Here is a 72,089-nt window from a genome sequence, read left to right as displayed (position 1 = left end):
ACACTTAATTGCCACTCCGGCCAAAATCCGGCCAAATGGCTGACGTGGCAATTTCCGGCGAGTTGGGTGCAAAACAACGTCGTTTTACACACTGACGTGGCAAGAAAATGCAAAGACGACGTCGTTTTGTTTCGATGTGTAAATAATTAATATAAAAATTAATTAAGTTAATATAAAATTAATTAAATTAATATATAAATTAATTAAGTTAAATTAAAACTTAATTTTATTTAAAATATTCTAAAAATAAAAACTTAAAAATAAAAAACTTAAAATTAAAAAAAATAAAATTTTAAAAATAAAATTTTAAAAAACTTAAAAATCAAAAAAATCAAAATTAAAAAATAAAATTAAAAAAAATTAAAATTGCCACCTCACCGCCCCCTTTGCCCCCCTTTTTTTTTAATTTTTAATTTTTTAAGTTTTATTTTTTTTTTAAATTGTAAGTTTTTTAATATTAAGTTTTTTTAATTTTAATTTTTAAATTTTTAAAGTTTTTTAAATTTTAAGTTTTTTATTTTTTATAATATTTTAAGTAAAATTAAGTTTAAATTTAATTTAATTAATTTTTATATTAATTATTAATACATCAAACACAAAACGACATCGTTTTTGCATTTTCTCGCCACGTCGGCGTGCAAAATGACGCTGTTTTTGCATTTTCTCGCCACGTCAGCGTGCAAAATGACGCCGTTTTGCACCCAACTTGCTGAAAAATCGCCACGTTAGCCATTTGGCTGGATTTTTGCTTAAGTATTCCACTTTACTCCGAAACTGGCACTTAAGTGTACATTTCTGAAGTTTTGGCACTTAAGTGTTCCCGAGTCAAGTTTTGGCACTTGGGCTGTTCTTTTGCCGGGTAAATTTTGTGATATAGGAAATCTGGGGCTGAGTTGTGTGAATTACTGCTCTTTATACATGACGAATCTGGCTTAGTGTCCTTCATGAAATTCTTTCCTTTAGATCTCATCTATAACATACCAAAATTTTAGAATTTTCTGAGTTTGTTTAGGTGTTATACCAAAATTTTTACTAAAACTGTGCATTCTGATTTTTTACTGTTTTATTTCGATTTTTCTTAATTTATCTGGATGCATCTTGATTTATCATTTGACATGATGATATTGACATTCAGCATATCATTCACTATTGAGATTTGATGAAGACTCATGGGACATCTTGCCATTGCATTGGAAATTGTTTTTGATATTAAGATTTTAATGTTGCCGTTGGACCCTCGGGTCAATGATGCCCCGAGAGTCGGGAGGCCCGAAGGCTCGAGTGAGTCGATGTCCTTTGGATGCTTGGGGTCCGTAGTGCCCTAAAGGTTTTCCCCGGGAGCATCAGGATGCCCGATAGTATGTCGATACGTAAGTTTGGAGGGTAGGGGTAACCATTTTCATGGCGATCTCCGGCGATTCCTCGTGATGCCAGGTGGGGTGTGAGATGCCTAAGAGGTGTAACAAAACACGCTTTGGATGCCTGGTGGCCTAGTGGCTAGATGCCGGAGGCTTTCGTGACGCCAGGTTGGGTGCGAAATCCCAGAAGGACGCAAACATTGGTCCTCTGGGGGATGAAACCTTTTGAATGTTAAAATTGATGGTTCTACTAAGTATGTGTGTGGTATGGTTATGGGACTAAATTGTATGGTATGGAATGGGACGTGTCATAACAGTTTGGCTCTATGATCGGGACTTGTGTGACCGAATATGATGCATCTTGTTTGTTGGAACCGCACTGGCCATGGCATTAAAGAATTTTATGGTTTGATGCATATTCATTCCTTGATTACCTATTTTGTCTATCTTGCATAAAACTAGATCGTGATGGCTTGCATAGTATAGTTTAATAAATATTTTGCTGCTGAGTGGTTGTGATCACCCCGTTTAGGGACTAACATTTCAGACTAGACAAGATGCCTATGCTGCCTGTAGCTCCCGGTACATTTTATGGACTTCCAGTCGACCTGCAATGTGAGGTGTCGGAGCATCACCATCTCGAAGTGCGAGGGCTATCCTTTACTCGGGTGCGGGTGTTGATTTTGTTTGATGTTGGACCTCCCGCTGGCCCCGTACTGTAGGAGTATTTGGCTGTTTTCGTCCACCGAGATGGGCACACGCTGCGGCTGCTACCACTGCCACCAGCTGATGGACCGGACGAATGGGTGTGACCGCGAGCGAGGGTTAGCAGAGGCAGCATTTTTGGACGTCGACACTAACTAATGGACTTATGTATATGGCTGTTGGGAAAAAAAAGAGTCGGGTATCTTTTGTTATGTAGCCAGGTATAGAAAACCGCGGCATTTTTGGTGTACTGATTGAATGATGTCCATCAGGTTTATGTAAATAAAAGTGTTTGGCCTTTTACCTATAAAGATGTATAGTTAGTGTGCATCGTTTTTTGAATATGAGATAGGGAGATGTTGAATATGCTTCTGCTATATTTTTGCGCAGGGACCAATGTAAGAATTATAAACCCCTAGGACTCAAGGACTTCCTGAAAATGTCATGGTATCGGAGTAATAGATCTTCAGGTAGGGACAATGCAAGTAATCTATGGCGACCCCAACGGATCGGGGGCCGTTCAGGGGGTGCCACAATCCAAAAGAAGCTACCAAGCCAATTCTATCCCGGACCCTACGCAGTCGGGATCCGGGTCCACTACGACACCATTTGGGATATCGATGTCCAAAGGATCAGCTACCTCTACTCCGGACCCTTCAGCCTCAGGCCCCAAGTTCACTATGATATCATCTAGTATATCGATATCCATGGGGCAAGTACCTCTTCATACTCGGTTTCAATGGCAAGCCCATCAAAACCCTCCAATGGACCCTCTCGAACCCCATTAGGCTTGTTAAAGAACCACACTTTGAAGCGGTGAGGTACCAAGTGAGGTAGGCCCTCATCGACCCAAATAATGGTTACTACAAGCTGACGAGTCCAGGTGGTCTCGAGGATCGGGAGAAGGGTAGTCTCGGTCTCCACCTCTTGTGGGCACCCAAAATGGACGTGATGGACCTCCATCTAAGGACTTGAAAAGGGGTTAACCACGACGGGGTGAGATAAAAATCTCAGCGAGTCTACACCCTAAACCCCGAATAGGATGAGAATTCACTTAAAGGCGGTCCTAAACATACATCATTTAGAACTTACCTCGTCTCAGCACGTCCCTGCAAATTAGTTCAACACATATGCACTTATAAACGCAGCAAGTGTAATCAATAACTGGAACACATCATTTTCATATATCAATCAATTGATTATAAGGTAAAATCGTTATGACACGTCCCATTCCTTGCCACTACCCTATAATCAGGTGCGGCTATCTTAATCACTTAGGCGTGTCCCAGTTATTTACGACCTAACGGCTATGCCCAACTCAATAGTCGACGGTCATTCGGCATAACTGGGCGTCGTCTCGCTCCGTCGAGCATGGTAACGTCTACATCTAGACAACATTCCATAAAGGAGTATCGGCTCAGCCTCCATTGTGACCGGCATTTGTTGACATGGGGCATTTGAACTTAATCAGGCATCACCTCTTTTACTTTCATCGGGTGATAGGTTCCGATAGCGATCACACGCACATCCAAACTCAGCCAAGAATATCTTGCTTTGTACTCAAATACTTTCATTTCAAATAATGGACTTGGCCAATTTTGTTCGTATTAAAAATTCTCAGTAAAATAATTATGCGTGATCATATATTTAAATCGAACCATGAAACGTGATACTCTCCCATTTAAAAATTTAGCGATTTTATATTGTACATAAAATATTTTTGGTGTCAAAACCCGACACCTGATTTTTTCTATTTAAATACCATAAAGTCAATTTTTGCAGTAATAATCCAAAACAACCAATCAAGCATCCAATTGCACAAATAAACGGTCAATTTCACATTTCAATTCAACTACAACGATCAGCGTAAAATTCTGATAACCGGCTATTTCGGTACAATTTACACTAATTATAATTAATTAAATAAATCTCGGGAAAATAATTTATTTTAATTTAAATAAACTAACCATGGTTAATTAAACTAACCACGATTAACTAAACTAACCCTAGTTAACTAACTAACTTAGGGTAGTTAATCCTAACCAAACTAACTCCTAACTAAACTAATCTAACCACCTAGTTCATCTAACTAAACTAACCAACTGACTAGTTACACTAACTAAATTACACTAATCCTAATTAAGACTAAACTAATTCACTAATAGAAATTAATTTCCTAATACAAGATTATGGCGTTAACTCACCGGATTAGCAAAGCGATGGGTCCACAGCGACGACGGTGTGAAGGCAGCCAAGACCCGAGCTTACGACGTCTCCAATGGAAGGCAGAATGAGGCTGAAAACGGCCAACCAAGTCTCAGCTAAAGCTGAGCTTCAGTTCTACTAGAGTGGGCTGGTCACAGGGCTTGGCCTCGCTGGAGACGATTGGCGGGCGTGGGGGTGAGCGGTGAGGCATGGACGGTCGGCCAAGTGCGGCTGGCTGGTAGTGACGATCATGGGCTGGCGGGCTTGGGGACGGTGTGAGGAGGTGGCTACTCAACGAGGACGGCAGACGGTTGAGCAGGGGCTAGTGGGACGGTGGCGCTGGCAAGCTGAAGTTGGGACGGGCGGAGATGGGCGGACTAGCGGGTTGGAGCGGTTGCAGGTGTGAGGGCATGAATGGTGTTGGAGTTATGTGGTCGGCGGCAATGGAAGAAGGAAAATGGAGAATGAAGAAGATGAAATGAAGAAGAAGCTGAAGAGCAAAAGCTGTTTTGCAAGGGGAGGGAGCTGGTCACACAAAAGGGGAATTGGAGGGGGAATAAGGGCCATGAAGGTCAACAAGTTGGCCAATGGGATTTCAAGTGAAATATCTAAGTACTTAAGTGCCAAGACACAAAGTCTTCAGCCCTCAAAAGTCAGGGCATCAACCAATGTCAATTTTCCTTCCAATCTTTACAAATTAAGCCTTTTTGGTGGCCAAATGCAGCAACATAGCAGCCTCTCTATGAATTTCTTCTCATTTTCCAATTTGCCGAAATTGATTTTCCGCAGCAATTCCAGGCTCGACAGAATTTTTCCAAAAGATGAGAAGAGGGCCTAAAAATAAATCGTGACATGCTCGAATGTTTGATTCCCAAACCGAATTCAATTTCATGGTTAAAATCGACTGGACGTGATTTTAGTACAATCTAACCTACCGGTTAACTTTTAGAAATTTTATCGCATTCGATCTGTGGTCGATAATTTTCGATCCATGTTTGTGCATCTCTGACTTGTAAGTGACCCTCAATTGTCGTAAAAATCGCAAGGTTTCAATTACGGACACTGAGTATAAAATCTACTGAAATCGAGTTAGTGCCGTTTGACATGAATTTCGCAATCAGGTGAAATCACCTGCAACTAAATTACATAAGTCCGTCAAATTGACGTATATTTGATCATAAATCAATTATAATGGTATTGTTTTGACCCTTGCTGATTATCACGGTCAAGCAATTAATTTCCAATCGAATTCTCAAGTCTGCCATGTTTATATCCCTTAACGACTTCACCTAATAGGTTAGTTAACTCATGAGTGATCAGCTCAGAAAAAAAAAAAAAAAAAAGACTATAGGTGTGTCGACGAAATACCCATCTTATATATTCGGGATGAGGTTGAAATTTGGGATATCCCAACTCTTCTCCTCTTATAAAAATTTTGTCCTCAAAATTTAAACCATTACAATTTTTCTTCAAAAAGGTGGCAGAATTGATATCTCATTGATTCTTCGCTTTCCCACATGGCTCCTTTTGTCCCGTGGTGTTGCCAAACCACTTTGACTAAAGAGATCGTCTTCTTACATAGAACTTGTTCCTTTCGATCTATGATCCGGACTGGTCTCTCCATGTATGACACTCTTTCGTCCACGTCTAATTCTTCAAAATTTAGCACGTGCGTTAGGTCAAGCTCATACTTCCTCAACATTGACACGTAGAAGACATCATGTACTTGTGCAAGTCTCGGCGGCAACGCAAGGCGATACGCTAAAGTCCCCATTCACTCCAAAATCTCAAAGGGACTGACGTACCTCGGACTTAACTTCCCTTTCTTGCCGAAGCGTGAAGTACCTCTCATTGGTGACACTTTAAGGAATATATGTTCACAACTTGGAATTCTAATGGTCTTCATCACTTATATGCATAACTTTCTGGCAACTCTGAGTGATCTTAAGCCTTTCTCGAATGACTATGACGGCATCCACTGACTGCTGAACTAACTCAGAGCCGGTGATCTTACGCTCTCCGACTTCGTCCCAACAAACTAGAGTTCTGCAGGCTTTGTCATACAACGCTTCAAATGGTGTCATCTGTATACTCTGCCGATAGCTGCTGTTGTAGGCGAACTCCACTAGATGAAGCTGTTCCTCCCAGCTTCCTTTGAAGTCTAGTACACAAGCTCACAGCATGTCCTTAAGGGTTTGAATCGTCCTCTTAGACTGGCCATTCGTCTGCGGATGATAGGCCGTACTGTATTACAACTTTGTTCCAAGGCAGTCTGTAAAATTTTCTAGAAAGCTGCTGCGAACTTCAAGTCTTGATCAGACGTAATCATCATTGGAACTTCATGAAGATGAACTATTTGAAGCACGTACAATTCTGCATATTTGTCCAATGCAAAATCCTTTCATACTGTGATGAAGTGAGCAGACTTCGTCAATCTATCGACTACAGCCCATATGGAATCATTACCTCTCTGACTCCTTAGTAATCACATCACAAAATCCATTGTGATATGTTCCAACTTCCACTTGAGAATCTTAAGAGGTCGCAAAAGTCCTCCTGGCTTGCAATGCTGTGCTTTCACTTGCTGACACGTCAGACACTTTAGTGTTCCGTCCTCAGCAACTTGAAAATCAGCTTTTCTCTTTTCTGCATCTTCCTACAAAATTTTATGGATCTTAAGATCTGTTATCTACAATGTCTTGATCATTATCTGCACTTCGGTTCAATTTTGAGGGTGGCCATAAGACTTGAAAGGTGGCCTACCTCAAATTTGAAAATCGAATCTTGAGCTCCTTCAAGTAAGATCACCATCTACGCATGGATCACCATCTACGCAATCAAAGACTTTCGACTCAATGTATCTACAACTTTATTAGCTTTTCCGGGATGATATAGGATGTCGCAGTTGTAATCCTTAAGAAGTTCCATCCAACGACGCTGTCTCATGTTCAATTCCTTCTAAGAGAATAAATGCTTTAAGCTCTGGTGGTCTGTAAAGATCTTGAACTTTTCTCCGTACAAGTAGTGTCTCCAAATCTTTAGAGCGAAGATAATTGCTGCGAGTTCTAAGTCATGCGTCGGGTAATTCAACTCATGAGACCTCAACTGACAGGACGTGTATGCAAAAACTCTTCCATGTTGCATTAAAATGCAATCCAGTCCTCTGAACAACACATTACTAAAGATCTCATATCCTCCAGGACCAGATGGAATGGTCAACACAGGTGCGGTAGTCAGCTTCTGCTTAAACTCTTGAAAACTACGCTCGCACTTATCTGTCCATACTAACTTCTCTTCCTTCTTCAGCAATTGAGTCAGAGGCATGGCTATTGCAGAAAATCTTTCCACGAATCGTTTGTAATAGCCTGCCAATCCCAAGAAACTTCTAATCTTTGTCACAATTGTCGGTCTTGACCAGTTGATAACTACTTCAATCTTGGTCGGGTCCACAGAAATCCATTTGCCAGAAATCACGTGACCTAGAAATGTTACACGAGTTAGCTAAAACTCACACTTACTAAACTTAGCGTATAGTCCATGTCCTCACAGAGTCTGAAGCATTGTCCTCAAATGTCTTTCGTGCTCCTCTAGACTTCTTGAGTATACTAGGATGTCGTCGATAAACACTATCACGAACTAGTCTAGATACTCCTTAAATACACGATTCATCATATCCATGAAAGTAGTTGGGGTGTTGGTCAAACGAACGGTGAATTCATAATGGCCGTAATGCGTACGAAAAGTTGTCTTCGGTATGTCTTCCTTCTTGATCCTCAGCTGATGGTATCTTGTCCTCAGGTCAGTTTTGGAAAATATCGGCGCTCCCTATAGCTGGTCAAACAGGTCATTAATCCTCGGTAACGGATACTTATTCTTGATCATCACCTGGTTGAGTTGCAGATAGTCGATGTAAAGGCGCAATGAACCATCTTTCTTCTTTACGAACAGAACTGGTGCTCCCCAAGATGATGCATTAGGATGTATAAATCCCTTATCTAACAACTCCTGCATCTGCACATTCAGTTCCTTCAACTCTGATAATGCCATAGAGTAAGGAACCTTAGAGATTGGCTCCGTCCTAAGGGCCAACTCAATCACGAACTCGATCTTCCTTTCTGGGGGCAAACTAGGTAATTCTTCGGGAAACACGTTAGAAAACTCTTGTACCACTGCAATGCTCTCCATCTTCGGTTCCTCAACTGTTGTATCCATGTTAATTGCCAAATAACCTTGCCAACTCCCATTTAACAAACGGGTTGCCTCAAGCGACGAGATTGAGGTAATCGAGGGTCCTCCTCGACTTCCGATAAACTCGAAACTTTCACTTGCTAACGGGTTAAACTAAATCAATTTATGATAACAATCTATAGTAGCTCATTGCTTGGTGAGCCAGTCCATGCCAATTATCACATCAAAATCATACATGGCTAGGACAATCAAATCTATTATTTTCTCTCACTCACCAATAACTAACTTGCAATTAGGACACCCTACTACAAATAACGCCTTATCCTTTAACGTGGTAGATATACTAATGACGATCCCCAAAAGTTCTGGACTCAATCCTACCAACTTAACGTACTAGTTAGCAATAAATGAATGCGTAGCTCCAGGGTCAAATAAAGCATAAGCAGCACGGTTGTTCAGTGAGACCGTACTTGTGACCACATCTGGTGAGTCCTTTGCCTCTCATCGGGTGACAACATACACCCTTCCCTGTGCTGGAGGCCTGTTCATCATGCCATGCTGTGCGTTCTGCAATGCACTGCCTCAGTTATGTCCCATCGACGGTGGTGGCTGTGATCCCATAGGTCTACGCAGACAGTTTTTAATTTGGTGACCGTGCTAGCCACATCCAAAACAAGCTCCCGTCTTAGTGAAACATGAGGCTGATCCATGTCGTCTTCCACAAAAACGACATATACCATTTTGGTTAGGTGTTGACTTCCCATTCTCACCCTTCCGGTTGGATGGAATGGGATACCTTCCTCCAGACATCGGTTTCCTCCCGAACCGATTATCATCTCTGTTGGACCCGAACCGCGACCCAGATGCGGCGACTTGCTCATTCAAGTTTCTCTCGATCAGCTGTGCCCGCTCATACAAATTATTGTAATCTTTCAAATTCAGCGGCACGAGCGGATCCTTAATCTCTAGTCTGAGGCCATCCCTGAACCTACAAGCTTTGTCCACTAGACAGCTCGGTGAACTTTGCCTCGTCTCGATCCACGTACATCGAGGCCTTAATGAAGGCGTTGAAACTCTACCATCTTCTATTCTCTTGCACAATCAGAAAAAATACTTCCCATTAAAGACTTCAACTAAGGCGTTCCATACCGAAATCACACCTTCTAGAAACACTCTTCCTCTAGTGGCTTCCCACTAAGTGCTAGCGTTTCCTTGCAGCTGGTAGACCAATAGGACTACCTTGTCTTCATCAGAGCACCTCAGTAGTGTGAAGACTTACTCGAGCTCTTTGATTTAGAGGGTTGTAGCCTCGGGATCACCTACTCCTAAGAACCTCGGTGGGTTTAGCTTAAGAAATCGCTCTATTAACTTGTGTATTGATTGCTCGCTGATCACATTCCCAAGCGAGACTTCAGTAGGTGCGGTTGCAGTAGCGACAACGGCATTAGTAGTAGTAGTGGCAGCAGCGGTGGTGGTAGCTTGATTCTGTGCTTGCTATCCCATCAAATTCCCAAGAGTCTCAAGCGCTTGTACGATCCTGTCTATTCTAGGATCGTGGGTGCTGCTACACCAGTATCGGCCTGCGGTGGTACTCTTTCCGTCGCGCTGGCCTGAGCCGATGCTCTACCTCGAGTACCGACCCTAGTCGGTGTCCTATCTTGAGTGACAGGTGCAATAGTCCTCTTCCAAGAGGTCCTCTACTCTGGATTGCTCATAATGCAGACTCTTTATAGAACCCGCTTTCCAATTCCACACAGAATTAGATGTCTGAGTGACCCACACAAACAATCAATCAATCAATCATAGGCAGAAGCATAAGGAAAAGGCCTTTCCTACTAACTATCCCAAAATACATTGCACCTTATCACTCCAGACACTAACCAAACCAGCTCTGATACCACTTCGGGCCGAGATGTCATGCCTTGAACCCCGGACACAAGCACATCGCTCAGTGGTCGGCTAAAAATGCGACGTTCCCAGGACGTGTCGCCAACCCATTCGTTTTATGCATATGCAGAAGTAAATTAAATAGATACCCTGACAACCATCAAACACTAAGATAGTAAAATCATATGCCACCACCTTTCGTCACGCCCCAAACCTCGGACACGCACACATACCTTAACGATCAACTGAAATTCGACGTTCCTAGGACACGTCGTCGATTTATGCACATGCAGAAGTGAACTAATAAACTCCAGACAACAACCAAACATGGAATAGAAAAGTAGGACAACCAATTTTCACAAAACATACTTTATAAACATATCAGGTTTATATACAGGAGTTTATATCCAAAAGAAGCTACTAAACCAATTCTACCCCATACCATACCTACTCAAGATCTAGGTCCACTACGACACCGTCTGGGATGTTGATGTCCAATGGGTTAGCTTCCTCTACTCCAGGCCCTTTAGCCTCAGGCCTCGAGTTTGCCATGATATCTTCTAGTATATCGATAGCATGCACGGGGTGAAGCACCTCGTCATACTTGGTTTCGACGATAGGTCAGTCAAAACCCTCCAAAGGACCCTCCCAAATCCCGTTGGGCTAGTTCAGGAACCACACTTTGAAGCGATGAGGTACTAAGTGAGATAGGCCCTCATCGACCCAAAGAGTGGTCACTACAAGCTCACGGGTCCAGGTGGTCCCGGGGATGGGGAGAAAGGTAGTTTCGGTCTCCATCTCCCATAGACACCCAATAAGGACATGACGGACCTCCATCTAAGGACCTGAAAAAGGGTTAACCACCACAGGGTGAGATAAAAATCTCAGCGAGTCTACACCCTAAACCCCGATTAGGACGAGAATTCACTTAGAAGCAGCTTATACACGCACCATATAAGACTTACCTCGCATAAGTATCTCCTTGCACATTAGTACATCTCATATATCATATGCATACAGTAAATGCATTCAATAACTGGAACACCTCATATCATTAATCAAATATTCACAAAGGTCCTGATTATAAGACCAAATCGTTATGACACGTCCCATTCCGTGCCACACAATTTCGTCCCATAATCAGGCGCGGCTATCTCAATCACTCGAGCATGTTCCAATTATTTACGACCCAATGGCCACAGCCAACTCATCAGTCATCGATAATTCGTCATAATCGGGCATCGTCCTGCTTTGTCAAACATGGCAACGTCTACATCTAGATGGTATTCCTGAAGGAGCATCGGTCCAGCCTCCACTACGACAAGCATCCGTTGTCAAGGGAATCTAAACTTAATTAGGCATCGTCCCGTGTGAACGCATCAGGACGGGTTCCGATAATGACCACACACACATCCATGGTCGGCCAACAACATCGTGCCTTGCACTCAAATACTTCCATTTCAAATAATGGATTTGACCAATTTTCTTAGTAATAAAAATACCTGGTAAAAATAATTGTGCGTGGTCACATAGTCAAATCGATCCACGAAACATGTACTCTCACATTTAAAAATTCCACGATTTTATCTAATACATAAAGTATTTTTGGCGTCAAACCCGACACCCCGTATTTTCTAATTAAATACCATTAAATCATATTTTTACAATAATAATTAAAAATCATCACCAAGCATCCAATTGCATAATTTAGCAATCAATTTCACAAATCAATTCAACCATGACGATCAACATAAAATTCTACAAACCGGCTATCCAAGTATAATTTACGTTAATTATAATTAATTAAATAAATTGTAAATTATTTAAACTAAATCACTTAATTAATTTAGATTGGTTAATCGAACTAACTTAATTAAGCTAACCAATCTAATTTAGCTAACTAATTTAATCTAATTATGCTAACTAAATAACCTAACTAACCACTTAACTAACTAGTATAGTGACTAACTAATCCTAACTAATTTAGTTACACTAACTAACTAACCATATATCCTAATTAACCTTAAACTAATCCCCCTAAGTGCAAGTAACTTCCTAATCCAGGATTAGGGCATTAACTCACCAGATTAGCGAGGCAACAAGTTCACAGCAATAATGGCACGATGGCGGTGAGATCTCGTGTCTATAGTGACTCCAACGGAGGGCTGGAAGGGACTGAAAACAGCCTTGAAAGTCCATAGCTTGAGCTGGTCGAGCTAGCTCTGCTCGATTCTGAGCTAAGCTGGTAGGCTTGGCTTAGGTGAAGCTAGGACGGCGCTGCTGGAGCGGATGCAGCCACGCGAACGAGCGGCTGGGCTCGCAGACAGCAGGTGAATGGGGGTAATGAGCCGGTGGCCTGGTCAGGATAGCGGGCAGGCGGATGGCTTAGACGGGGACTGGCGGATAGAGGGGAGGTGAGGAGCTGGGACTGTTGGCGAGCTGGTAGTAGACGGTTAGGCAGATGGTCGATTCAGTGGGATTGGTTGGGTAGTCGAGTAGCTGGAGTTGTGATGGAAATGGAGGTTAAAGAAGAGAAGAAGAAGAAGAAGCATAAGAAAGCAGCAACAGGGGGTTACGCCATGGAGGAAGAAGGGGGAAGAAGAGAGGGAAAAAGGGGCTTGGGAGTCAAAGCAAGAGCCAATAAACTTTCAAGACAAATATCTATGCACTTGAGTACATAAACCACAAAGTCTTCAACTCCCTATTATCAAGGCATCCACCAATGGCTGATTTCCTTCCAAATCATCACCAAATAATCCAATTTGAAGGCCAAAATAGACCCATTCAGCAGCCATACGAATTTCCATCCATTTCTTCTCAATTTCTTCACAAACTAAGCTATTTTGGTAGCCCAAAAATCCCATGCCATAGCCCCTACGAATTTCTTCCATTTTCTTCACAAAATAATCCATTTTAGTGGTCAAAAATTCAACTAGGGCTGCCCATCCGAATTTCCTCCTATTTAATTTTGCCGAATTTGATTTTTCCACCGAAATTCCGAGCTCGACAGAATTTCTCCAAAAGATGAGACGAGGTCCTAAAATAAATCGTGACATGCTCGAATGTTTGATTCCTGAAATCAAGTTTAATTTCGTGGTTAAAATCAACCGGACGCGATTTTAGCACGACCTAACCTCCCGAGTAGCTTTTAGGGATTTTATCGCATTTCACCCGTGGTCGATAATTTTCGATCCACGTTTGTGTATCTTCGACACGTCGGCGACTCTCAGTTGTCGTAAAAATCTCAAGGTTTCAATTACGAATACCGAGTACAGAATCAACAGAAAATTGGGTTAGTGTCGTTCGATGAGATTTTTACAATAAGGTGGAATCACGCACAATTCAATTGCGTGCTTCTGTCGAGTCAACCTATATCCAATCACTAATTGTTTATAACGGTGCCATATTGACCCTTGCCGATTATCACGGTCGAGCAGTTGATTTTTGATCGAATTCTAAAGTCTGTCGCGTTTATATCCCTTAACGGCTTCACCTGATAGGTTAGTTAACTCGTGAGTGATCAGTTCAGAGAAAAAGAACCATAGGCGCGTCGACGAAAAGCCCATTTCATATTATCAAAACAGGGTCGAATTTTCAAGATGTCACAACTTTTCCTCTCTTATAAAAATTTCATCCTCGAAATTTAAACCATTACAATTCTTTCACAAAAAGGTGAGGGTATTAAAGTCTCATCAATTCTTCGCTTTCCCACGTAGCTCCTTTTGTCCCATGGTGTTACTAGACCACTTTCACCAAAGAGATCATCTTGGTGCGCAAAACTTGCTCCTTCCAATCTACTATTTGGACTGGTCTCTCCACGTATGACATTCTCTCGTCCACGTCTAATTCTTCAAAATTTAGCATGTGGGTTGGGTTAGGTTCATACTTTCTTAACATCGACACGTGAAAGACGTCATGCACCTAAGCAAGTCTTGGTGGTAACGCAAGACGATATGCCAAAGTCCTAATTCTTTTAAGAATTTCAAAGGGACCAACGTACCTCGGACTTAATTTTCCTTTCTTGCCGAAGTGTGAAGTACCCCTCATTGGTGACACTTTAAGAAATATGTGCTCACGACCTTTGGAATTCCAATGGTCTTCGCTGCTTATTTACATAACTTTTCTGGCGACTCTAAGTAGTCTTCAGTCTTTTTCGAATGACTTTAATGGCGTCAACTAACTATTGGACTAACTCAGGGCCCATAATCTTACTCTTCCCAATTTCGTCTCAACAAATAGGAATTTTGCACGCTCTTCCATACAACGCTTCAAACGGTGCCATATGGATGCTCTACTGATAACTGTTGTCGTATGCAAACTCAAATAGATGAAGCCGTTCCTCCCAGCTTCCTTTGAAGTCCCACACGCAAGCTCTCAGCATGTCCTCGAGAGTTTGAATCGTTAGCTCAGACTAGCCATCCGTCTGCGGATGATAGGCTGTGCTGTACTACAGTTTCGTTCCCAATGCAGTATGTAAACTTTTCCAAAAAGCTGCTGTGAACTTCGAGTCTCGATAAGACGTAATCGTCACTAGAACTCCATGCGGACAAAATATCTGACTCCTTGGTAAGCTCATCACAAAATCCATTGTGATATGCTCCTATTTCCACTTGAGAATCTTGAGAAGTTGGAAAAGTCCTCCTGGCTTGCAATGTTATGCTTTCACTTGCTGACACGTCAAACACTTGGTGACATGTATGGCAATATTCGCCTTCATACTAGTCCACCAAAAGTGTTGACGCAGGTTTTGACACATCTTCGTATTGCCTAGATGAATGTGGCAACTACTGCGATGAGCTTCTGTCAAGATCTCCTTAAGTTCCGCATCATCAGGTACACGGAATTTTCACAAAACTTTAGTGTTCCGTCCTCGGAAACCTGAAAATCATCTTCCTCTTTTCTATATCTTCTTGCAAAATTTTCTGGGTCTCAGGGTTTGTCAATTGTAATGTCTTAATCCTTATCTGCACTTCCGGTTCAATTCTGAGGGTGGCCATAAGACTTGAAAGGTGGCCTATCTCAAATTTGAAAACCAAAATTCGGCTCCTCAACATCGTATCCATGACAGTTGCTAAATAACCTTGGCAACCCACCTCTAACAAATAGGTTGCCTCAAGCGACGAAATTAAAGTAATCGAGGGTCCTCCTCGATTCCCAACTACTCAAAACTTTCACCCGCTAATAGTTTAAACTGGATTACTTCACAATAACAACCCATTACAGCAAGATGCTCCTTGAGCCAAATAACAATTCAACACAATTCGTTGCTTCTTGAACCAACCCATTTTAATTACAATATCAAAGTCACACATATGCAAAATAGTTAAACATAACTTTAGCTAGTGATCCTCCTTTCTACGACCTTATTTCAATAAACCAAAGTTCTACAAGTTTGACAACACTTTTGTCGCGCCACTCTGATAACATTATCCCAAAAACATTCTTCCCCTGGTCGATGCATAACTCGGTTCATTCATGTTCCCTTTACCATCCTAGTAGTGCCCTCTATGCGGTAGTGGTGTCTGTGCTCCCTTGGACCTATGCGGACAATCCTTCACCTCGTGGCCATGTTGACCACATTTGTAACATGTTCCCAATCTACCAGGACATGGGGTTGGTCCATGGTTCCTTCTACAAATTCGGCACACATCGCTCGGGCGAGGTTCTGGCTTTTTGATTCCACCCCTTCGGTTGGGTGGAATGGAATACTCTCCTCCAGTCATCTGCCTTTTTCCAAACCGATTACCATCTCTACTGGACCCGAACCACGACTCAGATGCGGTGGCTCGTTCATTCAAGTTTCTCTCAATCAGTTGTGCCCGCTCATATAAATCATTGTAATCCTTTAGATTTAGCGGAACAAGCGGATCTTTTATCTCCAATCGGAGGCCATCCCTGAACCTCTTTACTCTGTCTATTGGATCCTTGATCAATCTAGGCGCGTACTTGGACAGCTTGGTGAACTTCGCCTCGTACTAATCCATAGACATCAGGCGTTGAAATTCTGCCATCTTCTGTTCCCTAGCACAGTCAGAGAAGTACTTCCCATTGAAAACTTCCACAAAGGCATTCCACATCGGGACCACGCCCTTGGGAAACCCACTTCCTTTGGTGGCTTCCTACCATGTACTTGCATTCCCCTATAGCTGGTAGCTCGCCAGGACTACCTTGTCTTCATCAGAGCACCTCAATAGTACGAAGACCTTCTCTAACTTGCGGATCTAGAGGGTTGCAGCCTCGGGATCGCTTGTTCCAGTGAACCTCGGCAGGTTCAACTTCAAAAACTGCTCTACTAACTTGTGCATCGGTCGCTCCCCGATCACATTTCCAGGTTGGACCTCAGCTGGTGCGGTAGTAGTGGCGGTGGCAGTAGCAGCGGCTTGATTTTAAGCCTGCTGCCCCTTCAAATTTCCCAACATCTCAAGCGCCTGAATGATTCTAAGCCTGCTGCCCCATCAAATTTCCTAACGTCTTGAGCACTTGAATAATCTCGTCTATTCTAGGATCGCCACGTGCTGCTACACCAGTATTGGCCTGCAGTGGTACTCTCTCTCTCTCTCTCTCTCTCTCTCTCTCTCTCTCTCTCTCTCTCTCTCTCTCTCCCTCACTGACTGAGTCGACGCCCTTCCTCGAGTACCAACCCTAGTCGGCGTCCTACCCCGAGTAATAGACGAAACAGTCCTCTTCCAAGGAGTTCTCTTCTCCGAATCGTTCGTAATATAGATTCTTTATAGAACCTACTTTTCAATTCCACATAGAATTAGAAAACTGAACAACCTACACAAAACAATCAATCAATTAATCATAGGTGTCTGCATAACGAAAAGCTTTTCCTTTTACTATCCCCAAACCCATCGCACCTTATTATTCCAGACACTGACCAACTCTGATACCACTTCGGGCAGGAATGTCACACCCCGAACCTTGGACATGCACACATCCCTCGGAGATCGACTAAAATGTGACGTTCCTAGGATGCGTCTCTGACCCAATCGATTTATATACATGCGGAAGCGAACTAATAAACTCCAGACAATAATCAAACATGAGATAGAAAAGCAGGACAACCAATTTTCACAAAACATACTTTATAAACAAATCAGGTTTATATATAGGAGTTTATATCCAAAAGAAGATGCCAAGCCAATTCTACCCCGAACCCTACCTACTCGGGATCTGGGTCCACTACGACACCGTCTGGGATGTCGATGTCCAACAGGTTAGCTACTTCTACTCCGGGCCCTTCAGCCTCGAGCCCCGAGTTCGCCATGATATCCTCTAGTATATCGATATCATGCACAGGGTGAAGCATCTCTTCATACTCGGTTTTGATGGCAGACCTGTCAAAATCCTCCAAAGGACCCTCCCGAATCCTGTTGGGCTAGTTTACGCTTTGAAGCGATGAGGTACCAAGTGAGATAGGCCCTCATCGACCTAAAGAGTGGTCACTACAAGCTCACGGGTCTAGGTGGTCCCGGGATAGGGAGAAGGGTAGTCTTGGTATCTACCTCTTGTAGACACCCAAAACGGATGTGACGGACCTCCATCTAAGGACCTAAAAAAGGGTTAACCACGACGGGGTGAGATAAAAATCTCAATGAGTCTACACCCTAAACCCCGATTAAGAAGACAATTCACCTTGAGGAAGCCTACACATGCACCATAGATGACTTACCTCACATCAGCACCTCCCTGCACATTAATACATCTCATATATCATATGTATACAGTAAATGCATTCAATAACTAAAACACCTCATATGATTCATCAAATATTCACAAGAGTCCCGATTATAAGGCCAAATCGTTATGACACGTCCCATTCCATGCCACACAATTTCATCCCATAATCAAGCATGGTTATCTCAATCACTAAAATGTGTTCTCATTATTTACCACCCAATGGCCATAGCCAACTCATCAGTCAGCAATCATCCAGCATAACCACGCGTCGTCCCTCTATGTCGAGCATGGCAACGTCTACATCTAGACAACATTCTTGAATGAGCATCGATCCAACCTCCACTGCGACCGGCATCCGTTCTCAAGGACATCTGAACTTAATCAGGCATCGTCCCGTGTGCACGCATCTGGACGGGTTCCGATAATGACCACACGCACATCCATGCTCGACCAAGAACATCGTGCTTTGAACTCAAATACTTCTATTTCAAATAATGGACTTGGCCAATTTTCTTCATATTAAAAATATCCAGTAAAATAATTGTGCTTGGTCACACAATCAAATCGATCCACAAAACATGATACTCTCCCATTTAAAAACTTCACAATTATATATAATACATAAAATATTTTTGGCGTCAAAACCCAACACTAGGTATTTTTCTAATTAAATACTATAAAATCATATTTTTGCAATAATAATTAAAAATCATCACCAAGCACCCAATTGCATAATTTAATAATCAATTTCACAAATCAATTCAGCCACAATGATCAGCGTAAAATTCTACAAACCGGCTATTCCTGTATAATTTACTCTAATTATAATTAATTAATTAATTAAATTGTAAATTATTTAAACTAAATCACTTAATTAATTTAAACCGGCTAATCGAACTAACCTAATTGAGCTAACCAATCTAATTTAGCTAAGCTAACTAATTTAATCTAATTAAGCTAACTAAATAACCTAACTAACCACCTAACTAACTAGTCTAGGTAACTAAGGGTGTGTTTGGTAACGTTTCTGTTTAAAAATTGTTCCAGTAAACAGAAATAGAAAAAAGTGTTTCTATTCCAGGGAATAATTTTTAACCAAAAACGCGTTTGGTAACTATATAAAATTTATGTTTCTGGAATATAAAAAGAACATAAACACGTTTGGTAACTGCACAAAATTTCTGTTCCTAGAATAGAAAAAGAACAAAAACACGTTTGGTAACTGCACAAAATTTATGTTCCAATTTTTTTTTGAGTGTCTTTTTTTTAATAAAGTGTAAACTTGGTATTGAATTATTATTCTCATGAAATGCTCATCAATTTAATTTTGTTCATAGTAAGTGAAAACAAACATTCTAAACATGATCATATTTGCTTACTTGGAAGAAAATTTTTAAGTTTGTACCAAAATTTTCCCAATTGCTTTTTTTTTTTAATAAAGTGTAAACTTGGTTTTGAATTCTCATTATCATAAAATGCTCATCAATTTAGTTTTGTTCATGGTGAGTAAAGTCAAACATTTTGAACATGGTTATAAGTGCATACTTTGAAGAAAATTTTATAAATAAACTTTGTACCAAATTTTTCTCACGTGCCTTTTTTTTTTCAATAAAGTGTAAACTTGGTATTGCATTATCACTCTAATGAAATGCTCATCAATTTAATTTTGTTCATGGTGGGTGAAGACAAACATTCTGAACATGGTCATGTGCATACTTGGAACAAAATTTCGTAAGTAAAATTTGTACAATAAGAGCTAGCTAAAGAAGAATATCTTATAGATCTCTACATAGACCCTTTCATACATAACATCACAATAATGAAGTAATATAGTTCATTGTTCAACTTCATCACATTGAATTTGATAAGTGAGTACTTAAAAACAAAAGTACAAAAGTCAGAAACACAAAGTCATGAAATCCCAGGCATATTATGATCCCTCGCCATTTTATTTGCAATCCTTGTCCTAAGCATGTTTATTCTAGGTGCATCATGCAATGTATCATCTGCAACCTCAGGACAAAGAGGCAAAGATAGTTCTCAATTTCTGCAGGCATGTCATAATTGATCACATGTTGAATGTTAGGAAAGTCCAACCCCTTTGAAGCAACATCTGTGACAACCAAGACATCTTTCATGCCTGCCTTAAACGATGAAATAGCATATTCTCTCTCTTCCTAGTCTTTGCCACCATGAATAGCCACTGCTTCAACTCCTTTCAAAAGTAGATACTCATGAATGTCATCCACAGCGGCCTTGTTCTCACAGAATATAAGGACAGGGGGTGGAGTTTTCCGAAGGCACTCAAGAAGGTAAACAATTTTTGCCTCCCGTTTGACATACTCAACCTCCTGAATGACATCAAGATTTGCAGCACTGCTCTTCCCACATTGACCGTGACAGGCTTCACCGAGCACTTCTTGCAAAATTTTGAATTTTAGTAGGCATAGTGGTAGAAAAGAGGAGCGTTTGACGTTGAGCTTTGAAGTGGTCGAACACCTCCCTTATATCATCTTCAAATCCCAATTCCACCAATCTGTCAGCCTCATCTAAAGTAAGGTACCTGCAGAAAGCAACATATCAATATAATTTTCCCGCAAATAACAAGTCCGAATATTTAAGACAACAAGTGCATTAACAGAAAATCAAGATTGAGGCTAATTTAGGAAAGAGTGCAAGATGAAGAATCTTGGTTCCAGTGAAATCCCATATCCTCGTGGACAAAGAGGCAAAGATAAGAACTCAAAAAGCAATCTCAATCAATGTCCCATGCCACGCTATTTAACCTTTGAGCTAGCATTGACCATTGGAATCAAATGGTGCACATAGAACTCAAGCAAAAACATAGAGCACTGAGAACGCAAAAATATGCTTGACTTAAGCACTATTGAGTTTTTTCAATGCAGATTTATTGAAGATTCGATGTAGTTGCTTCAGAGTAGGGATAACATTTAGTATTTGGCGTTTCACGTCTGCTGTCCACTAATAACTTCCTACCAATAGCAAACCAATCAACTTGCCAATGCATGATCATACGCCAATAGTTACATATGGAATTATTCAGAGACAACCAGATGTTGTGGAAAGCAGTGTACAAGTTCAAAAGGTATAAAAGGATGAATTAAAGGATTTTACCTGCAATTATCAAGGTTCATCTTTTTCTTTGCCAAAGATATCCTTCAATCTATCGGGAGTAGCAACAACAATGTGCACTCCCTTCCTCACAACCTCCACCTGCGACTGCATATCCACTCCGCCAATACATAACAGAGCCCTCAACTCTGGATATCCAGCCTCTCTCAACGGAACCAAAAACTAATTCCACAACTTCATATGTCTGTCTCGCGAGCTCTCTTGAAGGGCGACAACCAATCCGAAAGGTCCTTCACCGTGAGCAACGGGGCATCATCATCTCCTCTTGAAGAGCAATCATGATCATCAGCAACACGAAAACCAAAGTCTTCCCTGACCCCGTGAATGCAATCCCTATCATATCTCTGCCCGCCAAGACCACCGGAAGACCCTGCACCTGAATCGGCGTCGGATGCACAATCCCCTTCGCTTTCAACTTCTTCAAAATAGAGTCTGGGAACCTCATATCCTTAAAATTATTTATTGGTGGTAGGATATCCTCTCCATCAACAATAATATGCCACCGTTTCCGAATCATATCGCACCGCTTCCCGACATCCTCCGAATCGGCAACGGCAGCTTCCACCTAGTTAGCAGCGCGGCTCGGTGTAAATGATTCCCTTCGCCAACTCGCGGACCGACATCAAGGTCTTGCAATTGGATAAGTTCTCGTCCCGATCTCGAGCAAGCGACAAGCCGATGCCGCAGATCGACGAGCAACGGTACCCTAGATCCGGGCGAGCGTTGCTCGCCTGATCTGCGAGACTAACTCGAGCAAGCGTCTCGCAGATCTAGGCAAGTGCTAGCTCGAGCGAGCCCTCACACTCGAGCTCCGAGCAGCCATCGCCCAGATCTGCGAGGGGTGGCTCTCGCCGAAGCCCTCGTCAATCGGTGAAGGAGGAGCAGTGAGCATGTTCACCTAGTGAAGGAGTGTTGACACTTAAAAAAAAAATTATTGCATGTAGATTATTTAGGTGTTTAGTATAGTTTTTAAAATGGAAGATTTTTCCCTTAAAAAAAAATAATTAATTAATTAAAAATTTTAAAAAAAAAAAGAAAAAAAGTTTAAAAAAATTAAAAAGAAAAAAAAAAAAAAAAAAAGTTGGGGTCAATGATCTAAATGTGGCTAGCCAAGCCCAAGAGGTCAGATTGGAATTAAAATGACAAATTGGGGCCAAAATGCAATTTCCAAAAGTTGAGGGACCAATTCGCAAATTTTTCAAAATTTCACTCGAGCCCTTTAAATCATCATCTGGGCCCCCAATTGAGTTAAAATTGAACTTGGGTCAAGTCTAATTAATCGAATCGGGCAAAAAATGACCTAATTGCATTGGCCTAATTGCATTGTATTTGGGATTCTTGGGTAAGAAATTGGCCAACTTTGAGGGACTCTCTTGCAAAATTAGGTGGAGAAAAGGGTGAAAAATGGTCAAGATCTTAAACTACTATTAATGAGGTTGCTAATTGATCAAAAACTGGGGCCAAATTGATGGATTAAAGCACTCAAACCAGCTACCAAAAATCTGCACACTCAACAGCAGTTAAAAAAATTGGCTAAGTCGAGAGTGGGTGGAGTAGCCCCGTTGACAGGCTGGGTAGGTGGACAAGAGACCGACCAAAAATCCCTTAATTTAGGGGATAAGATCACGGAAGCAAGGTCTTTCGAGGGACGGGAGAAAGAGACGAGAGAGAGAGGAGAGAGCTCGGAATCGATCCCCAAAGAAGCCCTCAGAAGCAACTCTAGAAAAGAGAATTCCAGAAATTCCAGACCGACCTGGAGAGAGAAAAGTGAGATTTTCACACACCTACGGCCAAATTAGCCAAAACCTTCAACTAGAGAGTGAAACTTCATTAAAAATTCTTTCCAACCATAGGTTGCACGTCCCAAATGGAGATCGGGAAGGTCTCCTAAAGCCCCCCGAAACAGTGCCCTCTTGGCGGGCCAAGAAAGTCCGAAAATTTTTCTAAGTGTTGAGACCGATTGGTCACGAGTGAGGGAAAGCCAATGTTTTTTGAAAAAGTTGAGAGATAAATGAGGAAAATCTTGACTTTTACCCAAAACTAGAATACATATAGTTTGGCGTGGTTTAATTTTTCCAACAAAAGACGTCTTGAAGTCTAATGTTAGAGGTCAACGAAAACCTTTGTTGTCAGTTCTTTTTTTGCATATCTCATTTCCAGTTGAAGAAGCCAATTTCCACAGGCCCCCCGAGGATAATTTTTCGGTTTCATCGGCCAAGAACCACTTGAAAAGGAAACTAGGAAGTAAGGTAAGCATCCTAGATGTACTTATTTTCGAGTTTGAGCATGTTTTGATCATAAAAATCAAGAGGAAAACCAGCCCGGAAAACTGATTTCTGAGGCTGAAATTTTTCTAAGTGTTTGAAATCTCTTCAAGAGTGTTGCATGTGTGCTTCTTGGAGAGGTCATTCTCTATGATGTTTGTTGCATTTAAAAGTTCATGTTATCTACTTTCACTCGGATCAAGTAGTGTTTCCCTTAGATCTCGTATGTAATGAGTGTCGGGGCTTGAATATGGGCATTCAACCTATTTGCTTGACTTGGGTTCAAATCCAGATTTGCAAAATTTGCTCGAACCCGCATATTGGAGGACAATTTCAGCTTGGTTCTTGTGTGTTTTAGGCTATGATCTTTATCTAATCTTACTCTTTGCATGTGTTAGTTTAACCTTGATGTTTTGGTTCCACATAATATTGCTCATGCGTTGAGATTGAAGGCTGCAAACATAGCCTGAGAAAGCTGGTTCGGGATAATTTGATGCATGCCAAGTGTTCGACAAAATGCGTAAACCAAGTTTCGATCTTGAAATGGTCGATTTGAGCTTGGTTCTTGTTATATTCATGTGCTGTGTTACTCCATGTTAGCATAGATCGGTTTAAGGAATTTATTAATTTTAAAAAGAATAATAATAAATAAAAAAGAGAAAAATATGAAAACTTCAAAAATATCAAAAAATGTTAGATAGCATCAAATTAGGATAGAAATGACATATATGAAATTTTCGGTCGTCGGCCATCTCAATCTTAATTTCCAAAAAATAATTAATTAATAAATATTAAAATTTCAATTTAGCTCAAATTAAAGCCCAATTAAATAAACGGACTTCACCACGGTCACAAAGATAAAATTCGGTCTTGGGCCATCCCAGTTGAATTTCCGGAAAATAAATAATTATTTAATTTAATTCCAAAATTAATATTTAAATACAAAAATTTCACTTATGCCCGAAAAGCCTAATTGAAGCCCGATTAGGTCGGGAAAAATCCCGGGCTACCCTCAATAAATAGTAGACCATGTCTACTTGCTAATTGCACACTCAATTTGTCTAATTCGCATCACAATTGACTAATAAACACTAATCTATTCTAATCTAACCACCTAAACCTAATTAATTAAAACTAAACCACCCTTAAGCATAATTAGCCAACTAATCATGGATTAGTGACATTACTCACCGGATTTTAGCGCAAAACGGACCAATCCGATGGGGATGACACAAGGGTCGTTTCTTCCCAAAGCACGGCTCGAGTTCGGGGCCGGAAACGGCCCAAAGCGGGCCACGAGCCTACTAGAAACCCACTCCGTGGGTTGCTGGTTTGGCTGCGAAACAGGGGAAAACAGAGATGACTAGGGGCGGAGAAGGGTCGGGAAGGCGAGTGGCGGTCCGGTGAGGTCACACAGCGGGCTCGGCGGCTTGCTCGGCTGCTCACGATGGCTGGACGGGGCGAACAGGGGCGAAACAAGGCTAGGTCGCGCGAGGGACGGATGGCAGCGAGCGGCAGGTGCGCGGGCATGCGTGGACAGCGGAACGGCGGCGAGCTGCGGCGGTGCGTGGGCGGCGACGGCGGCCGGCTGCTGTCTCGGTGAGCTGCTATCTTCGCTTCAGCTTCTCTTTCTGTTCGCTGGTTGCACAAAGAAGAAGAAAGGAAGGAGGGGAAGAAGTCGGTCACGTGGGGGAGTGGGAGAGAAGAGAGAGGAGAGAGATGAAGAGATAAGAAGAAGAGGTTTGAAAAGTCAAAGTGAGAGGGGAAAAAGCAAGTGGGTGACAACCCACTATTCGGTGGAATGGGGGGATCGCACAAGGGGGAGGGGAGAGGAGAGGAGAGAGAGAGAGAGAGAGAGAGAAAAAAAGAAAAAGAAATAAAAAAAAGAAAATAGTACAATAATAAGAAAAATTACCTTATTCTTATTACCACTATTATTTTCCATTTCTCTTTCCCTTTTTATTTTCTTTCGGTCTTCATATTTCCTCCGATAATTTCTTTATTGAAATTTCGGACTCGTCAATAATTTGATGGACGATGAGTTAGGATCCTAAAAATGAATTGTGACACGCTCGAATATTCGATTCCCAAAACCAAATTAAATTTCATGGTTAGAATCAATCAAACGCGATTTTAGTCCAATCCAACCAGTTGAGTAGCTTTTAGGGATTTTACTGCAGATACATCCATTAACGGCTTCACCCAATAGGTTAGTTAACTTGTGAGTGATCAGCTCAGAGAAAAAGGACCATAGGCACATTGACGACATGTCCATTTCACTTTATTGAAACATGGTCGAATTTCAGGATGTCACAACTCTTCCCCTCTTATAAAAATTTCGTCCTCAAAATTTAAACCATTACACACTTTGCTAAAAAAGGCAAGGGTACAACTGTCTCATCGACTCTTCAGTCTCCCAAGTCGCTCCTTCAGTGTCGTGGTGTTGCCAGACCACTTTAACCAACGGAATGGTCTTTGTACGCAGAATTTGCTCTTTACGATCAACAATCTGAATTGGGCTTTCAACGTATGACACACGGTCATCCATGTCCAATTCCTCGAAATTGAACACGTGGGTCGGGTCAGGCTCGTACTTTCTTAACATCGACACGTGAAAGACGTCATGCACTTGCGCCAATCTTGGCGGCAACGCAAGACGATACGCTAGGTTTCCAATTTTTTCAAGAATCTCAAACGGACCTACGTACCTGTGACTCAGCTTGCCTTTCTTACCAAAGCGTGAAGTTCTCCTCATTGGTGACACTTTCAGAAAAACGTGATCACTAACTTGGAATTCCAAAAACCTTCGACGCTTATCTGCATAACTTTTCTGCCTGCTCTGCGCTGTCTTTAATATGTCTATGATTATTGTCACGGCATCTACTGATTGCTGAACCAACTCTGGGCCTGTTATCTTCCTTTCTCCGACTTCATCCTAACATACTGGAGTTCTGCACACTCTGCCATACAACACTTCAAATGGAGCCATCTCGATATTCTGTTGATAATTGTTGTTGTAGGCGAATTCCACCAGATGAAGCCGATCTTCCCAACTTCCTTTGAAGTCTATTACACACGCTCTCAGCATGTCTTCAAGAGTCTGAATTGTCCTTTCAGACTGGCCATCCGTCTGAGGATGATATGCCGTACTGTACTGAAGCTTTGTACCTAAAGCACTCTGCAAGCTCTTCCAAAAAGCAGCAGTAAACCTCGGGTCTCTATCAGATGTTATCATAACCGGCACTCTATGCATACGAACCACGTGACGCACATACAGGTCTGCATGTCTATCCAGACTCAGGTCCTTTCGAACTGCAATGAAGTGAGTCGACTTTATCAGCCTGTCGATTACTACCCAAATCGAATCATTTCCTCTTTGACTCCTTGGTAGTCCAATCACAAAATCCATCGTGATATGCTCCCATTTCCATTATGGGATCGCGAGAGGTTGCAGAAGTCCTCCCGGCTTGCAATGTTGGGCTTTTACTTGCTGACAAGTCAAACACTTGGTCACATGTTTGGCGATGTCCGCCTTCATACCTGACCACCAATAGTGTTGACGCATATTCTGATACATCTTGGTACTTCCAGGATGAACGCTGTAATTGCTACTACGTGCTTCAGATAAAATATCCTCTCTAAGCTCTACATCATCAGGTACAACCAACGTCCACGAAGCCTCAGTACCCCATCATCAGAAACTTGAAAATCAACCTTTCTTTTATCAGTATCCTCTTGAAGAATTCTCTGTATGTCTAGATCTATCGGTTGGAGTTCTTTGATTCTGACCTAGACATCTGGCTCAATTCTGAGGGTGGCCATAAGACTCGAGAGGTGGCCTACCTCAAATTTGAATTCTGAATCCCGAGCTCTCTCGATTAAGTTCCACTCCTTAACCAAGATTTGTGCTATTGAAGACTTCCGACTCAATGCATCGGCAACCTTGTTGGCCTTTCCCGGGTGATATAGAATATCACAGTCATAGTCTTTCAGCAATTCCATCCATCGGCGTTGTCTCATGTTCAACTCCTTCTGACAGAACAAATACTTGAGACTCGATGGTCTATGAAGATCTGAAACTTTTCTCCACACAAGTAGTGCCTCCAAATTTTCAACGCAAATATGATGGCTGCGAGTTCCAATTCATGCGTCGGATAATTCAATTCATGAGGTCTCAACTGACGGGAAGCGTACGTAACAACTCTGCCATGTTGTATCAACACGCAACCCAATCCCTTGAATGACGCATCACTATAGATCTCGAATCCTCCAGGACCAGATGGAATCGTCAGTACAGGTGTGGTAGTAAGCTTTTCCTTCAGCTCTTGGAAACTACGCTCACACTTGTCTGACCATACAAATTTCTCTTCTTTCTTCAAGAGCTTTGTCAAAGGCGATGCTAATGCTGAGAAACCTTCCACAAACCATCTGTAATAACCTGCTAACCCCAGAAAACTTCTGATCTCTGTCACTGTTGTCGATCTTGGCCACTTGATCACGGCTTCTATCTTGCTTGGGTCGACGGAGATTCCTTCTCCGGAAATCACATGACCAAAGAACGCAACACGAGTCAGCCAAAACTCGCATTTGTTAAACTCAGCATACAACTGATGAGTCCTTAAGGTCTGGAGTACTACTCTCAAATGATTCTCATGCTCTTTCTCACTTCTCGAATAGACCAAGATATCATCTATGAACACGATCACAAACTGATCCAGATATTCCTTGAACACTCTGTTCATCATATCCATGAATGCAACTGGAGCATTCGTCAATCCAAACGGCATCATTGTAAACTTGTAATGACCATACCAAGTACGAAATGCTGACTTAGGAATATCCTCTTTCCGAATCCTCAGCTGATGATATCCTGTCCTTAAGTCGATCTTCAAGAATATTGATGCTCCTTGCAATTGATCAAACAAGTCATCTATCCTCGGCAATGGATACTTGTTCTTGATCGTTACGATTGAGTTGCGATAGTCGATGCACAAAGCAACGAACCATCTTTCTTCTTAACAAAACGAACGAGGTGCTCCCCAAGGTGATGCACTAGGACGAATAAATCCCTTATCCAGTAATTCTTGCATCTGCACCTTTAGTTCCTTCAACTCAGATAATGTCATTCGATAAGGTGCCTTTGAGATCGGTTCTGTCCCTGGTGCTAGCTCGATTACAAATTCAATCTCTCTTTCTGGCGGTAACCCTAGTAATTCTTTTGGAAAGACATCTGGAAATTCCTGTACCACTAAAATATCTTCCATTTTCAGCTCCTCAACTGTCGTATCCATGACAGTCGCTAAGTACCCTCGAAAACCCTCGTCTAACAAACAAGCTGCTTCCGGAGACGAGATTAAGGAAATCGAAGGTCCTCCTCGATTCCCGACAAACTCGAAGCTCTTACCCCATAGTGGGTCAAACTGAATCGCCTTGCGATAGCAGTCCATTTTAGCTCGTTGATTGGTGAGCCAGTCCATGCCAATTATCAAATCAAAATCATACATGGCTAGGACTAACAAGTCAATTTTCCCCACTCACTCACCAATCTCTAACTTGCACCCCGAACATCCCAAAGCAGCAATAACTTTATCTTTCAAGGGTGTAGATATGCAAATTGCCGACTCCAACAATACATGACTCAATCCTAGCATCCTAACATATTGCTCGGTAATGAAGGAATGGTTGCTCCTGAATCAAACAAAGCAAAAGCAGGTTGGTCGTTGAGCGAGACCATACTTGTAATCACGCTAGGCGCAGCTTCTGCCTGACCTTGGGTAATCCCGTACACAGTGCCCTGAACTGGAGGTCTCTGATGTCCTCCTTGCAGTGCATTCTGAGGGGCATACCCCTCTATCTGTCTCATTGGTGGCGGCGACAGCAACTGAGGTTGTCCTCTTTGCTTCTTTGGACAATATCTAGCTATGTGGCCCTGTTGGCCACATTCGAATCATGCACCCGTCCTAGCTGGGCACGATGCTATCCCATGTCTTCTCCCACAAAAGCGACATGCACCAACACTACTAGGTTTCGGCCTATTAAATCCACTTTTCTTGCTGGGCGGGCCTTGGAATCTATTTCCAAACATCGGCCTCTTTCCTTGGTGGATGTTGTCTCTATGAGAGCTAAACCTCGATCCAGATGAGGCAGCTTTATCATTCTGATCTTTCTCAATCTTCTGAGCTCTCTGATATATATCATTATAAGTCTTTAGATCCAGAAGGACTAAGGCACTGCTCATGTCCGGTCTGAATCCATCTCTGAACCTCCTCGCTCGATTCACAGGATTCTCGATTAACTCGGGGGCATATCACGAAAGTTCAGCGAACTTCGCCTCATACTCATCAACGATTAGGGAACCTTGGCGAAGACGTTGAAATTCGGCCATCTTCACCTCTCTGGCAGTCTTAGAGAAAAACTTATCATTGAAGGCTTCACGGAAAGTGTTCCAATCCTGAACAGCGCCTTCTGGAAAGATCATTTCACGAGTTGTCATCCACCAAATGTCCGCAACTCCATCCAGCTGGTAAGTTGATAACATTACCTTCTCAGTCTCATTGCACATCAGCAGTGCAAACGCCTTCTCGAGCTTCTGAATCCATGAAGAAGCAGCTTGAGATCTCCGCACCCGGAACAACGGCGGATTTAACCTTAGGAAATGCTCCACCAACTTATGGATTGGTCTTGCGGACCACTATCTCCGGTGGACCTTCTACATTCACGGTGGCTGGAGCAACGGCAGGTGCGACTGCAGGTGCGACAACAAGGGCAACTCCGGTGGCGGCGGCGGCGGCGACAGTTACGACAGCCTGAGCAGCAACTTCAATAGTAGCGGCCTGCTGATCCATTTTATTACCCATCGCTTCCAGAACACGCAAGTTTCCATCCACCCTAGGATTATTAGGGGCTGCTACCCCGACATCTACGACAGGTGGAATCATTCCACTCGCGCTAGCCTATGTTGACGCTCGACCACGTCCGCCTCGGGCTCCGACACGAGTCGGAGCTCTACCCCGTATAACGACCCTACTGGTCCTCTTTGTAGGAGTTCTCGGCTCCTGATCGCTCATGGTGTAGCTTTACTCAACTAACACCTGTTTCCAATTCCACACTGAATTAGAAACAGAGCAATCCAAACAACAAACAATTTTAGCACTCAGCTAACACAGACATGCACCAGCATAAATTTAAAGGCCTTTCCTACTAACTATCCAATGGTCAATGCTCCTTATCACTCCAATCTTCAACTTCACTTTAATACCACAAAAAGGAGATGTCACGCCCCAATCCTCGGGCACGCACACATCTTTCTCCCTTGGTCAATTTTAATATGCGATATCCCAAGACTATGTATCGCCGACCCTTTCATTTATTAAGCACATGCGGAAGCAGTTATAAATCCCCAGACAGTAAATCGATGGGATAGAAAAGCAGGGCCATATTTTTCATATTGAAACTTATAACCATACTTTTATACAAAACACAAACCAGAGTATTTCACAACTTTTTACTCTATCTCTATTCACATCAAAATGAAGATCTCAAAAGAAGATAGAATCTCAGTACATCTAAGGCGTACTTAAGATCCCTCTCAAGATTATCTTCTTCTTCCAAAATTCTTCTCCTCGGGTTTCACCCCAGAGTTCTCCTTCTCAGACTCCTCCTTAGCTCCTCATCAGGGTCCTAAAATGTTTTCCCCAAACCGGGATGAGACTACGTCTCAGCAAGTTCTACCCCACTAAAGCTTGATTAGTAAACTATTATACTATAAGCTGCCTAAACACACACAGGGTAGACGACTTACCTTGGCCTCAAATCCCACCTACAAATCAGCACAATTCACAATAGGCACTCATTTACTCCAAACAAATCGAACCAATCGATTACATGTCAAACAAACCATTCTAGGTCATTGATTCCACGCCATATAACATCCCTTCGGCACTCGATCACAGAGCCACATCAATGCTCTCGGGCGTCAAGTTCGCCAAAGTGACGTATCCACTAGACAATTGCATGCGTTCTTTAAGGCGCCATTTTCGCTAGTGATATCTCAAATCACCGAACCACACATGCCTACAACGATTGTTCAATAGACAATTGCGTGCGTTCTTTAAGGTGCCGTTTTCGCGAGTGATATCCCAAATCACCGAACCACACAAGCCTATAATCATGTATTCAATAGACTGCTACGTGCGTTCTTTAAGGCGCCGTTTTCGCCAGTGATATCCCAAATCACCAAACCACGTATGTCCATGATGGGATATGTAATAGACCGGTACGTGCGTTCTTTAAGGTGCCATTTTCGCCAGTGACATCCTTAGTCACCAAACCACGTAGGCCCATACACTGTACCTGATCGGTTATAGCCTAGAGTATTTCCAATCCACTCTCATGATTCCATCCACTTTACAACTCATCAAAGCATTATAAATGCTAAATAAACAAATTCGGCCATCTACCAATCAATCATTCTATTTCACTCAATTTCAAATAATTTAGGGTAAATCCCTAAAATATCACAATTTATTTAATTCCATGCAACGTAGAACTCAAATAAATAAATGGACTGCACCACGACAATCAGCACGAGATTTCGGTCGTCGGCCATCTCAATCTTAATTTCCGAAAATTAATTAATTAATTAATTAATTTCGAAAATTAATTAATAAATATTAAAAATTCAATTTAGCTCAAATTAAAGCCCAATTAAATAAACGGACTTCACCACGGTCACCGTCATAAAATTCGGTCTCGGGTCATCCCAGTTGAATTTCCGAAAAATAAATAATTATTTAATTTAATTCCAAAAATTAATATTTAAATACCAAAAATTCCACTTAGGCCTGGAAAGCCTAATTGAAGCCCGATTAGGGTTGGGAAAAATCCCAGGCTACCCTCAATAAATAGTAGACCATGTCTACTTGCTAATTGCACACTCAATTTGTCTAATTCGCATCACCATTGACTAATAAACACTAATCTATTCTAATCTAACCACCTAAACCTAATTAATTAAAACTAAACCACCCTTAAGCATAATTAGCCAACTAATTAGGGATTAGTGAGATTACTCACCGGATTTTAGCGCAAAACGGACCAATCCGACGGGGACGACACGAGGGTCGTTTCTTCCCAAAGCACGGCTCGGGTTCGGGGCTCGGAAACGGCCCAAAGCGGGCCACGAGCCGGCTGGAAACCCACTCCATGGGTTGCTGGTTTGGCTGCGAAACAGGGGAAAACAGAGATGGCTAAGGGCGGTGAAGGGTCGGGAAGGCGAGTGGCGGTCCGGTGAGGTCACACGATGGCTCCGGCGGCTTGCTCGGCCGCTCACGGTGGTTGGACAGGTGGAACAGGGGCGAAACAGGGCTGGGTCACGCGAGGGAGGGATGGCAGCGAGCAGCAGGTGCGCAGGCATGCGTGGACGGCGGAACGGCGGCGAGTTGCGGCAGTGCGTGGGTGGTGACAGTGGCTAGTTGCTGTCTCGGTGAGCTGCTATCTTCGCTTCAGCTTCTCCTTCTATTCACTAGTTGCACGAAGAAGAAAGGAAGGAGGGGAAGAAGTCGGTCACGTGGGGGAGTGGGAGAGAAGAGAGAGGAGAGAGAAGAAGAGATAAGAAGAAGAGGTTTGAAAAGTCAAAGTGAGAGGGGAAAAAGCAAGTGGGTGACAGCCCACTATTCGGTGGAAATGGGGGGGAATCGCATGAGGGGGAGGGGAGAGGAGAGAGAGAGAGAGAGAGAGAGAGAAAAAGAGAAAAGAAATAGAAAAAAAGAAAATAGTACAATAACAAGAAAAATTACCTTATTCTTATTACCACTATTATTTTCCATTTCTCTTTCCCTTTTTATTTTCTTTCGGTCTTCATTATTTCCTCCGATAATTTCTTTATTGAAATTTCGGACTCATCAATAATTTGACGGACGATGAGATAGGATCCTAAAAATGAATTGTGACACGCTCGAATATTCGATTCCCAAAACCAAATTAAATTTCATGGTTAGAATCAATCAAATGCGATTTTAGTCCAATCAAACCAATTGAGTAGCTTTTAGGGATTTTACTGCAGATACATCCATTAACAGCTTCACCCAATAGGTTAGTTGACTCGTGAGTAATTAGCTAAGAGAAAAAGGACCATAGGCACGTTGACGACATGCCCATTTCACTTTATTGAAACGGGGTCAAATTTCATGATGTCACAGAATAACTCAAGAGTTGAAGTGAAAGGTATCGGCACATGTAAATTAATCTTACGTGGTGGTCGAAACCTATTAATGCATGATGTCCTTTATGCTCCAGATATTCGACGAAACTTGGTCTTTGTAGTTGTTCTTCTTAGCTTAGTTTATGTATTGAACTTTCCATGGTGATTGTGTTGACATTTTGTATGGAACAATTTATTATGGTTCAGGACATGTATAGAATGATTTTATGGTGTTAGACATTGACTATGATCAGTACAATGTTAATGTTGATGGTTGTTTTTCTTTAATTGCGTCTTCTAATAACGTTGAAATTGATGCAAGTACTTGGCATGCTAGATTAGGTCACATTGGATTGCAAAGAATGCAAAGATTAGCTAGAGAAGGCCTTTTAGGGTCACTCACTAATGTTAGTCTATTCGTATGTGAATATTGTCTAGCTGAAAAAACAACTAGAAAACCATTCAGTAAAGGGACTAGAGCTGAATTTCCATTATATCTCATAAATTCTGACATTTGTGGTCCTTTGAATGTCAGAGCAAGGCATGGAGCCTCATATTTCATCACTTTTATAGATGACTTCACACGTTTCGGTTATGTCTTTCTGATCTCCCATAAGTCAGAAGCATTAGACTGCTTTAGATGATATATAACGATGGTAGAGAATCAGTTGAACAAAACAATAAAGGCATTGAGAACTGATCGTGGACGTGAGTATCTATCGGAGCAATTCAAGGCTCTTTGTGATGAAAAGGGAATTGTACGACAATTGACTATTCCTAGTACTCCACAACAAAATGGGGTAGCTGAGAGAAGGAATAGAACCCTATTGGAAATGATTAGGTCTATGATGGCGTAAGCAAATTTACCTATCTCCTATTGGGGAGATGCGTTATTGACTGCTGTCTATATACTTAACCGTGTGCCCTCAAAATCGGTCACTTCCACCCCTTATGAATTATGGACTGGTAAGAAACCAAACTTGAGTAGTCTACGTCCATGGGGATGTGCAGCTTATTAAGTCCTAGAGGGAATAAATGTATCTTTATAAGATATTCCGAACACTCCAAAGGGTACGTGTTCATAGGTGAACAAACTGATGGAAGTGTGATCGAAATGGAGTCACGAGATGTCACGTTCTTGGAGAATGATTTTCCTAATAGAGGTGAGATTGATAAGAACTTCTAATTATATGAGATGGAAGATCCTGATAACACACCCACTGATGTTGTAGAGGGAAATGAAGATTTACCTCAACATATAAGACCTAGTGGGAGTGTTGCATCGCCTGATGAATTGAATTCAAGAGAAATTCAATTGCGTAAAAGTAATCATAAAAGTATTCCTAGTTGTCGTTTTGAGATTGAAAGGGAAGCATTTATGATTGCTCAAAAAGACGATGCCGAGCCTAAGACTGTTCAAAAGGCTCTCTCATCCTCTGATAAGGAAGAATGGAGAAAAGCTTTGGAAGATGAGATGGAGTCAATGAGGGCAAACCATGCCTGGGACTTGGTTGATCTACCACCCAATCGTAAGGCCATTGGAAACAAATGGGTCTTTAAGATTAAGCGAAGGGCGGATGGCTCCATTGAAAAGTATAAGGCTCGCCTTGTGGCAAAAGGTTATACTCAACAAGAGGGTATATACTATGATGAAACTTTTTCACTAGTTGTAAGGTTTACCTCAATACGCCTTATTCTAGCCATCGTTGCACATTTGGACCTTAAATTACATCAAATGGATGAAAGACGGCATTTCTCAATGGAGAATTAGATGAGGAAATCTATATAAAACCACCAATAAGTTTCATAGTTAAAGGTCAAGAGCATAAAGTTTGCAAGCTTCATCGCTCAATACATGGCCTTAAGCAATCATCTAGACAGTGGTATCTTCGTTTTCGTCGAGCAATAATAACTTTTGGTTTCACGATGATCGAAGAAGATCACTGTGTATATGTCAAGCGGTCCAAAGATAAATTTGTGATTTTATCACTTTATGTGGATGATATTCTATTGGCTGGAAATGACAAGGTTTTGGTTATCACCATAAAAGAATGGTTGTTCTCCAATTTTGAGATGAAGGACATGAGAGAAGTTGCTTATATATTAGGAGTTAAGATCAAAATAGATCGATCAAGGAAACTCCTTACTTTATCACAAGAGTCTTATATTATGAAAATTCTTGAGCATTTCAATATGCAGCATTGTAATCCCATTGATACCCCTGTCATGCAAGGTGAAAGCCTAAGTACTGAGATGTGTCCTAAGACTCCAGAAGAAATCAAAATGATGGAAACTGTTCCTTATGCTAATGCAGTCAGAAGTTTGATGTATGCTATGATGTGTACTCGACCCGACATATGTTATGCCGTGGGATTGGTGAGCCGATATCAATCAAATCCTGGTCAAGCACACTCGGAAAGCAATGAAGAGGATCCCGAGATACTTGAAGGGCACCATGGACTATTGACTTTGTTACCAAGGGAATGATTTACGCCTATTGGGTTATTCAGATGCCGATTGGGGTGGAGACCTGGATGAGCGTAAATCAACTTATGGATATGCGTTCTTGCTCAATGGGGGTGTGATTTCTTGGAATAGTAAGAAATAGACATGCACGGCCTTGTCTACGATGGAGGCAGAATTTATTACATGTTCTGCCGCAGTGCAAGAAGCAGTATGGCTAAAACGTTTCTTGGAAAATTTAGCCACTGTTACTGAAGTTCCAAGACCGATGACAGTTTATTGTGATAGTCAATCAGCCATCGTCTATGTGAAAGATCCCAAGTATCATGGAAGGACAAAGCACATTGACATAAAGAATAACTTCATCAGAGATATTATAGCGCAGAAAGAAATGATCCTACAATACATTTCAACCAATAGAATGGTTGCCGATCCATTTACGAAGACTATTCCTAGAGACATATTCTTGACCCATAGGATGCTACTAGGATTGCGTAGAATGTGATATTTGTTATTGTAGAGGATCATTGATTTATGTATTTGTGAATAGATGTATTGTATTTGTTTGTTTATTAGTGATTTGATATTTTATCAATAAATACAAATCCACTATGAGACTAGCACAAACACACATATTATTGAAAAGTATGTCAGCAGGCAATGATTGGCTCATTCACACAAGCAATCGCCTCAAGTGTTGTAGTTAACACGTTGAGATGAGACGTTATGTACAAATAAATGCTGAAGAGCAAGTTTGGTACAAAAAATATGTCGCCTTGATTGGAGTCAAGATGAGGTCTGTGATTTGTTTATAATAAGACCGAACATGATAGTCCCATAATCATGTATGCCTGAAAGATGCCGGATGCGAGTACTTAATTGGGCACTATAGAAAGCGACCTGATATAGCACTCGGGCTAAACATGAGTACATGAGAAGCACGTGACTATGTTTAGGCTAAGATCTATATGGTGGATATATTTGATAAATGACATACGCTCTTATAAAAAGAGTAATCCACTATAACATGTAATTCATACTACATGTGCATTGTACGACCAATAAGGGAAAATGAGTAAAATTATCCCTATTTACTCATCATGTGAGCCCTTGAGGTAATTTGTATTTTACCTCAATTTTTTGTGCCCTATATTACTTATGACTATGTTATCGAATTGAAAGATCAATGTTGCTACTTTAGCATGTTACGGGCGGTCAAGAATAGATATGGCCTATGGGACATGTCTAGGAAAGCAGTTGTTCTGAAATTGAGAGAGACATGAGTGCGAATGAAGACTATTGTTATTTTACATCTATCACATGTATTTACTGGTCGACCAATTATATCGCCATATGTGGTTGCGGATGTAATTGTAAATACATGGTGTTTTTTAGAATAATCAAGTATAGCCTTTAAGGGATAGGTATACTTGGACTGATGTAACAAAATATGTCTGGGGCACTATGAGACATCGATTGTTTATTTCTTTTCAGGGTTTTAACCATTATGTCATCCTTAACAGGTGCATAATTTGAGCTCCCAAGTACAGGTGTACTCACTGGTCGCACGGTTTATTTGCCAGTATGAATTGTTTTGTAAAATTGATGAATGTTGAATGCCTTATATTTTTGATAGAGCGCTATCAAGCCCATCATGTCCGAGTGGGAGATGTAGTACTTTAGCTGGTACGTCCATGATGGGGTGCGATTGGATCGCACCATTTGGACTTGATATGCTACGTTGGAAAGACAATTGAAAGGTATGAAGGGTGTCGTATATAAGTCTTTTGTAAACACTCGTTGGCACCGGTTGGCAGATTATTCGCACCAAAATTCTCTCTCCCTTTCCAAAGAAAAAGAAGGCATTCCATTTTCACTTTTGTAAGAACAATCAGCACTTACGCCGTGAAAATCGGGTGTTTTCCTTGTGATTGCATCCAGACTAACGTGAGGTAGTGTTGTTCGTGATTCATCGGCAATTCAATGTTCGTTCCGGGGCTATTTGCTATTTGCGTATTGGAATCAGGTAAGTTGTCTTTCGCGGACTTGTATTCCAACAATATGGATAGCGGTCCTCAAGGATTTGACAAAAGCAAACGACTGAAATCTCTGACCATCAAACCCTGTGATATAAAAGTTGCAATATCGGAGCACCACCGGTCAAAAACGAAGTTGCACAGCGAAGGAGAATAACAGAGACAAAAGAAAGAATCGAAAGTGAAAAAGAGGTGGAATTACCGCTATAAGAATCGATGATGAGTGAAAAGTAAACAAAAACCCAAAACATAAGGCTTCCACGATGGACCTAAACACCGAATTCAAAATAGCAGTAAGGTTCGACCTAAAAAAGGAAATAGTAGTAGGACCAACGGTAACCCGGAAAGAGAAAAAGAAAAGAAAAGGAAGCACTTGTAACAGTCAATGGCATGGACCATGAAAAGCACTTCGCGACGCTTCTTCTTGAGCTTCTCCGGGAAAGGGCAGTTCTCAATAGCCTTCTTGCTCTCGCGGGTGATGTATCAGTGATATAGTCCTTGAGGCTGGTCATAACATCGCCACTCTCGATGGAGTGGCGCCGCAGCAACTCAGCAAGCCTCATCTTGCTCTGTGAATCCTCGTGGATACAGAGCTTGAGGTTCTTAGAGAAAGCCTCATAAAACTTGTTGTGTATACCAAGCTTGAGGTTCTTAGAGAATGCCTTGTAGAACTTGTTGAAGTCTTCCTTGCTATCCGCAGTCTCAAAGAAGAGCTTGATGCATTTGTTGACAAGATTTTTCTGAATGACCAAAGGATCTTGTTTCGTTGAAGTGTTTCTCTTGAAATGTGCGAAGGCTAGAGAACGAGAGCGCCAGAGGCAGAGATCAAGAATTTGAATTAATGAGGGAGAAAAAGCATGGCCGGGTCCGTTTTCTTCTTCAGAGAAGGAAGGAAAGAGGATATATAAGAGAGAGAGTGAAATAAATGTGTGTAGGCTAGTGTGTGCAGGTCTAGTGATTAGAAAAGAGAGAACGATTTGTTTTGGGCGAAAAGTCCCTTTAGTGTCCAGCAGCCCCCACATCTACACAAGGTGTTTGATGATTGGTCCGAGATCACGTGGCCTAAGAGCACCTAATATTTTCTCGAAGAATATCAACAATTAATAATTAATAAAAGGGAGAGGATGCAAGGGTTGAAAGAGGGAAAGATGGGTCGTGGCACCACGTGTTGGCTATTGATAGGCCATCCAATATTTTATCGAAGAAGACCAGTAATTAATAATTAATAAAGGGAGAGGATGCGAGGGCTGAAAGAGGGAAAGACATGTCGTGGCCACCACGTGTTGGCTATTGATAGGCCATCGCATGGTGACGTGGCCGGCTCACCTAACATGTGGACGCCCTCGAAGAGCGATCTCCATGGGAGCACGCAGAAAGAAAATTCTGCTACTGAACTTGAACCATTGAACAAGGAATCGATTTGCAAAATTTCGAGAATCCTCGAAACCATTTTTCCGGCAGTCACTAAACAAGGAGGCGATTAGGGCAGACGAGGGCGCTTGCAACCCTTCTGGATCCGATTCTGCAATGAAGAAGGCGAACGTCTCAGCAGATGCAGCAGCGATGGGCGGAGACGCCGCCTCGGGTACCGAGTACCATGTGTTCCTGAGTTTCATTGGCGCCGATACTCGCTCTGGATTCATCGACCGCCTTTCCCGCGGCTTGGCTGATGCCGGAATCTTGGTGTTCAAAGACGAAGAAGAGATTCGAGTCGGTGCTGAAATTGGCTGGGAGATTCTGAGAGGGATCGACAGCGTCCAGATCTGCATCCCCATCTTCTCCAAGAGTTACGCTTCCAGCAAGCGGTGTCTCAAGGAGCTTGCGGCAATGGTGGAAAGCAAGGTGAAATCGGGTGGTGGGAAAACGATCCTCCCCATATTCTATGACGTGGAACCTCGTGATGTTAGGCTTAAAACCCCTCTGTATCGCGATGCCCTATTGGAGCATAAGAAGAGGTTAGGGTCCGACAAAGTAAGAGTGTGGGAAGATGCTCTTGGAGAGGTTGGTTCATTTAGTGGTTGGGCAATGGGATCTAGCAGGTAAAAGGCCCAGACTTTGTCTGTAGGAGGGTTTGCAACTCATAAATCGTTTTCTAGAATAGCAATGCTAAACTCCAGTAGGACAAGCTGATTTCTTCGCTTTTTCAAATGTCTGTTCCCCAGTTTTGTTGTGGTGGTTATTGCTTTCTCATATACTGTCAGCCCAGATGTTAAACACGCACCCCTTCTTTTCTTACCGAAACGGTTTACTTCTGTGGCAGCCTGTCTCGCGGTGTTGGAGGACTGGTCAAATTAATCACGGCCAAGCTGAAGGTAAACTGTGTGGATGTGGATAAATATTTTGTCAGAAGTGATCAGGTAGATGCTATAACAGATTTGCTAGCCATTGATGTGGGTGTCTTGGGTATCCATGGATTGGGTGGCATCGGCAAAATAGCCGTTTCCAAAGCTGCTTTCAACTATTTCCGCTATCGGTTCCAAGGCTGCAGTTTCCTTGAAGTTGTTCGAGAATTATCCCAACGCCATGGCCTGGTGAAATTGCAGAAACTGTTATTATCCGACATCCTATATCCTAGGGCTGATTACCCCATTGCTAATGCCGATGAAGGAAGGAATATGATCATGAAAAAGCTTTCTGCCAAGAAGGTTCTTATCATTCTTGATGACGTTGATCATGCGAAGCAAATCCGTCAACTAATTGGGCAGCACGATGGGTTTGGTTCCGGAAGTAGGATCATTGTTACGACCCGGAAAAGAAGTGTCCTGAAACTTGAAAATCAGATCGTAGCTTATGAAATGCAGGAAATGACTCATGATCATGCGCTCCAGCTTTTCAGTAGGCATGCTTTTGAGAGAGACTCGCCACCAGACAATTATAAAAGACTTTTAAGAGAAGTCACTTCTACCACTGGGTGCCTTCCCTTGGCTCTTCAAAGGCTTGGGTCTTATCTTTGTGGCCGAAAGGCAGCAAATTGGAATTACAAGGTGGAGCGTTTACAGAGGCAACCTCCACGGGAGGTCCACGATAATCTGATGCTCAGTTATGAGGCACTGGATTGCAACGGTAAGCAGATTTTTCTCGATATTGCATGCTTTTTGGTCAACCAGAGCAAGGACAAGGCAATGTACCTGTGGGAAGCCTGTCATTTCTGCCCAGAATTTGGAGTTAGTGTCCTTAGCAATATGTGTCTGATAAAGATTGTCGGCAGAGATACCATATGGATGCATTCCGTGCTAAAAGACTTTGGAAGGAAAATCCTGGATGTATTAAGAACCAACGAGGTAAAGTAAGAGTAGATGTGATTGAATTTCTTGTGCGTAAAATTGGATCCCTATTTTAAGCTCTCAGTGTTCCCACTTACGGGATTTCATTTCCTTCCTTTTTCTTTCGTTGCTTTTTGTGCAAGGAAATAACGATACAAATCTGATTTGCTCGTACTGACTTATGGCTAGTTATCTTCGGCAGGGAGAAGGACATGTCGAAGCGCTTAGTCTAGCAGGAAATACTAAAGGACTAATCTTAACACATCAAGAAATGGTGAGATTGCCAAATCTGAGATTCCTAGAATTGGATGGGGGATACTTGGATGGAAACTTCGAGAAAATTTTTTTCTATTTTGCAATATCTTTCTTGGCATTATTATCCACCAGATTTTAAGGCGACCAATTTGCACTCGAGGAATTTAGTTGTTCTCGACCTTTCAGAAAGTGACATCACAGATGACTGGGGCGGATGGAACCAAATCAAGGTATGATGATCGTGTATTTGAGTATATCTTTGCGTCTGAGCATCCCTTCAAGTTAGCATCTAGCCATCTATGCTTTTTGACGTTGGGCTTTATGGCAGATGGCAAAAAACTTAAAAGTCTTGGATCTCACAGACTGTGGAAATATAACCCGTACACCTGACTTCTCCAGATACTTGAGTTTAGAAAAGATGATTCTTAGCAGATGTGTGAAATTGGGAGAGATTGACTTCTCTATTGGGAAAATGAAGCACCTGACGTGCTTGAGTCTAGAAGGATGCGTTGGTCTGGAGAGTTTGCCTAGAGAAATTGGGAGCTTAGAATCCTCAAATGAATTGAATCTGTGGAACACACGAATCATGGAATCGCCTGATTCTATTGGAAAACTCAAGAAAATTAACGTAGTGATGATGAAAAGAAGCAAGGTGAAGGATTTACCTCTGCCAATGGAAATGGTGGAGAAGTGTGAAGAGCACGAAAGTCAGTCCATGGAAAAGGAGGTAATTCCAAATTAAATTTCGATATTAGCTTCTCGGAATGTACTGAATTTGTATGGGCAATGCACCCCACCTTGTCTGTGTTGGCTCTTGCGTTTTGCTTCATCGCAGTTGCTTCCAGATCGCCCTACACCTTGTAAATTTTTATTGCTCTGTTTGTGCTTGCAGTTATTGCGGATACCATTTCATGCAGGAGGACAAAGCGAGAGGGAGGCAATGAATCCTGCCTTGTCTATGTTGGCTCTTGCATTTTGCTTCATCGCACTCGCTTCCATTTCGCCCATACAGCCTGTATTTTTTATTGCTATGATTGTTCTTCCGGTTATTGCTGATACCATTACACGCACGTGGACAAAGCCGGTTAGTTTCGCTTACCATGATTGTGCTTTTTCCCCCCTAAGGAATGGTTATGCCTGTATGGGGACTGTTGACTTAGCTGGTAGGTGCTTAGATCTGCATTCTTTAGTGCAATTCTTTTCTTTGGACTGCAATAATGGATTTAGCGGAACATTTCTGATCTTGATTTGGTTTTCAAATCGGTTGGATCTTTTAAGGACGTCATCAATGAGCCTAGATTGGAAGGTGTCAGATCTTTTTTTCTTTTGTCTTTTTAGTATAAAGCGACTTCATTGTCTCAGATCGGCCTTATGCCTCCAGTTTTTGCTTTTGCTAGACTGCAGAAATTATCTGAAATGCAGTGGCAGCTTGTGATAGAATTCACCTCTTTCATTTTTCAGGGGTTGGTCTCTTCACCACCAGTGCCACCATCATCGTCGTCGTTTTCGCTGCCATCATTTTCTTCATCCAATTTATCCTCAATCTCTATCTCATCAGTAACCAATCCCGAAGTGTTCTTGAGTTTCAGAGGTCCTGATACTTGCAAAGTATTTGCAGATTGCCTCTACACCAGACTGATTGATTCTGGGATCAATGTGTTTAGAGACAGTAATGACCGTCATCCTGGAGAAACGATCTGTGATGCATTGCTTGAAGCCATTAAGCAATCCAAGATATCAATACCCATTATCTCCAAGGATTACACATCTAGTCGGCATTGCCTCATGGAATTGGCGCAAATGTTGGAATGCGAGAAAGCAAACAATCAATTGATTGTGCCCATTTTCTATGATATCAACCCCATTGATCTAAAATACCAATGTGGATGTGTTGGGGAGTCCCTCCGTAAGCATGAGAACCGTGGAGTTGACCGCAAGGACTTTGCTGAATGGAAGCAGGCTCTTCGAGAGATTGCGGAGACAAAGGGTTATGATTTGCTGAATTCAAAATACAGGTAATCAACTTTGTACTGTCCTTATAATGTTTTAACTTTGGCTTTAGGAGAATTTCGCCAAGCACGAAGCTTTTGAAATCATCAATTGGTTGGGATTAGATTTGAATAAGAGATGAATGTACTTCTTATGCCCCTTCTTATTGCCCACTGCTTTGTCCTTTTTGGTCAATTTTTTAACATGATTGTATCCGTTGTGATTGTCTTAGACTGTTATTAATTGTTACGTGATCTCATCATGATTCCTCATTTTCATCATTCATATTTGGCAGGCATCAAGGTGAAGACATAAAGACAGTTGTTTCATATATTCTGCAATTGTTGAACAAGAATGATTTAGTTGTGACTGGCAATTTAGTGAGCATTGAACCCCATGTACGGGAGGTTATGAGAAAGCTTGGTGTCATCTATGTCAAGGAGGAAGCAATGGAAGTATGTGACAAAGATGTACGTGTTCTTGGAATATGCGGCATGCCAGGGATTGGCAAGACTACTGTTGCAAAGGTTGTGTACAACAAAGTCCACCATCTCTTTCAAGGTTGCAGTTATCTTGCAAATATTCGAGAAAATGTTGAATCCAATAGACTCGTGGGCCTGCAAGAACAGTTAATCTCAGACCTCCTAAAGCAAGAATGTAGAAGGCCAAGTGGTCATGAAGAATGTACTAAAGTCATTGCAAATTCGTTTCGCAATATGAGAGTTCTTATTCTTCTTGACGATGTGTATGATTTTGACCAAATCAAACATTTAGTTGGGAATCTCATTTGGTTTGGCCCAGGAAGCAGGATTCTTATGACAGTTAGAAGAAAAGATGTTCTTGATGCATATAGGAACGGAGTTGCTGATAAGTATGAGGTTGAACCAATGCACCCTTATCAAGCTCTTCAACTTTTCCACAAGCATGCATTTCGTGGATGTACTCCTAAAGAGGAGCATGAGTATGATTTTTTGTTCACAGATATCATTGACTTTATTGGAGGGCTTCCTCCTGCGATTGAGGCGACAGCTTCATGGCTATGTGAAATGCGGTGGGATATAGAAATATGGCGAGAGCAATTCCATAATTTGGGAAGGAAGCTGGACAATAAAGTCAAAGAAGCATTCGAGGCAAGCTATAACTCTATAGATGAAGACACGAGGGAAATATTTCTCGATATAGCTTGCTTTTTCAGTGGAATGGACAAGAGAATTCCCTCATACATGTGGCGTGTGACTGGTTATTATCCTTCAAGGGGAATCAAGTTTCTTCATGACATGTGTTTGATCAAAATAATAGGAAACAATGAACTATGGATACATAATCAAGTAAGAGAGTTTGGCAAGGAAATTGTCAGGATGGAAAATCCCAAAAAGCCTCGAAAGCGCAGTAGGATATGGAATCACTCTGATGCACTTTCCACGCTCATTGGAAAGGAGGTAATACTTTTCACGCATAAAATGTAAACAACAATGTTTAAAGATACTTCCTTTCCTTGATTTTTCTTTCCCCAAATGAAGTGTGAATGGCTATTTTTCATTTTCCTTTCTACTTACTCAGTTCCCTTAATTTGCAGAGTGCTACAAATGTGGAAGCCCTTTGTCTCACGTTTGATGAGGGACGAAGTGAATGTTTTAGGTCTGAAGCATTTGGCCATCTACCGAGTGTGAGGTTCTTGAGATTGGACCAGGCAACTATTGAAGGGAGTTCTCGGAATGTTTTTTCGAAGTTAAGGTGGCTTCAGTGGCAAGGGTGCAGACAGATCTCTGAACTACTTATTTTCCATTTGGAGAAGTTGGTTATTCTTGATCTATCTTGCAGTTTGGTCACGGGAGATTCACGAGAATGGGGACAAATCCTGGAGGTAAGTTTATACGTGCCTTTATATCCTGGGATTATTAGAATGGCTAACACCAATTGAGCCTTTTCTGTCCTTTTTTTTGGCAGAAAACCAGGGAATTGAAAGTTTTGATCCTTCGTGGCTGTCCTCACCTGCATGCATCTCCAGACTTCTATTGTTCAACGCCTTTAGAGAGATTGGTCCTGGAACGTTGTCTCCTAATATCAGTAATTAGTCGATCCATAGGTAATTTGAAGAACTTAATCTCCTTGAATCTTCAGTTCTGCAAATTGGTCAAGCACTTGCCGGAAGAACTGTGTTATATGACAGCCTTGGAAGAACTTCTGATTGATGGAACTTCCATTAGTATCATTAATTTCCGACAAGCCTCCATGCAGCAACTTAAGATTCTGAGTGCTTCCCAATGTGAAAGTTTGGTTTGGATATCAGACTCTATTGGAGATTTGAAATCTCTTTTGTATCTTGGACTGGATGGAGCTGCTATTGATGGCCTCCCGGATTCTATTGGATCCCTAAAGAAACTTCAGAGGCTGCTTCTAGGAAATTGTCGGAAGTTAGCTGAACTTCCTTATTCCGTTGGGAATCTTGAGTCGCTGGAAGTCATGCATCTATCAAGCACTGCGATTGCTAGATTACCCAGGTCCTTCAACGGTTTGACAAAGTTGAAGGTACTGAAGATGGAGAATACTCTTTTAAGGGAATTCCCCAAAGATATAAAAGATCTAAAAATGCTGCAAGAGATAGATCTTTCGCAATGCAAGAATCTGAAGGGACCAATTTGCTGTGATTTCAAAGGACTATCCTCTTTGAAAGTCTTCAGACTATCATCTACCAAGACTTCTGGCCTGCCCTGGAGTGATGACCGGTTTTCTGACCACCAAACCCTTAAATCACTCTCTCATCTCCAACAGCTGGACTTAAGCGATTGCAATCAAGTACGCGCTCTGCCAATACTTCCATCTAGTTTAACCAGTCTTCGCTGGGGATCCAAAAAAATGAGGACAGTCCCGGACCTTTCTTACCTACCAAACATGAAAGAGCTGCACTTGGGTGATGGTACTGATCTGGAGACGAAATCTTTCTGTGAGCCACAGCAAATTGGATGGGTAACAAGTCTAGTGAATCTAGAAATCCTGGAATTGCGCCACTCAAAGATTACCACACTACCTGAAAATTTTAGTGCACTCCCACTAAGGAAACTTGTTTTGCACTATGCAAGCTTGCTTGACGTCCAAGAGCTACCCCCTAGCTTATCAATATTGTGTCTCCACTACTGCACAATTCGAGTTCCTCAATTTTCCAAGATGAGATGTCTGTCTGAGTTGGAACTCAAACATTGTGACTTGGCAAAGATCGATGGTCTTGAAGATTTGAAGCTATTGCAACTTCTGCACATATCCCACTGCAGCGTGCAAACACTTGATGGGCTGGAAAGTATGCCTCGCCTTAGAAAGCTCACTTTATTCGACTGCCCTTCACTGACTGAATTACCAGATCCAAAACAGTATAGATTTGAAGTCAGCATGTGCTGTCCCTAAGGAGAACGATAGTCGGCAGATATGTTGCCTTCATCTGTGGTCAGCATATTGTGGAAGTCGCTTCAAGAATGATTCCTATTTATGAGTTAACATTGTGTCTATATTCAATAAAATGTTGGAGTTTTTTTTTTTTTTTGTTAAAGGTAAATATTGCTGCCTTTTCCTTTCCTCAATAATATTGCTACCTTTTGCCCTGGGACCTTCGTTAAAGACGGCGTGTGCAGTCAAATTTCTGTGCAGCGTCCCCTCCGCATTTTTGGGCTGCGGTTACCTTTTACTAGACGGCCTCTCTGGGAAAGCTGGGGTAAGGCTGCGTACATTGCTAAATGTATCCCTCCCCAGCGGCCAAATGTTGTCTCCTGGAGGGAACAATTATTAAAATGATTTTTGGTCTCCTGTTCTGAAACATCGATGAATTTTGATCTCAGGGTCTTTTATTTATAGTTTGGTTTTGGTTATGCTCAGAGTGTTGAACACGTGCTCAGATACTTGACATGATCAAAATATCTTCGAGAGTAAACCTCACTAGCAGTTGATTCATTTTTTTGTGAACAATCGATTGAAAAGATCTCTGGCACTTGGATTTAGCTGCGTCGTTGGATTGAGTGACTATCAATCTATAGCTCATGCCAAATTACACTCGATGGAACAAAATTTTGCATCTTATCGATCCTAAACATGATGTGTCGCTTTGTGAATTAATTACTGTTAAATGATGCATCTTAGTTAATATGAACCCATATTACAGTAACATAACTTTTCATGTACTGTTTTATTGTAGTAGTACATGAACAGGAGTCGCTACTTTGTGCTGAAGAGGATGATTCGTGCAAAGTTAGTCTCTTGGATGAAGTTGGATTCTTATTTCCTATCGATAATGTGCATTCCGAGTCTTGATACATAATAGACCTGACAAAGCTGATTCGACTATAAGGGCTCAAAGAATCTCGTTAAACAAAGAAATTGGAAAAGCCATGAAGTTAATCGTCGGAGTGCCATATGAGTGGGGAAGATTCAGAAAAAAAGTTTCTCATAAATTACTTGGAGACTAAACTCTATCTCAAAGTTGGAAAGAAAAGTTGTCATAAGCTGGGAAAAAATTGCTTATAAAAGTAGTGAGTGATGCTATCCCTAGTTATGCTATGTTAGTTTTCGGTGTGCCAATATCAGACAATCTGTCTGTCAAACTATCGAAAAGAAACTGCGAAATACCGGTGGTCCTCTTGAAGGCAAAACTGGAGTCCACTGGAGAAGCTGGAAAGTTACGACGAGGAGGAAACATGAAGGTGGATTTGGATTAACAGTGTTATCTTGCTTTAATCAAATCCCTTTTAGCAGAACAAGGGTGGAGTTTGAAAAAGAAAACCAGATGCATTGGGGAGCAGAGTAATGAAAGCATTGCGTTGTCCCTCAACTGAAATCTGGGAAGCCCAGGAAGGAAATGGGTCTTCATGGGGTTGGCACATGATCTATCGGGACCTAGAACTATTAAAGTCTCAAATGCTGTGGGTGGTTGGAAATAGCTAGAAGATAAAGATTTGGGTAGATGGATGGTTAAATTTAGGGCAAATCTATGGCCCTAAAAAACCACGATCGGTGTTGTTTTCAAAAGAACAAGGAAGGAGTTGACAGCAAAAGCTGTGTGTCGTGTTCAGAAAACTGAACAATGTTCAAAATACATACTAGAACTTAACCATAAATCACGTTGCCCACTAACAGTTTGCTTGGTCCACAAAACCAGCAACAAACTAACAGAACGGCTAAAAAACGTGCAGCTAACTGATCCTACAAGATAAGATTGATCAAGTAAAACAACAATTAACCAACTCCTAGAAAATAGGACATCAACAAACCGACTAAACAAAACAAAGAAAAAAAACAGAACGTGCAGTCTTGATACATCAACACTTTCCTCCTGGATCAGGTATTGCACACTCCTAGCTTTGCCCTAAGAAGTTCAAATCAACCAACATGAAATGACTTTGTGAATATATTTGCAATCTGGTTTTCTGAACTGCAGTACACCAGTTTCACCTTTTCAGTCTTTTACACTTCTCTCAAGAAGTAAAACTTGACCTTAAAATGCTTTGTTCTTCCATGAAATACTGGATTCTGTGAAATGGCCAAAGTAGCTTGATTATCCACAAACACTTCTATGTCTTCTTCTTGCGGCATATGCAGATCATTCATCATCTTCTTCAACCATAATGCTTAATTCACAACTGCAGTAGCTACAATGAGCTTAGCTTTTGCACTTGATTGAGCCACTATTTCCTGCTTCTTTGAACACCAGGAAAAACATGCCAACCCAAATGTAAAGCAATAACTTGAAGTGCTCCTCATATCATCCACTGATCCTGCCCAATCACTATCAAAATATCCCTGCAACTTAAACTCCTGAACTCTACAAAACTTAATCCCATATGAAAGAGTACCTTTTAAGTACCTCAACACCCTCTTTGCAACTACCATATGCAACTCACTTGCACAATTGAGAAATCTAGATAAGACACTTACAGGAAACATGATATCTTGCCTAGTTGCAGTGAGATACATAAAACAGCTAATCAAACTTCTATAAACTCTTTCATATGTAGGTTTTGATCCATCCTTCTTTTGAAGCTTTTCCTTATGACCCATTGAAGTACTCACACTCTTGGACTCCTTTATGTTGAATCTCTTTAGGATCTCCTTCAAATACTTTTTCTGATAGATAAAAACTTCATTCTGAGTCTGCCTAACCTCCATTCCTAGAAAATATGACATCTCACCAAGATCAGTCATTTCGAACATCTTCATCATCTCTTGCTTAAATGCAGTAATCAGAGCACTATTACTCCCTATCACCAGCATATCAACCACATAAAGAGACACCACCACTAAGTCAGATACTAACTTCTTGACATATAGAGTGGATTCACTAAGGCTTTTCTTGAAACCTAAGCCCAGCAAGTGCTCATCCATCTTACTGTTCCATGCTCTGGGAGCTTGCCTCAAGGCATAGAAAGCCTTTCTCAGCAAATAAACTTTCTTCTCCTAGTTTGGTGTGACAAAGCCTTCTAGCTGCTCAACATAAATCTCCTCCTACAACACTCCATTCAAAAATGCAGATTTCACGTCTAACTGATATACCTTTCATTATTGTTGAGCTACTAAAGCAAGAATCATTCTAATTGTATCAAGTCTTGCCACAGGAGCAAAGGTTTCTGAGAAATCAACTCCCTAAACCTGTGCATATCCCTTCACCACCAACCTGGCCTTATGCTTATTCACTGAGCCATCGAGATTAAATTTGGTCTTGAAAACCCATTTTACTCCAATCACCTTCCTATCGTCAGGCCTCTCCACTAGCTCCTTCATTGTATTCATCCACCTCTGATGGCTTTTAGCTTCCTCATAACCTGCAGGTTCCAAAACAGCCACACTCACCTTTGATATATATCAGTCAAAGATCTAGTTCCTCTAACTGGAACATCATCCACCAACTCGTCAGGTTCCAATGAGACCTCTTTGTGCTTGCCTTGTGGCTCATTTGTCCAGTTCCATTTCTCATCTTCTAGGAACTGAACATCCCTGCTAGTGATCACCTTCCCTGTCTGTGGTTGATAGATCCTGTAAGCTTTTGACACTAAACTGTAGCCAACAAAGATCCCAGGTTCAGCTTTCTCTCCCAACTTGTCTCTCTTGACCTGTGGAATATGAGAAAAACACAAACAGCCAAATACCTTCAAATTTCTTAGAATTGGCTTGACATCAAACCAAGCTTCAAAGGGTGTCTTCATCTCCAATACCCTCGTAGGTAGTCTATTCAACTAAAAAAACTGATGTGTTTGCTGCTTCTGCCCAAAACTCTTTTGGTAGATCATTCTCTTATAGCAAACACCTAGTCATCTCCATAATGATTCTATTCTTCCTCTCACTAACTCCATTTTGCTGTGGAGAGTAAGGAGCAGTAAGCTGATGCTAAATTCCAGCCTCTTCACAGAAAGAATTAAACCTCTGTAAAGTGTATTCTGTTCCATTATCAGATCTAATGACCTGTATCTTGCAGCCACTTTGGTTCTCAACCCATTTCTTAAACTTCAGAAATACTCTAACAACTTCTGACTTTTGCTTCATAAAGTAAATCCAGCACATTCTAGTATAATCATTAATGAAAATAATGAAATACCTACTGCCATTTAGTGAATGAGGCACTTGTGGTCCACATAGATCTGTATGAATCAGTTGCAACTTCTCTGTAGCTCTCCAAGCGGATTCCTTGAAAGGAAGTCTTGTCTGCTTGCCCAGCAAACAAGCTTTGCACCTTGTGATTTGCTCCTCCAAGCCTGGTAACCCAGTTGCCATTTCATTCCTCTGCATGAACATCACGCCTTTATGATGAAAGTGCCCCAATCTCTTGTGCCATATCTCTGAATCATTACCTTGACACTTGAATGCCGTCTGCTCCTTCTCAAGAGGATTCAAAGAAAAACTCTTTTGTTGCATATTTATCTTGAACAGCTCCTGACCACTGGAGTCAAAGATCAAACACTTCTCCTCTTCAAATATCACATTAAATCCCCTTTTCTACTAATTGCCCCACACTTAGCAAATTCTTTTCAATTTTAGGCACATACGTCACATTAGAAACCAGCTTAGTTCTAGCACGACTCTCCATTGCTACAGTCCCTTTACCTTTCACTTCTAAGTACTCCCCATTTTCAATTCTCCCTATTGACTTCAACGACTTGTCAAGGTTTATAAATAACATTTCATCACTTGTCATGTGGTTTGTGCAACCACTATCAACAAGCCAACTGTCACATGGAGTACTAAAGGAGAAACAAGAGGCAACAAACAGTTGATCTACCTCTTGCTTGACTGCAGCATGTACCTCACCCTGCTAATGATCTCTCTTCTCTTTGCAAAACTTCTCAATGTGTCCAAGCTTATAACACTTTCTGCACCTTACATCTGGCCTCTTCCAATACCCAAAGTGTGGATGATTCTTTTTTCCACAGTGCTGACATGAGGAATATCTTCCCCAATTGTTCTTGGAGTTGCCCGTACTGTTTTCTCCTGTAGCAGCTTCTGAACCACTACTGCCATTTCCTTTCTTCCCTTTCCACTTCTTAACTTTTCCTTCTACATTCTGCTGTTCTTTGGCCAACAAAGCTCTTTCGTACTTCCTTCCAACCTCATTAACCTCCTCTGCTTTTGTGCTTGTAGAGCATTTAGCAATTCTGCCAACTTGATCTGAGACAAATCCTTGGTATTCTCCAAAGAGGCAATGATTGCTTCAAACCTTTTGGGCAAGGAGACAAGAATCTTCTACACTAGCCTATATCAGAGAGGTCAGTGCCTAGAACTCTTGCCTGATTTGCAATGCTTATCAACTTATCTGAATACTCCTTAATTGTCTCAGACTCCTTCATTTGCAATCTCTCAAATTCTATGATCAGATTTAGGCCCTTCATGCCTCTGATCCTCTCATCTCCTTGATACTCAGCTTTAAGGAAGTGCCAAATAGCTTTGGCTGATTCACAAGCCATAATTCTACTGAAAATGGCAAGTGAGACAGCAACATATAAACAAGACTTTACCTTTGCTTTCCTTGTTAGCCTCTCCTTATTAAACTTGATTTGATTGACGGTTGGATTGTCAGGAAGGGAAGCAACTTCATAATCTTGTTCCACAGCTTCCCAAAAATCACAACCCTCTAGATAGGCTCACATTCTCACTGCCCAAGGGCTTGATAATTTTCTCCATCAAACGCCAGTGGAGCCATTGCTGAAAAATCACCCGATCCTGCCTCCATCTTACTTTTAACTTCTATGGATTTAGACACACCTCTCAATCAATCTCACAAGTCACTCACAGCCCCTTAAGATCAAGAAGGCTCTGACAGTGTTGTTTTCAAAAGAACAGAGAAGGAGTTGACAGCAAAAGCTATGTGTCTTGTTCAGAAAACTGAAAAATGTTCAAAATACATACTAGAACTTAACCATAAACCCACGTTGCCCACTAACAGTTTGCTTGGTCCACAAAACTAGCAACAAACTAACAGAACAGCTAAAAAACGTGCAGTTAACTGCTCCTACAAGGTAAGATTGATCAAGTAAAACAACAATTAACCAACTCCTAGAAAACAGGACATCAACAAACTAACTAAACAAAACAAAGAAAAAAAAAACAAAACGTGTAGTCTTGATACATCAACAATCGGCCTCCTATTGTTGTGGAACTAATATATGATAACTGAAGGAATTGGAGGGAGGACGCTATCTCTAAGCATTTTCCTTAACACATTGCTCACCGGATTTTGGCAATTTCTTTAAGTTACAATTGCAATTGAAGATCGCCAAATTTGGCCCATGAAGTAAATAGGAAAATTTAGTGTAAAAAGTTGCTATGCATCAGCTAAAAGTGCAAAGAGTAGTTTCAATTCGGACGCTCATTTTGCTGCCCATATTCTCAGGAAACGATGGTGTCTTTAATGATGCCTCAAGACACAACCAAAGATCAAGAGTATAGACTTTATTTTAGAATGCTTTAGCAACGAAAGAGAACCTGGCGAAAAGGAAATTGTGTTGATATTGCATGCTCTCTGTGTGGGCAGACTATTGAATATCTCCATGCGTGTCATGAGCAAGGAAGGACAATTCACCTTGTCTCGAAGAGGGAGAGAAAGAGATCCGTCATGGTCCATGCGGTACTAGATGCGAGCACAAAGTGAGTGTTTTTGATGGTGGAGGCGACTGTGACGGTGCCAACTTCGCATGACTCCTGCGAGGTACCGACTCTCCTCGCCAATACCTGGCCAGCAGCAGCACCATTGAGGCCATTTTAACTTTATAACCATTCCCTCTCTCAGCTCAAATAGATTTCTTTGCCAGAATTGGATTCGATAGCGAAATATCTTTTTTTCGAAAGTCATTCTTCAATTATTTATTTATTTACTTATTTATCAAGAGGAGACGAGTTTTGTGACAATTCCAAACATGAGGTGTATCAACAAAAGCACGAGGAAACTGATTGATATGCTTTCCTGACGAGGTAATCCTTGGTCCTTGTTTCAAACGACAATTTCATATTCCATTGTCTCTTCAAGGCTGCTTGCCTCGTTTCAGAGAAGAACAACTTTCCTTTGCAAAAATCATCCATCATAGAGTATGCATGGCTGATGGAATCTCGGAGATGAGGGGCTTCCCTTTTTTCAATATTGACTTTTACCGGTGGTTCCTTGGGATAAGTTCCTAGAACCAGATATCTTGTGTTTGGGACCTAAATTTAGGCCATTTGGGTGACCCGATCAGTTTTTTGTCCCCTTTGACTAATTGCTTCTGCTTTCCATGGAGAGTAATGTCAGATTACTCTACTAGACCCGCACGACATTACTGGTTTCTGCCCTTACCGTGTAGATTTGAAAAAAGTTGAATCCTCGAACCCCGTCGGTTCATCGATGATAACGCCATTTCCCAAGGCAATTTCATCATTAGATTCCTTTGAACATCTGGTAAAGTCACCGATCTCGAACATGTATCTTTCAACTATATTGGCTTTCCATACGCGTCTTCTTTCATCTCTCCCTCAAATTGTCGGAAAGATCTTCTTGATATAACTTCCAGTCTAGCTAGAGGTACATCGATTGCTTTAGGCCTGCTTGTTCCAACCACCTCGTATAGGGAAATCATACATGCATCTTTATCTATGCATCAAAATGAATCTGACACTTTCCTTGGCCCTTTCTGGCTTCTCCATGCTTGGATTGCTCTATGTTTCCCTTTCCTTTTCTGTTATCAAGTTCGTATTTGGCCACAATCTAATAAACTAGATCTCCGACCTTAGTTTCCTGATTCCTTCGGTTGTCAAATTGTTAAGCCATCCAATCTTGTTTTCCTGATTTCGTAGATTGTCGATTGCTGAGCCATCTTCTCACACTGGTTCCCAAGAATACCTCTCCATTTCAAGTTCTTTCTTCAGTTTTTCCTTCGGTATCAGGCTGATAAACTCAACTTCTGTCCTCCAACTCTGCGGATTACCCTCGTCCTTTTCATTTCACTCTTTTTGGAAGATCTGCTGATTTCTGGCTTTGTGTGCTCTGCCCCCTTGACCTTCCACACAGAATATCATTGAAGGGTAAATTCTAACTGGGTTCAAAGTGTATCGTCTGCAATACTGTGCCAGGAAGTTTGGGTTAATCCAGGGCATACCTACGCCCACGTTTCATTCGCTGGGTACCCTTTTATGAAAAAGAGGAGATACAAATCGACTGAAGATTCTCCCTTTGAATGTTGCTTCAAGATCACCAAAGAACCTTATGAGTGGCATTCCATCTTCAAATTCAAACTAGATCCTCAGCACACATGAATTCGATCAATGGGGGATGCTTTATGTTAGTGACATTTTGGTGAAGCAACTGAATTAATTTGGGATAAGTGTACCAGAAGTCCTAAAACTTGTCATGAAAATGCATTTGAGTCCTAAAACTTGAAAAAAGTGCAAATAAGTCCTAAAACTTGTCAAAATGTTTCATTTGAGTCCTAAAATTGACGCCGTTAACATTTTCTGTTAAAAATGCTGACGTGGCATTTAAAATTAATTTTATTTCCCACGTGGTTTTTTAAAATGATTTGTTATTCATTTTTAAAAAAATAGATTTAAAAACTAAAAATTAGGTTTATTGATTTTATCTTATTTTCAACAAAAAAAAAAAAAAGAAAATTTATTTAAAAAGAAAAAAGTTTAAAAAAAAAAATAAAAAAATGGCAGCATCACCGGAGGGGGCCAACAACCGTCGCCGGAGGGGCCAGCAACGGTCGCCGGCCCCGGTGTGGGTGGCCGGCTCTCGCCCGGCCGGGCGAGGCCTCGCCGCCCCAAGCGAGGGCCAACGACCCTTGCCAAGCTCGGGCGAGGGTGCTTAGATCTAGGCACACCAGCCCTCGCGGGGCCGGTGGCCGCCGCCCGCCCGGGCGAGAAGTCGTTGGCCCTCGCGGGGGGTCGGTGACCGTCGCCCGCCTAGACGACGCCTCGTTGGCCCTCGCTTGGGGCCGGCGAGGCTCGCGATCTAGGCGAGCCTTGCCAAGATCTAGCGAGCCTCACCGGCCCGAGCAAGGCTCGCCGAGATCCGAGCGAGCCTTGTCGGCCCCGAGCGAGGGCCGACGACAGCTTGCCTGGCCTGGGCGAGGCGTCGTCGGTCCTCGCGGGGCCGGCAACCGTCGCTCGGCCTAGGCGACGCCTCGTCGGCCCTCGCTCGAGGCTGGTGACGGGCACCCTCGCCGAGCTTGGCGAGGGTCGCCGCCCCGCCCGGGCCGGCGAGGCCTCACCACCCTCGCTAGGCGAGAGCCGGCCACCAGGCTCGGGGCCGGCGATGGTTGCCGGCCCCTTCGGTGAGGCTGTCATTTTTTTTTTTTTTTTTTTTTTGAACTGTTTTCTTTTAAATAAATTTTCTTTTTCTTTTTGTTGAAAATAAGATAAAATCAATAAATCTAATTTTTAGTTTTTAAATCTATTTTTAAATAATAATAAATCATTAAAAAAAGCCACGTGAAAAATAAAAATTAATTTTAAATGCCACGTCAGCATTTTTAACGGAAAGGCTAATGGCGTCGATTTTAGGACTCAAATGAAACATTTTGACAAGTTTTAGAACTTATTTGCACTTTTACAAGTTTTAGGACTCAAACACATTTTCTTGACAAGTTTTAGGACGCACTTATCCCAATTAATTTTGAACAGGATAGAAGTTACAAAACCCTTACGTCAAGAAGAAAATCACTGGTTCGACAACCACAAAGGGATCCCCTAGGCAAGTTATTACAAAGATACCGACAGTGATGGAGGAAGAGCTTCTAAAAAGTTGAAAGATGCCTGACACTAGAGCTGAATCCTCCCTGTCACGACCGCGAAAGCAGGCAGAAAAGAAGGCAAAGATAGGTAAATACCTTATCCTGCGTGTATCAATCTTTTCACTCTTCCTGCGTCTTAAACCATCTTTTGCAGTGATTTCACAATTGACCAAAGTCGATCCTTCAAGGACACGGAAGAGGAAATCGGCAGATGTTTGTATTTCAAGCACTGATTCTGGCACAAGTATGGATACCGACATCACCATTTTGGGCAAAAATCTAACTTATGTTGCTCCTGACGAGATTACCAAGGCTACTGACTTTATCAATTCTGCAAATGTCGAAGTCACTGGAGCCCTTGTGGATACTGATGATGTTCACATCATTCTGGATGCCAAAATTTCTACTTGTGCTCATCTTGTTGTTGTCGAAAATTTGACTTGTGAGCTGGAGCTACTCGAGATTTTTAGTGCCTCCAACTGTCTCCAATAAGTCACCTGCCCGATTCAGTTTTTTGCTTGACAGCTCTTTCAGTACTCTCACTGGAAAATGCAAAAATTGCTCAAATTTCTAACTCAGTTGGAAAGCTGGTGAAACTTTGGCACTTGTTTCTGAGGGATTGTCATTGGATAGGAAGGCTGCCGGATTCAATTCGCCATTCAGAAAGATTGGAGCGGTTGGATATGTCAGGGACTGGCATATCTAAATTGCCCGATTCAATTACTTGCTTGAGGCGTTTGTAAGTGTTGAAAATGGATTCTTATTTCATTAGAAATCTTGCCAACCTTGAAGAATTACGTGCTTCCCATGGTAGGAGTTTCAAGGAAGCCATTCCCACTGCTTAAGAGTCTGGACGTCTGTGGATATTGAGATTGAGACATCTCAGTATTTCAGGCCTACCTTTGGAAATTGTGAGTCCTTGTCTTCAGACTTTTGATCTACTTCGATGTAACAAGATTCAAGCACTGGCAGAGCTTCCCTCCAGTTCAACTTGCCTACGTGAGTTCTTAAAGGATGAAGTCCTTGTCAGATCTTAAGAATATTGAAGTTGAAGGAGACATGCCTGGGTGATAAAGGTCCTACGGAGCTCATGTGCCCCTCAACATGCATGAAGTTAAGGGCCAGTTTGGGAGATCCCTTATTTATGCCCATAGGACTTCCGAAACTGGAGATATTGGAGTTGCCTCATTCTTTAAATCATTATCTTGAGACAAAGGCATGGTTCCCTCTCATGTACACATCTTGAGAAATTAGTTCTATCTGGTGTGAATCTTCAAGAAGTGTGGGAAATTCCCTCGTCATTGTCTGTTCTATCTATTCAACATTGTTTGTCTTTGAAACGATACCAGCAGTTGGCATTTGAGGACACTGGTTTTGAAGGACTAATTGCTTCAGAAGTCCTGAATAGATCGTGTTGTGAAATACAAAATCTCAATGGGCTTGGCCAATTAAATGCTTTACGAAGCTTGATTTTGTCAGACTCTGTTCACGTGATAGATTATAAGATAGGGAAAATGTCACAAATGGTTCATGAACTTTCATTTAATGTTCAATTTCATCCCTGGACTTTTGATTTGCTCAATTTGGTCCCTGAACTTTTATCTAATGTTCAATTTCATCCCCAAGTTTTCGATTTGCTCAATTTGGTCCATGAACTTTCATCGAATGTTTAATTTCATCCATGAGTTTCGATTTGCTCAATTTGGTCCATGAACTTTCATCTAATGTTCAATTTCATTCATGAGCTTTCGATTTGCTCAATTTGGTCCATGAATTTTCATCTAATGTTCCATCTAATCCTAACTATTTGAAAATTGACCAATTTTTTTAATACCAAACCATTTTTTAATAAATAAAAAAATACCAAATTGGATTTTTTTGTCAAAAAAAAAATACCACATTTATGCAAAAGTAATAAAGGTCAATATTTCTTTCCTTTCTCCATATAAAAAACAAATGGAAAAATGGACAGTAATAATAAGGTGAATCTTGCATTTTGATTTCTTTTTTTTTAAATGCAAATTACTTGAATAATGTACAAAAGCCCATCAATCGTGTTTTTTTTTTTTACAAAATCGATTGATGGGCTTTGTACATTATTCAAGTAATTTGCATATACAAAAAAAGAAATCAAAATGCAAGATTCACCTTTGTTTATTATTACTGTCCATTTTTCCATTTGTTTTTAATATGGAGAAAGGAAAGAAATATTGACCTTTATTACTTTGCATAAATGTGGTATTTTTTCGACAAAAAAAAGGAAAGAAATATTGACCTTTATTACTTTGCATAAATGTGGTATTTTTTTGACCAAAAAAAAAACCTAGTTTGGTATTTTTTTATTTATAAAAAACAGTTTGGTATTAAAAGAAAAGAAATTTGTCAATTTTCAAATAGTTATGGACTAGATAGAACATTAAATGAAAGTTCATGGGTTAAATTGAGCAAATCAAAAGCTCATGAATGAAATTGAACATTATATAAAAGTTCATGGACCACTTGTGACATTTTCCCTATTAGATATATCAAACTTGAAGACGTTGAATGTCCTAGAAGTCCGAAGATGTAGAATGATCCAAAATATTAAAGACCTCGTGGAGTTGACCTCCTCAAAAGTGCAACATGTTAGTGAATGCGAGGCAGAAAACACACCGAAATGACAGGATGCATTAAAGCTCGCGACAGCACGTTCAATAAACACCCGTTGCTGTTTGCTCCTGGAGCGGACATTCAACATTCATAGGGCTTTATGACTCAAGCAAGGCCATACAGCTATGGCAGCATCAATGTAGTTCATGGCCAAATTGAGTTGGCAAATTGGCGCCAAAATTGGTAGCCTCTATTTAAAATTTGGCACCAAAAGTTTTTCTAGTTCTCCATCTATTTAAAGTGAAACCGAGTTCCATAAATAAGCACCTTTGCACACCCTCACAGTTCATCAGATCCTTCATATTCCTTTCGCTAATGATCCAATTCCAAAGAGATCTGGAAAATCAGGAGGCACTGCAAGGAATTTTCTTGTCAGGGCACAGTTGGGAGTTCTCACGTGTGAGCGGACACCCCATACAGCATTGTGTGGCACTTCATGCATGAGATGTTAATACAAATAGTAAGTTTAGTGCAGGACATGCCGGGGCGTGGTAAGAAAACCGAACGAGTTTCTCCTCAGATATATTATCATATATAGTTGTTGATGGCACCCAAAAAGTTAGATTCAATAGACCGTAAGAAATGCACCTCTTTTGCTCAAGCTCAGTGAGTAGTAAAAAAATGCATCTATTTTCCAGTGTCTTGTTACTCATCACCAGTGAAGAAAGACTTATGACCTGTCTCATGGACCGGAGTGATGTAAGTATTCTCCCATACTCGTGTAATCTTGTGAGTGGAGTTAAGCGGCATTAGGGTAAAAAGCAAGTGATGCATAAGTGATGATACTAATGATCCGGAAGAGTAGCTTTAGAACATTTGTGTTAGGAGTCCTATGATAGAACAGTTATATCTCTAAGGAACTTCAAAGGTGGGATTGGCCTCACGTGTACAAATTAGCTTGGAGCCAATGCGATTTTTTGGATAAAGTCATGGCAAGTCAAAACCAATTGTTGTGCCAATGTGTATGTGTGTCTTACTTGAAAGACTGAATATCCTAGCTAAATTTGGCATGGTACGATCCAATATGAGGATGCCATTCATCATATTGTTTTTAGGAACAGTTATAGAAGGAAGGCTGGCCTAGTGTTCTCGACTCATTAGGCGCTACTTATTCTATATGAGAGCAAGATCCCTCCAGCTGGTGGGTAATTCGAGAAAAGCCCAGTTATCTACCTAGTCCTATGAAGGCGGAGAGTGATCACCTAGGCTAAGGGCTCAAACAAGGTGTGACTCTCGTCTAGCTTCTATGATGGCGATTGGGGTAGAAGAAAGAATCAAATTACTCACCAGATTAATTGTCAAATCTCAATAGGAGGTTTGCTACCACATTTCCAATAAGGGAAGACACCTCCATTGGTTTGTTAAAATCAGGAGAAGCTTAGTAGGCAAAAGAAGGCGCTGCCAAAAGAGTGCAGTTGGCTCCAGATGCCACACTTGTCAAGGATAGCACAATTGCAAAGGTGCATGAACAACTTTAATCGGGGAAGCTACCAATAGAGTGCAGTGACTTGTTTTGTTGGGTGTCATCATTCCACGTAATACCCAAGGTAAGGCGTTAATGGTTGAAGAACACAGGGAAGCAACTGAATAGGTTGCAATGAGGACGTTATGAAATCAAGTGGGAGAACATTTCACATATAGGAGTGGCACAAGTATTCTCTCGTACTCACGAGTGGAGCTAGTGGCATTAAGGTGAAGAGTGAGTGATGCAAAAGTGATAATGTAACCGGTTCCTAGGGAGTGGCATCAAGATGTTTGTGATAAGAGTTCAAGGATAGAATGGTTATATCTCTAAGGAGATTTGTAGGAAGGGTTGGCGTTCTGTGCACTAATTGGCCCAGAGTTAATGTCACTTTACTGATGCGGTCATAGCAAGCTAAAACCAATTGTTGTAGAGGAGTGTTTAGCGTGTTTTGCTGAGGGATTGGATACTCGAGTTAAATTGGACGTTGTACAATATGATGCCAGAATGCTATTCGTCATACTATTCTTAGGAACAACTATAGAAGAAAAGTTGGCCTAATATCCTAGGTTCACTAAGTGTTGCTCGAGCTATTCCGCGGCCAAGGATATGTTGGCCCGTGACACATGTATGTGTGATATAGACTCTTCTTCATGGAATGATGTTGTCTTATGGGTTCAGATTAATCTAAGGCGACATTTTACAAATTTTAGTCTTTAAACTAGCCCATAATATATGGGTTTATACATTTGGGGAAAGTGTTGGGATGTAGTTCATTTCTTTTCAGAATTTATAAATTTCAGAATTAAAACAATTGAAAAAAAAAAATTCCGAAAAAAAAATTCGAAGGTTGCATCTATATAGAAAACACTACTATAAATTTGACATTCAACGTTTTCATCTTAGACTTTCTCACTTCTCTCTTTATTTATTATAAAGAATGTAGACATTATTTTCAATTATTTCCTTTGGAGAGTTCCTGAAGAAATACCAAAATTGCTATTTGATATTCTCATTTGAGATTTTGGTGCATTCCGGAGGATTTTTACTAGTAATTATTAGTAATATTATGGGGCAAATAATTTTTTTAAAATGGTATCTTTTCACATCTTAAAGTCTGATTCAATTATTCCATAATGACTTTTTCCCCTCCACTTAATTAGCAAATACAAATTGTCGTGATCTAACGTCAGTGCACCACCTAGGGTTTGGCTAATGGACTATTAAGCCTAAACTTAGCTTGGTCTCCTCCAAGTTCATACCACGACTTAGGTTCAAGTATTTAGCATGCAAAAGATTATTAGTTAGGAGTCGCCACTAATTTATTCTTTGATGGGTCGATTAGAAACCAAGTAAAGTAACGGGAGATTTACTTTAATCATGCGAACCAGAGATTGTGAATTCATGAACTTGGTTATACTAGATTTATCTAATGCCATTTTAGTACCATTCTTTTTATTTTCAAGAAAAATATATATGCAAACAATTTGGATCGATTTTAATTTACTTTTCTAAAGTATGAGGTGACCATGCGGTTCCAAACCAATAATTTAACACCCAAGAAAATAATAAATAAATTACAGGACTTACCTCGTAATAATGAAAGCATCTGCAATATTAGGTCAGAATTCACATTAACAACCCTACATATAATTTCTAATTAATGCGCAGTTACTCAAATTTTTAAGGTTTTTCTCTTGCTTAATGAAATCTAAGCTATATGTCATGCAATATAAATAAATGGCATAATTCTAATGACAGGCAATTTCTAATTAAATGGACCTAGTAACAATTACTAAATGACATTAATTTGATTCTATATGACATGATATTTTTGTATTGTTTATAAAAATTCGTAATTAAAAATTACTAATACTAAAAATCTAACTAAAGTGAGGTATTATCTATTTTAAGTTAGGAAATAAACTAATATGAATCCTATCTTAACTTAGAAATTTATGTCGACATGCAATTTAATTCCAAGATAAGATCTAACCTAGATATCATCTAAACATGTATTCTAATATAATTCAAAAGGCATTTAACTATTCCATCATACAATCCTATCTAGGAAATCAATTCTACTCTACATTATATGCAATTTTTTTGTATTTTCAGCAGAAATAAAGCAATTAAAGTAAGGTACTTAAGATAAGTACCAAATCAGTCAACATCATATATCATCCAATCAATGCGAATAAGGAAATAATATCCAACCAACTTAAAATTTCGCAAATTGATGAGTTGATCTTAAGCCTTAAAAATCAAAATATCAATTTTAAAGATTCCCGCGGAATCAATAATTCCATCTAAAGCCTTATGGATAGAATCAAAGATTATATGTGGTTGCAAATTAGGAAATAAATCCTAATTTATAGATATGTCTATCATTCAAATATGCTTAATGGTTGTCGGATAGACAAATTAGGCGATACAATGTTCAATGGAATCGAGTAAGGAGTATTACCTAATTGTGACAATAACTTTCCAAATTCGAGCATCGGACAATGGATTGCGAACGGTGACCGATGGTGGTTTGCAATGCTTGATGGTGTGAGCAAAATGGTGTGGCGAGCGGCACGGTGGAGTGAGTGACAGGCAGCAACGAGGACACCCAAGGTGGATCACATTGGATCGCTCGGCTAGGGTCGAAGACGTTGAGGTGACTCCGCAGAAGCTTTGACGATTTTATTTTTTTTTTGTATTATCACTTCTGGACAATGCCTAAAGAAGACCAATTCACCACTTAGACTTATTTCATCAAAATTCTAGCAACCCTTTTGACAATGGACTCCAGGCTTGCAAGCGGTGGCCATAGTATATGACGTGGTATTCACGCTGGTCAGGAGATGTTGGCCTCGTTGGACTTCGGCGAAACCTGCAAAGAATGAGTACGAACGAAGCACAAAAGCCTCTTTGGTGATTGTCGGCGAATCAGAAGAAAACGCTTCAGGGCATCGCCAGGCTAGATGGAACTTGCGGGAGTCCTCGCTGACTCTGAACTAGGCTGTAGTGGTTCAAGCGTCCCTGGGGTGTGCTGGTTCGTTATAGAGTAAAAGCAGCAGATCGTGGATTGTCGGGGATGCGAGGGCTGCTCGAGTGATTGTTGCAAGGAGAAATTATGGTCCCGCCGGGGCAGCGGCAAATCAAGCAACAGTTGATCACGAGGAAGGTGGTAGCTCCATCAACGTCTCGATTGAGCTGGGCTCGTCGAGGCTTGGTCACAACGGTAGGAGGTTTGCACCAGATCAGCAGCTCGTCGCAAAGGCAACGAGGTCACAGCAGCAAGTCCGTCGTCGTTGCAGCAAAGACGGTGGTGTAGCAACGGTAACTCAGGTGGCTCGGGTGTGGCAGGGCCTCACACGACGTTGGGGCTCCTCAGTTCGACAGAGAGGGTTCCTTCTCTTTTCTCAACGTGCCTTTAGAATAGAAGTGCCGACCCTCTTACGATCGTCTCTTCCTTCTTATTTATATGTGTCAATCCTGTTTGTAAGAGGCAAGAGATATCTGGGCTGGCGTGAATGAAATCCATCACTTGATATTCTCAATATTATGCTAAACCCCTATTAGTACGTAAATCTCCCACTTCCCTTTGAGTCATCGCTGAATAGTTCCCTCAAATAATGGGAAAATCCCATTGAATTTGCCTTTTTTTTCTCCACCGCCGCACACACGTGCACCAATCTCCTTTCTTGATTTTCCCTTACTTTGTTTCGTTCTTGGAATTCTACTTTTTATTTTTAGTCGATCTTCTAAATCCCCTCTCGCCGAATTTGTTCACTATCCCTCTCTTGCCAAAGATCGCACGTATTCAGCCCATTCTCCTCTTTGCCGCGTCTTTCCCACAATCAACAGAATCATCCCTCACCGATTTGCCTATGAAGTAGCTGGGCGAATACAAATATCTCCAAGAATCATACTTATTTTATTTGGTCAAAAATATTGGATAAGATAAGGTTTTGTCGCTTCAAACTTTGACCAACTTTTCCAAACTTGGCATGCATAATTACGGCCATTAAAAACAACGACTGGCTTATATGAATGATGAGTTCAACGGAATTTTCATCACCACGGGCTTAGTCTAGCTAACTAATTGAGTCTATAACCACACATTCAAGCTCCTCCATCACTGATTTGACAAATATGCAATTAATTGAAATATGCTCCTAATTATTATATGTAATGCGATTTAATATTTTTGTTTCGAGTCTAAAATTCAATCCCTAATTTTTTATGCAATAAATGAATGATCGGATTGTCAAAATTTCACAAAATTTAGATATCAACATAAATCTATACTCATCGCCGAGTGATAGAGCCAGAATTTTAGTTTGGTTTTTGTTTTGGGCGGTTGGTGTTGGTTGGGGGGGGGGGGGACGGATATATTCAGCGAAATTGACTTAAAGATTAAGTAGTATTTGTTTATCTCATTCGCGTAGGAAAGAACCCCCTACAATAAGTAAGTGTAAAAAGTAAAATAATGACATTTTATTTTGGATTTAGATAAAAATACTAAACCAATTGAAATAATTATAGTTAACCTAGCTTTTTTAGAGACACCAAAAGTTAATTGCTTTACTAATAATTATTTGATGATCTGGGACTTCTCTCACCCTAAAAGCTATCTTAAAAGTGAAACTTTTTTTCATACTTATAAATCGACCACTAATTCCTTCCACAACTAATATAGGATAAATTTCAACAATCTCCCCCTTACACATAGATCGGAGCTACAACAATTCTATTAACACATAAATTTTGACTAATCATTCAATAATTAATTACATAGAAAATTAAGAATTAATCTTTAGCCCCCAAACAAAAATATCAAAATTAAATTGCATTTCCTATAGTTGCATTTGCATCGGATTGATGGATATGTTTAAATTGATAGTTTTAAGCTTTAATTTAGCGAATTGAATTAAGTTCTTGGTGAGAGAGAATTTGGTTAAGCCCGTCGTTCCTTAAAAGGCTGAAAATTAACTTATAGTGTGTGACGAATTAGAAAAGTGGTTTATTTTGGAAAAGATTGATATTATTCTTCTAATATTCATTCAAGAGAATAGAAGAAAAATTTAGCCAATGAAAATGAATCTTGGTTTATATTTTTCGTATATTTATGCAATATAAGGAAAAAAAATAAAAATAAAGAGGAGGGTGTGCCAGAGCAGAATCGGTCAACGTGAGTCATCTAGATTGAGTGGTATATGTCTCGTTTTAAAACAAGAAAGGGCGTACCGTCAAAAAAGACTTCACGCGTCCTCACGCGTCCGCACGCGTGGGCAGAAAGGAAGTAAAAAGCAAAGCGAAGAAAAGGACAAAAGTATAATATTCCACGGGTACTTTTTGTTTTTTTTTATGGGACCAGACCCTCTTCCCTATGAAAGAGACCCATCAGCCAGACGGGAACGGAAGCTCTCTTTTGGTTTGACAACATACAGAGGAAAAAGGAAAGAGGAGAGAAAAGATAGCGGGAAGGAGTGCGTCCTTTCTCCCCCGAACAATCCACAACCGCGACTCCACAAAGCTCCTCCTCCTTCCACCGCCGTGCCTCGTCGTGCCACGCCTTGCCTTTGCCGACCGAGCTAGCTGATCCAAGTCGCGACACCTAACCTGACGAGCTGCTGCACTTCATCACCGCCTCTGCTCGCGGCTACCTCCGGTGCCCGCAATGCCGATCTGTTCCCTGATCTGACAAGGTGCCGTTGTCTTGTTCCAGTCCCCCGACGAGGCGCCGTTGCTCCTGATGTGAGCTTGACGCTCAACGGAGCTGCTTCCTTTCTTTGTGCTGAAGAGCGACACTGTCCCTTGACCCGACACCGTGACGAGTCGCTGTTCCATCGATCTCCATCCCAACGTCCCTGCACGACCAGACGATTTTGTCATCGAGCTATCTTCCTTGCGGTGGGCCGTAATAACACCAGTTTTTCTTTGGACGATTCGCTCGAGTTTTGTTGCAGGTCTTCTGCTTTTGATACACACGGAACGTCAAGGGTAGACAAGTCAAAAATTTGACCGTCGGGCTCTGAAAGTCAAAGTTGAATATTCAAATCAAAAAGCTAAGGGATTTCTGCAGCCATCGTGTGCGTTCAACGGCAAGTCAAGTTGTAGCACCGAGCTGCTCCTTGATCCGACAAGTACTCCACCGTGAGCCGTTCCCGTGCCGCCCTGAGCCGTTGCTGTCCTTCGCTGAGCTCGCTAACCAGCTCGCTGTCAAGCTTGCCCTCGAGCCAAGTCGATCATTGAAGTTGCCGTTCTCGAACGTCCATTGGCCCATTGTTGCCGCTTGCTGCTGCACCACCACTCGCACACTAGCCGTTGCTCGCTGCCGTTAGTCATGCTGCCTCGAGGAGCCGGTAGCGATCCCGGTTTGATCGCATTTGGTCCAAATTAGGAAAGTTGATCTATCAAATCAGGTAAGGTCTTTTATCTTTATTAAAAGATTTGAAATATTTACTTTTCCTGTTTTGCTTAGGAAACTTTCCTAACTTAACAATATGCTTGGACAGTCATTTGATCTCTAACTATGTAATACAATGCCTGGTGATATGGAAAATCTTTCGTCATATTCATAATAATTTGGATACAATAATTGATTTACCTGTTTCCAAATTTAACGGATAACCTTTCATCAGTAACCATAACTACTTGGATATAATCGTTGTTTATTTCATTACCAAATTTAAAGATAGATAACATAATTTTGCGGATCGTATTTTAAATTAAATATTTATCCATTGTTTGATTTGTTTTCCTAAAAAACCCCAACAATAATTGAAATTGGATTTAGAGTAAATTAGGTTTCGTTTCTTAATTTGAATTGCATGTTTAAACATGGGCATTTTAATTCCCAATTTAAATTAAAAGAAAATACAAAAATATCATGCACATGTCATGTAGGATTAGTTCATCAATTGCATGTCATTTAATAAGTTGCATATTTAGGGTCATTTAAATTAAAATGTGTGACATGTTAATATAATTGCGCTAATATTTGTCCGTCATTAGAATCAAGTCATTTAATTAATGCCGCTTGACATATAGTTTATATGTTAAGTTGCCTATTGCATGTCATTCTAGTTAAGCATTTTTTGTACATCATTGTATTGCATCACATTACATGTAGTTTTTTGAGGTTTCATTAAATAAGTAAATCCCAAAGTGACTACTTGTTAATTAAAAATCATATCTAGGGTTATTGACATGATTTCTAAGATGTTTTTATTATTATGAGGTAAATTCTATAATTTATTTACTGTTTTATTATGTGTTAAATTGGTGGTTTGTACATCCGCATAGTTACCTCATTTTTTAAAAAGGGCAGAGTACACCTCAAATGCCATAACTTCGCACAAAAGGACATTTAAGTGCCATAACTTACAAAAGTGACACTTAAGTGCCACATTCAAAGAAAAACAGATCACTTAAGTACCACATTCGAAGAAAAATGGATCGTTTAAGTGCCACTCCGGCCAAAGTCCGGCCAAAACGCTGACGTGTCAATTTTTCGGTGAAGTAAGTATAAAACGACGCTGTTTTGCACGTTGACGTAGCCAAATAATGCAAAAACGGCGTTGTTTTGGGTTGACGTGGTAAAAAAAATAATATAAATTTAATTAAATTAAATTTAAAATTAAATTTAAAATTAAAATATTTAAAAATAATAATTTTAATATTAAAAAAATTATTAAAAAAGGGGGAGGCGGCTAGGGCCCGCCGCCGGGAAGGGCCGGCGACGGAGGGGGAGGGACGGCCGAGGTCGCGAGCCCCGGCTAGGGTCGCCGAGCCCCCGACCGGGCGGCGAGAGCTCCGGTGGCCGAGGTCGCCGGCCCTTGGCCAAGGCCTAGCGACCTTGGCCGACCCTCCCCTTCGTCGCCGGCCCTTCTTGGCGACGATGGGGAGGCAGCGGCCCTCAACCGCCTTCCCCCCCCCGCGCTCTTCTTTTCTTTTTTTCAAATTTTTTTTTTTTTAATTTTAAAATTATTATTTTTAAATATTTTAACTAAATTTAATTGTAATTTTAATTAAATTAATTTTTATATTTTTTTTACCACGTCAGCCCAAAACGACGCTGTTTTTGCATTATTTGGCCACACTTGCTTCACCGGAAAAATGCCACGTACGCAATTCTGCCGAATTGGCACTTAAGTAATCTATTTTACTCCGATTTTGGCACTTAAATGTACCTTTCATAAGTTATAGCTCTTAAGTGTCCATTTCTACTAAGTTATGGCACTCTAAGGGTCCGCGTCTCTTTTAAAAAGTAATAAAATCAATCTAAGTTGCATGTAAAACATTTCTTTCACTAAAAGAACGGTATTGAAATGGCATTAAAGAAATCTAGAATAATCAATCCCCGTATTCAAAATCTCTTGTAAAGTTTTTTTTTTCAATACTTTACTCGCGTTTCTAATCGAACCACCATAAATTAATTAGTGAGGACTCTTATTGAAAATGATTTGTATGTTAAGAATTTAAATCCTAAATTGTGAATTAGCATGGACTTAGGAGAGCTCGAGTTAAGCTTAGGCTTATTAATGTATTAGTCAAATCCCCATGTGATTTCATCAATGGTCAAAAAAAGGTTAGGTCACAACAAATCTATAACTCTCTCGTGTCCCTATTGGGTCCAAATTATTGAAACTAGGCTCTGATATCGATGTTAGGTGGTTTTAGACTTTCCTCATCTCAAAAGTTAACTAAAAAAGTGAGACTTTTCTCACACTTATAAAGTAACCATCAACCCTTTCCACAAGAGACTGGATAACTCTAACAATCTCTTCCTCACACATCGAGCCCTGAATTGGAGCAACAACAATTTATATCTCTCATAGTGATCTTAGGCCTTTCTCACACCCAAAAGTTAACTCGAAGAAAAAAACTACGGTGCCACACTAGATATTTTCTCCACTGTCAATATCAACATCAGTGTTACAAGTTTCAACGTTACAATTACAGAAGATATTACTTCAACATATAGCATGAGTCTAAGGCAAATATAATTATGATGGAAATTACATTTATACCATTAGAAATAGTAAAAGCTCTATTATTTGCTTTAACATGAAAATTACATGTATGTAATAAATATTATTATCCTCTATCAAACTCCCAACTCCATCAATCTCCCAATTGGAGGTTGATCTTCAAAACCACAACAATCTTTAATAGTCTTCACTTGTCTTTGTAACTCAAATTGTCCTCGTGTGGCGGCCCCCTTTCACTAACCATGAAGGCCAATTGAGGCAATGCACCTCAATTTTCCAGTGGTGATAACCTAGTTAACATATCTGCTAGATTTTTTGCACCAAGAATCTTCTTCAATGACAATGTCTCATCATCTATCGGCTGACAAATTTGATTTTAATTCCATATATTTTGTCGTTGAATGAAATACTGAAGTCTTTGCAAGACAAATACCACTCCGATCATCATTGAAAAGAACATTGCTATCATTACCAAGATTTGTATCAACAAAACCTTATAAAGTTATTCCATTTTTCATAAAAAGAAAAAAAATAATGACATAAAAAAAATAATGACATACTTGAGGTGCCTCTCAAGAATCTTAATAGCCGCTTTATAGCTTCCCACTACTTTATTCTTATATTAGCCATGTATCTGCTTACAACTCCCATTACGTGAGTTATTCTTAGTCTAATATATACCATTGCGTACATTAAACTACCAACAACTGACGCATAAGGCACTTTAGCCATATGCTCCCGCCCTTCATCTATCTTTGGTGACTGCTTCTTTGAGAGCTTAGGGTGGCTTCCTAAATGAGTACTTCTAGGCGTTGCATTTGGAACTTCGAATCTATCCAACACCTTTTCAATGTACTTTTCTTGAGATAGATTTAGAATTCCTTTGAATCTATCCCACATGATTCTTATCCCAAGAATCTAGTTTGCTACACCTAAGTCTTTCATTTCAAACTCTTTTGACAATTGCTACTTCAGTATGTTGATCTCCCACATGCTAGATCTTGCAATGAGCATAAATTCCACATACAACAACAAAATAATATAGCAGTCATCAAATTTCTTGAAACAATAGTAGTAATCTATTTCATTTCTAGTAAACCCGTTACCACAAATAAATGTGTCAAATTTCTTGCATCACTGTCAAGGAGCCTTTTTCAAGCTATACAAACTTTTCTTTAGTCTGCAGACATGATTTTCTTTTCCAAGAACTTGAAAACCTTCTCGTTGAATCATGTAGTTATCCTCCTCTAAATTATCATGGAGGAATGCAATCTTAATATATAACTACTCTAAATGTAAATTCTCAATAGCAACTATACTCAATACTAGCCCGATAGTATTTAATTTCACGATTGGAGAGAAAATCTCTATATAATCAATTCCTTTATTTTGTTGAAAACTTTTTACTACTAACGTTGCTTTGTACCTCTTGCTTCCATCAGGTTCTTCTTTGACCTAATACAACCACTTGTTATGCAATACCTTCTTTCCATTAGTAATTGAGTTAAAATTTAGTTTATGTTCTTCTCGAGAGAATCCAACTCATCCTGCATTGCTACCTCTCATTTAATAGATTATTTAACCTATGTTATTTCTGAAAATTTTTCTAGTTCGCTGGCATTAATCAAAAGCAAACAATACAATGATTGAGTTTATCTCTCGTACGAGTTTAGATGTCCTACTAGATCCTCTCAAAGTGGGCTCGGGTGTTTGTGATTCTTGTTCTGGTTTTTTTATTAGTCCATAGAAAAGTTTCGAGATTTATGATCATAATACTCTTAGAAAACTCATCCAATTCAATCTTTATATCATAAGCTAAGGTGAGCTTGAGGCCTCGAGCTTGAGGTCTTGAGCTTGAGGCCTCAGGTCTCGCCAGATTGGAGAGCTAGAGGCTTGTGCTTGCCAAGCTCACCAATATGGCAAGTAGTCAATTCGAGCTCGATGATCTAGCCAATAGCGAGCCTTGAGCTCGCCTGAGGCCAATGAGCTGCGGCCGGCTCAGAAAGTTGGAAAAATTTTAAAAAGAAAGAAAGAAAGAAAGAAAGAAAATAAAAAAGAAAAAAAAGAAAGAAAGAAGGAAATGGGGGTTGGCAAAGGTGTGACATAAGAGAA

The 72,089-nt window shown here is 40.9% G+C and overlaps 2 protein-coding genes and 1 pseudogene across 2 annotated transcripts; 2 read left to right on the top strand and 1 right to left on the bottom strand.

The window, feature by feature from the left end:
- Window positions 1–19,928: 19,928 nt before the first annotated feature.
- On the bottom strand, window positions 19,929–21,823 carry LOC120291083 (annotated as a pseudogene).
- Window positions 21,824–39,670: 17,847 nt separating this feature from the next.
- On the top strand, window positions 39,671–41,433 carry LOC120291368 (TMV resistance protein N-like). The gene is made up of 2 exons (XM_039308633.1): window positions 39,671–40,182; window positions 40,404–41,433. The coding sequence occupies exons 1-2, from the start codon at window positions 39,671–39,673 to the stop codon at window positions 41,431–41,433; spliced, it is 1,542 nt and encodes a 513-aa protein (XP_039164567.1).
- Window positions 41,434–41,761: 328 nt separating this feature from the next.
- Window positions 41,762–47,140, top strand: LOC120291414 (disease resistance protein RPV1-like). Its single transcript, XM_039308737.1, has 7 exons — window positions 41,762–41,891; window positions 41,990–42,388; window positions 42,554–42,745; window positions 43,123–43,676; window positions 43,946–45,089; window positions 45,227–45,514; window positions 45,598–47,140. Exons 2-7 carry the CDS (start codon window positions 41,990–41,992, stop codon window positions 47,047–47,049), a joined length of 4,029 nt encoding a protein of 1,342 aa, XP_039164671.1. The 5' UTR covers window positions 41,762–41,891; the 3' UTR covers window positions 47,050–47,140.
- Window positions 47,141–72,089: the final 24,949 nt, after the last annotated feature.

The sequence above is a fragment of the Eucalyptus grandis genome, chromosome 3, assembly GCF_016545825.1.
Source record: "Eucalyptus grandis isolate ANBG69807.140 chromosome 3, ASM1654582v1, whole genome shotgun sequence".
In the NCBI taxonomy this organism is placed as follows: domain Eukaryota; kingdom Viridiplantae; phylum Streptophyta; class Magnoliopsida; order Myrtales; family Myrtaceae; genus Eucalyptus; species Eucalyptus grandis.
Note: the sequence above shows the minus strand (reverse complement) of the source record. Positions and strands in the feature narration are given on the sequence as shown.

Coding starts and splice junctions, on each gene's coding strand:
- LOC120291368 (XM_039308633.1), top strand. CDS start 39,671: ATGAAGAAGGCGAACGTCTCAGCAGATGCAGCAGCGATGGGCGGAGAC. Junction 40,183..40,403: donor TGGGCAATGGGATCTAGCAG/GTAAAAGGCCCA, acceptor CTTCTGTGGCAG/CCTGTCTCGCGGTGTTGGAG.
- LOC120291414 (XM_039308737.1), top strand. CDS start 41,990: ATGGCAAAAAACTTAAAAGTCTTGGATCTCACAGACTGTGGAAATATA. Junction 42,389..42,553: donor GTCAGTCCATGGAAAAGGAG/GTAATTCCAAAT, acceptor TTGTGCTTGCAG/TTATTGCGGATACCATTTCA. Junction 43,677..43,945: donor TTGCTGAATTCAAAATACAG/GTAATCAACTTT, acceptor CATATTTGGCAG/GCATCAAGGTGAAGACATAA.